Source organism: Melanerpes formicivorus, unplaced genomic scaffold, assembly GCF_026170545.1.
Source record: "Melanerpes formicivorus ecotype bairdi unplaced genomic scaffold, bMelFor1.0.p_v2 SCAF_2, whole genome shotgun sequence".
Taxonomy (NCBI): Eukaryota; Metazoa; Chordata; class Aves; order Piciformes; family Picidae; genus Melanerpes; species Melanerpes formicivorus.
In genome coordinates, this window is record NW_027142354.1 from 40,218,491 (window position 1) to 40,288,462 (window position 69,972).

Consider the following 69,972-nt stretch of genomic DNA (forward strand, 5'->3'; position numbering starts at 1 on the left):
CGTTGCCCCCTTAAGAAAGGGAATATGGTGGATGGAAGTTGGTAAACGGAAGGAATAGTCTAAACTATTTCATTGGTAAAGTGGGAGGAAGCACCCTCTGAACTGGGAGTGTAGGAAAGATATCTTGGGCAGTCCGGCATTTTATTTTCAGTCTTGCTTCCGCCTTTCTACGGTGCGGCTGCTCTCTGTCCCTGTGCTGGGCTTTCTGCCAAGGCTCCGGCCTTGAGAAAAAAACTGATAAGGCCTGTATTAACTCCTTTCCAATTAACACAAACTGCTTCTAACATTTTTTTTTTCTTTCCTCTCTTTTCTCTCTCTTCCTATCCCACTCTGGGGAAAGGGGGGAGAGAGGGGAGAGCGGAGGTGGGGAACCCCCTCTGTCCAGAGGGGGGTCACTCTCATTTCTGTGTTACTCTGTTGTATATCTTTGTATATATTGTAGATATTGTAAATTTGTAAATATCTCCCTGCAAACCCTACATTGCTTTGTAAATATAGCTCCACTGCTTTGCTAATTCAGCTTGCGAGTCTTTTTTCCTTTCCCTTCAATTTTTTTTTTCCCCTTTACTTTACAAGGGGGAAGGGAGGAGGCTTCTCAGCCTTACCCCTTCCATCCCACCACATTTTTTTTTATTGGCGTACCCAACGTGGGGCAGATAATTAGTTCAATTTATTATTTGATTGATTTAGTGTTTTCTAGCTGAATTAGCAAACATGAAGGTATTGTGGTTTGTGGAGCGATTATTCTTTTCAATTTTTGGGGCTCTGATTTACAGATATTGTTTGGGTTTGATTCTGGATTACCTGGGTAAATATTTGGTGCGGACAATTTATATGTGGGTTATGTATAGAGTTAAATTATGGTATGGAAAATGTATTAATTTATTATGGCCAGTGAGATACAGGAATGTTACCTCCACCACTCTCCCAATTGAGATAAAGGGTTTTAAGATTCCGCCTGAGGAGACAGTAACTTTAGGTGATGCCTGGGATCCAATGGTGATTTATTTCATGTCTATAATTCTGCTGTCATGTGTAACACTGGAGAGGTCCTCCATCTCTCTCTCTTTTCTGTCCCAACATGGTCATATGCTTGACTTAAAGCATGTTTTTCAGTTTTCTGACAAGGCAGCTTGAGAACTGCTGTAGCTACTCTCAGCCTTACTAAAAAGAGCAGTAGCAAGAAATTCAGAAGAATGTCTCAACATGCTGCTACTTTGCAAAATCAGTATCAGGAACATGAGAAATTTTCTGCACCAGAGTGAAAGCAATCCAAGCTCCTTGCTATCTCTCACAGTTATAGGCTGATGCCTAGGAAAATTCTGGAGAAAATAGTAGACATGCAAATAAATTCCCATTGGATGTAAAAGGAAAGTAATTATAAGGTCTAAATAATTCCATTGCCTTGCTAATAGGGATAAAAGTGGTAGCATAAACTATTCTATTTTTTTTTTTTTCTGCTTCTACAATTGAGCTGCTACTAGCTGCTAGCAGCTAGTTTTAGTCTTCTGACAAGGCAGGTTGAGAACTGATAGCTGGTAGCAGCTATTTGCCTTTGCTGACCTTGGCTGCATACCTTGTTGTGGCTAAGTACTAGCAAACTATACCAGCTGCTTTCTCCTCATCTCCTTGGAGGGGGGAGGGGGGAGGAGGTGGGAGCAGCCGACGATGGGGACAGAGAGCGTGGAGGCTGTTTGGCAGCCCCCTGGCTTTGTCCAGAGGGATCTCTGGGTTGTTTATAAACAGTAAATATATATATATATATACACACACATGTATATGTATATGTATACATGAATATGTATATATGTATATACATATTCATCACATTTCATACTTCTAGATTTTAGTTTGCTTGTAAATATAGCTATGGCCAGCAGGAGCAGGGAAGTCATTGTGCCCCTATACTCAGCACTGGATAGGCCACACTTTGAGTCCTGTGTCCAGTTCTGGGCCCCTCAGTTTAGGAAAGATGTTGAGTTGCTGGAATGTGTCCAGAGAAGGGCAACAAAGCTGGGGAGGGGTTTGGAGCACAAGCCCTATGAGGAGAAGCTGAGGGAGCTGTGGTTGCTTAGCCTGGAGAAGAGAAGGCTCAGGGGAGACCTTATTGCTCTCTACAACTACCTGAAGGGAGGTTGTAGCCTGGTGAGGATTGGTCTCTTCTCCCAGGCAACCAGCACCAGAACAAGAGATCACTGTCTCAAGCTGCACCAGGGGAGGTTTAGGCTGGATGTTAGGAAGAAGTTCTTCATAGAAAGAATGATTGGCCATTGGAATGTGCTGCCCAGGGAGGTGGTGGAGTCACCATCACTGGAGGTGTTTAGGAAGAAGCTGGACGGGGCACTTGGTGCCATGGTTTAGTTGATTAGATGGTGTTGGATGATAGGTTGGACTTGATGATCTCAAAGGTCTCTTCCAACCTGGTTAATTCTAATTCTAATTCTAATTCTAATTCTAATTCTAATTCTAATTCTAATTCTAATTCTAATTCTAATTCTAATTCTAATTCATTCTAATGTTAATTCTAATGCTAATTCATTTGCTTCCAAAACCTGCTGAGCTAGTCTCTGTGATTTATTTTGGGGGCAATTCCTAAAACCCATCACACCATCAGGTGTCAGGTAAGTAAGAATGATTTTAAGAAATGCTTTGCCAGCAAGTGGTGCATGCGTGCTTTCTATCCCTGATAAACGTCATTATCATTTTCATGGCATGCATCATGGTGTAAATCACTGTATAGAATCACTTTTAGACTGGTGTGTGTTTTGTGGTTGGCTGTGGATACAGAAAGTAAGAAAGGCATGGAATAAAATTAAGGTAGAGGTGACAGGTTAGATGTAAAAGCCAGGAAACTTTTGGTTTGTCTTTCCCACAAACAGTCCTTGCAGTATTGACACAAGGCAGGCAGAGAGTACGGTGATGGCGTTGATGTTAGCAAGTCTATATGTAAACATTATGTCTGAAGAATAGAGAATGTTGAAAGAGTAATTTCCCATGAGATTTCCAAAGATACAAAAAGCTAGCCAGGAGAGAGATGGCTGTCAGTGAAAGGCTACAAAGAACGTTGATGTATGAACTTATTGGAAGAGCTGAGGGCATAGAGGAAGATCAGTGCAAAAACCATGGAAATAAAATCTGTGTGGTAGGTACTAGTAAGACATGAGGAAAATCTTAGATGGGGTTAGGCATTTTAAAACTCAGTTTTGTAATGAGTTATATAAATCATAGTTGGCATTCTTACATGCCAGCATTCCAGATTGGAGCAGCTACACTATGTCAGCAACTAGCAAAGAAAACAAGCACCAGGTCAGCTGTAAGAGCAAGTCTCTGCTATGACTTTTTCAGAAGTAAATATTTAGCACAGAATATGCAGGAAGAGATCTGTGACCTACATGCATCTCTACATGCTTTATGGACACTTCACCCAAATGAAGTACCAAAGCAGCTTATGAAAGGCTGGCACTTGATATAAGAGTAGCCTGTCAGCCATAAATTAGCTTGGGTCTAGTCTACATGTCCAGACACATTTCACTCACACTTTACATTAAAAGGACTATAAAAGGATTAATTGATGGTTAGTGTGAGTGATAAACATACTGGATAAATAGCAGTATGTGCATAATTATAAGCATACCCATAGAACAAGCTAGTGATGGTTATAAACAAGCTAGTGTGGTACTCAATGATTGGATAATGGCTTTATCAAGTTTCTACAGTTTAATACAGAGTATGAATGACTACAGTTTTTTATCTTAGTGACAAGTCTGTTTCAAGGTGATTTTATGTCCCTCTGGCTTTTCTGTGTTTTTGGAGATGGCTGCTGCTACTTTTGATTTGCAGTAACTGCAATACAATCAAACTCCCAGCTTCCTACGGGCAATTCTATAAGCATGACTGAGGATCAGATTTAATACATCAGCCTTCTTTAGAAATAATCAGACAGCATCAGCTCTGCATGGTAGTTCCTCAGTCAACTGCCCCAAAGCAAATGCCAAACACTAATAATATTTCTGATCTGTCTGGAAATAAGGAAGTCTGCTTCCCTTTAGGTTTAGTTTAAAGTACCATTTTCAAGTGGCTGCAAAATGCAAAGTGCTAAGGATAAGGACCTGCTTTGGGCTGTCAGTCCATTTTGAAATTAATTGTGACAGTCCAGGCAGGGCATGATAGACACACAACTTCTGAACAATTTAAGAGAGAAGCATTTTAGCCCAGGAACTAAAGAAATGTTAACATTTTATATGAGAGCTGTGCCCAGGTGACCAAGAAAGCCAATGGCATCCTGGCCTGCATCAAGAATAGTGTGGCCAGCAGGAACAGGGAAGTCATTGTGCCCCTGTACTCAGCACTGGTTAGGCCACACCTTAAGTCCTGTGTCCAGTTCTGGGCCCCTCAGATTAGAAAGGACATTGAGGCACTTGAATGTGTCCAGAGAAGGGCAATGAGGCTGGGGAGAGGCCTTGAGCACAAGCCCTGTGAGGAGAAGCTGAGGGACCTGGGATTATTTAGCCAGAGAGGAGGAGGCTCAGGGGAGACCTTCTTGCTATCTACAACTACCTGAAGGGTGGTTGTAGCCAGATAGGTGTTGGTCTCTTCTCCCAGGCAACCAGCACCAGAACAAGAGGACACAGTCTCAAGCTGCACCAGGGGAAGTTTAGGCATGAGGTGAGGAGAAAGTTCTTCACTGAGAGAGTCATTCATCATTGGAATGTGCTGCCCAGGAGGTGGTGGAGTCACTGTCCCTGGAGGTGTTCAAGAGGGGATTGGATGTGGCACTTGGTGCCATGGTTTAGTAGTCACGAGGTGTTGGGTGACAGGTTGGACTTGATGATCTTTGAGGTCTTTTCCGACCTTGTTGATTCTATGATTCTATGAATTTCAGAGAATATCACATTAATCTTAATTAAAGGGATGTCATTAAGCAAGTGTTCATTACTGTCAAAATTCCTCTGTGTTTTTGTTTGTTTTCTAATTGGAAATGAAATGTTTCTGTACTTGATTTCTTCCACTTGAGATTAGTGATGACAGAACTTCTCATTGCAGCTGGGAGGCAGTCACTCTGGATTGTTAAAACATGAATGATTATAAGAACTGAATTCCACTAAAGAAAAAGCATAACAATTAATTACGTCAGGGCAAGATGCCTTTGTTGAGTGAGAATTGTAAAAGAGAACTGTAAAATGAATCCTGGGACAGTAGTTTTACCATGAGAGCTACTTATTTGGAGGTTTTAATTGGCTGATGCCTATAAAGTGTGTAGAAATTTCAATGCAACTGAAGCATTTCCTGCTTAGAAAACAGTCCACAAGCTGTGGTTTGGTCCTTTATCCACAGGGCTTGCTTACTGTGAGGTGGAGATGAAAGATCTGCTTTCAAGGCTGCTTCCTGTGTACTTTGCTCAGCCAGGGATGTGGATTCTAGGCTGCTCAGGTTCATCTTCCAATTTGATGGTGGATCCTTCTGTCAAGCTTAAGTCAGGCTTGTGCCACTTCAGCTGAAGGAATTTTTCCATCATGTCAGCTCCCACATTGAAGACCAGAGCCAGCCAGGCCAAGCCAAAAACAATCCAAATTGCAGTTAGGCTCCTGTACACTGGGATATAGTGCTTATTTGGGTTTGTGCCTGAAAAATCCAGGAAACTTTTCATATTAATCTTGACAGACAGTCTGGCAGACAACATACATGCTCTTTACCCCTTTGAAAAACGGTATGTTTAATAAGTTTGTGTGATTTCCACCCTCACTATCCACCCCCTTCCCCCCAAACCCCTCCCGAGTTTTTCCTACTTGTGTTCCAACTCTCAGGTTAAGCTTATCTTAGCTCACAGTTGGCATCAAATCTCTGAAGCTGAGGCTGTATGTTAATCAGGGTTGTACAAAACTGAATGTTTCAAGCCATCCATTAGGATGCATCTTGGAAACCCAATGTTGAATCTGTATTAGCCACAATTTAGTTGAGACACACACAGGGGATCTTAAATGATAGGAAAATACAGTCTACTGCCTCAGTGAGACAGTGATTGCTTTTTGTAGTGTGATATACTTCAGTTACCAGGATTCAAAATCACCTGGAGAATATTCTATGAGAAATACAGACATGTTGAAGAACTAGTTATGGCAATCTTACTCCTCAGTTTGATATTTCTGCAGCATGGCACGGAGCAGCACCACAGCCATTAATTTAGTCTCTGTCATTGAGATCATCATGAAACTGTGCCCATATACAGCATGGGATGGGGTTTTAGCCCCTTTTGGGACATAGTTATGGCTTGTAGGAGGGGAGAGCTGCTACTCATGACATAACAGACTGCAGTGTTTTAATGAATAAACACGCTATACATTATCTGTTAAGAGCATTTGTTCAAATAAGCAGGGGGAAAATAGCTCTTCATGTGTCTGTACTGCTGTGTCTCAGTTTAGATCTCTACAGATTATGTAATCTCTGTGGGTTTGTTTTCTTTCACAGGCATCCTGGAGATGTCAGGAATATTCTCCTTGTATGTACTGATCATTTCATATTGGACAGGACTTCTTACTGGGAGTGGTAGGCACTTGCTGAAACAAATTGCTCTTAGGAGAAGGTGGTTCAAAGGCTTCATACTGACAAAGAGATTTCATTTATATTCCACTCATGGATGACATTTCATATCAGCTTGGACATGGTCACTGTTGAATGGGTGTTCAGTGCCATATGTGAAATGAGTTTGGTAACTCTCAGCTGCCAAGAGAAAATTGCCCATGTCATATAACACATGAGCTCATTAATGCCAGTCGGGCTCAGCTGGCTCTTGTACCAAATTAACAGTGGAATGGATATCTATGCTCTCCCTATTTAGCTTTATATTACAGTAACAAATTTCAACAAAGCTCAATCTAGTTCACCTTCTTTATTACCTACTACATAGTCCCCAAATCCAATGGTGCTCAGGGTGATGAAGGTGAAGTAAAAGCCTTCTCCATAGCTCCAGCCTTCTACATAACTGAATACTAAAGGTGGGAACACTAGAAAAAGCAAGGTCCCGGTGATCAGGAAGGTGGCTACTGCCAGTGTTTGAACCACCTGAAAGACAAAAAGATGGCATCAAAACAGCACCGAGCAGGTGTCTAGTAGAAAATTCTGGGTCTGCTTCTATCTTGAATCACAAACCCTTTCCAATTTGGAACACTGTAAAAAAAAAAAAAAGGAAAGATAAAATGATGCTTTGTCTGATCACAGAAATTCTGCCAGAAATGTCAATTAAGGAGTGATAAGGGGAAAAAAAAACAAATCACATTCCTGAAGTGCTACTAGAAATAGAATAGAATTAACCAGGTTGGAAAAGACCTTTGAGACCATCAAGTCCAACCTATTATCCAAAACCATCTAATCAACCACAGCACCAAGCACCCCATCCAGTCTCTTCCTAAACACCTCCAGTGATGGTGACTCTACCACCTCCCTGGGCAGCACATTCCAATGGCAAATCACTCTTTCTGTGAAGAACTTCTTCCTAACATCCAGCCTAAACTTCCCCTGGCACAGCTTGAGACTGTGTCCTCTTGTTCTGGTGCTGGTTGCCTGGGAGAAGAGACCAACCCCCACCTGGCTACAACCTCCCTTCAGGTAGTTGTAGACAGCAATAAGGTCTCCCCTGAGCTTCCTCTTCTGTACAGGGTCAGAATGACTTTCCTGCTCCTGCTGGTCACACTATTCCTGATGCAGGCCAGGATGCCATTGGCCTTCTTGGCCACCTGGGCACACTGCTGGCTCATGTTCAGCCTAGTATCGATCAGTGTGTTGGTACCCCCCAGGTCCCTTTCTGCCTGGCCACTCTCCAGCCATTCTGACCCCAGCCTGTAGCACTGCATGGGGTTATTGTCTCAGTAATGATGAGGCTATACCAGCATGAAAATCATTCTGGTGGTATAACTGTATGTATTTGAGGTACAGATATAGGTCATGCAGCTCAAGAACTGCTTGCTCTTATAAAAAAAAACCTCTGCATTTGAGAGTGGTTTTATAGCTTCCCTGGTGTAGGTAAAGAACACAATGATTCAGAGATCTTGCAAATGAAAGAGAAAAAGCCACTTGTGCAAGAACTCTGAAATCTTTCAACATATCTAACATATCTGATCTGCCTTTCCCCTTACTAAAGTGGTCAATTAATGGAATCTTTACTCAGAAACATGCACTGACTTTGTTAGAAATGACTTTCACTTATTTTCTGTTATCAGTCCTTCCCTTATTCCAAAACATCTGGAACAGTTCAATGACTCATCACTAAACTATAAGGAGGAGTAGTATTTATTTCCATTAAAAAGAAAAACAATGAAAAGGAAGGAAGTGCTAAATTGCTGGCACAGACAGGGAAGGTAATTCAAGACACATTAGCAGGCCAGTAAAAATAAGTTATCTTTGCACAGTGTAGAGCTAGGTCATGGATAGATGCTGGCATAGGCCAGATAAGAGGAGTTTGATTCAGCAATGTGTGTATGTGCAAGTATTCTGCTAAGGTCATCAGAACTTAAAGACCCTGCTCAAAACTCAGGCTGTGCTTGCTTAATAGTTTTGCTGAGTCAGGTTTTAAAAAGGCAAATCTAGAGTCCTTCCAGGAAAAGCAAATTGCTTTGAAGCTATTGCAGGTAAATAGAGTATATAAATTTTCTGATGTAGAGGGCAATGTAGTTGGCTCGGGTTCAGAAAATTGTAGGTACACAAAAGGAAACCCAATCTGGCACTGGCAGTCCTTATCTGAGAAGAGTACAATAAATAGTTTGAAAACAGTGGAAATAAATGATAGATTGACACTGTACCTGAGCACGGCCTGGCTTTTGCACCCATCTTTCCAGGGTAAGCAGATGACAGTTGAGGCCTTTCCCTAACTGATTAAGGAAGGCCAGGTTGAGGGGCACTCCAAATAAGGCATAAAAGACACAGAAGGTCTGCCCTGCCACCGTGCTGGGTGACAGGTTACCATAACCTGCAAAAACAAAAGAAGAAAGCAGCAGCATGAAAGGCTTTACAGTCAGCCTGCAGGCCATCAGGGGAAGTTCTTAGTCTTGGAAAGGTAACTATGTTAAGTCTCATGAGCCCATGGACCTATGATTTCTGCAATTCCAGAGAAGGGCAACAAAGCTGCTGAGGGGTTTGAAGTGCAAGCCCTCTGTGGAGAGGCTGAGGGAGCTGGGGTTGCTTAGACTGGAGAAGAGGAGGCTCAGAGGAGACCTTCTTGCTGTCTACAACTACCTGTAGGGAGGTTGTAGCCAGGTGGGGGTTGGTCTCTTCTCCCAGGCAACCAGCACCAGAACAAGAGGACATAGTCTCAAGCTGCACCAGGGGAAGTTTAGGCTGGGTGTTAGGAAGAAGTTCTTCATATAAAGAGTAATTTGCCATTGGAATGTGCTGCCCAGGAATGTGGTGGAGTCACCATCACTGGAGGTGTTTAGGAAGAGACTGGCTGTGGCACTTGGTGCCATGATTTAATTGATTAGATAGAGTTGGGTGATGGGTTGGACTCAATGATCTCAAAAGTCTTTTCCAACCTGGTCTGGTCTGGTCTGGTCTGGTCTATCCTATCCTATCCTATCCTATCCTATCCTATCCTATCCTATCCTATCCTATCCTATCCTATCCTATCCTAATTAAAGCTGTCTACAAGTTGCCTGTGATGGAGGTCTGTGCAATCACTACTGCCAACAGAGAATGTAATAGGAAAAATATCATTAAGAGTATTGTAGTTTTCCATGGATCTCTGATTTGAGTGCAACTGAGTGCTTCAAAGCAACCTCAAGATTCATAGATTCATAGAATACCAGGTTGGAAGGTAACTTTAGGTTCACCTAGTCCAACCTTTCAGGTTAAGAATATAGTTTAAATGAAACAGCCCAGCACCCTGTCTAACTGGGCCTTGAAATTGTCTAATGTAGGGGAATCCACCACCTCCCTTGGGAGTTTATTCCAATGTCTAATAGTTTGAGTTGTGAATAAAAGTTTTCTGCAACCCAGTCTGAATCCAGTCTGAAACTCCCCAGTAGCAACTTGTACCCATTACCCTTTGTCTCTACCATGTGACTCTGTAAAAAGGGAGTCTCCCTCCCCATGAGAGCTGTGCTTTGTGCTTGTACATAGTTATGAGGTCTCCCCTAAGACTTCTCTTCTCAAGGCTGAACAAACCCTGTTCTCTCAGCTTTAGAAGCATAGAATCATAGAATCAACAAGGTTGGAAAAGACCTCAAAGACCATCAAGTCCAACCTGTCACCCAACACCTCATGACTACTAAACCATGGCACCAAGTGCCACATCCAATCCCTTCTTGAACAACTCCAGGGACAGTGACTCCACCACCTCCTGGGCAGCACATTTTAATGGCTAACAACTCTCTCAGTGAAGAACTTTCTGCTCACCTCGAGCCTAAACTTCCCCTGGTGCAGCTTGAGACTATGTCTTCTTGCTCTGGTGCTGGTTACCTGGGAGAAGAGACCAACCCCCACCTGGCTACAACCTCCCTTCAGGTAGTTGTAGACAGCAATAAGGTCTCCCTTGAGCCTCCTCTTCTCCAGGCTATATAATCCCAGCTCCCTCAGCCTCTCCTCATATGGCTTGTGCTCCAGGCCTCTGCCCAGCCTCATTGCCCTTCTCTGGACATGTTCAAGAGTCTCAATATCCTTCTTAAATTGAGGGGCCCAGAAGTGGACACAGGATTCAAGGTGTGGCCTAACCAGTGCTGAGTCCAGGGGCAGAATTACTTCCCTGCTCCTGCTGGCCACACTATTCTTCACGTGACAGGTCTTCCAGTCCTCTGATCATTCTTGTGGCTCTTGTATGGACCCTTTCAACCTGTCTGTATTCTTCTCCTATAGCAGGGACCAAAACTGTATGCAGTACTCAGAGTGGTCTGACCAGCGCTGAGCAGAGTGGGAGAATGACATCTTTATCTCTTCTTGTGATACCCTTATTAATGCAACTTAGTATCCTGTTGGCTTTCTTTGCCACTGCAGCACACTGTTCACTCATGTTGAGGCTCCTGTCCACCAAGACCCTCAGGTCCCTCTCCACAGTGCTGGTCACAAGCCAGGTGGCACCCAACCTGAGCGGCATTTGTGGGTTATAAGATGTGCAGTGCATGTACAAAACAATATTGCATGTACCAAGTAGACACTCAGTTGTTTTATGCAGGTGTAATAGGCTGGATACACAATAATAACAAGTAAAATTGAAAAGCAGTAGAAAACCATAGCCCACAGTAGTTAAGATTGTACTGCAGGTGTATTCTGTCCAAGAATTGCATATTTCTGAGGGCTTTACTGGAGGAATGCCCTCTTTATAAGGAAAAGTAAGGAAAATGAGTACCTCACCTATAGTGGTGACAACAGTTCCTGCAAAAAAGAAGGAGTTGCTGAAATCCCAGTTACTGGGATTTGTAGAGTTTCCTTCTGGGTTGACCCCTTTTTCCCATGCTTCCAAGAGGACCTAAGACAAAAAGAGGTCAAAGGAGCAAAGATGAATAACCCATCAGAACAAATCAGGAAGCATGTCAGAAAAAAAAAACAGAGAGAGATAGAAGTAAATACTGCTTTTCATCTTGAACAAGCAGAGCAATTAGCAGATAACAGGGTAAACTCTGATTAAAATGGCTTCATGCTGACATGGTAAAACTTAGAAATAGAGTTGGCCAGGAACTTGAACCCTTGTAGAACCATTTGAAGTAGGAGAGGTTCCATAACTAGTTGAAGACTAAGTAGGAGTGGAGGGAGACCTCCTCCACTGGGAAAAGAATGTAAAGTTATGCCATAAAAAACAAAGGCAGATTCTCTTCTCTCCTTCCCTAGTCTATTCATCTTGTTTCATTACCTGAGCTACAGTTCAGGGCCACCTGTCAGCTAGGCATGTCCAATCCCCTCTTGAACACCTCCAGGGATGGCGACTCCACCACCTCCCTGGGCAGCACGTTCCAATGGCTAACAATTCTCTCTGTGAAGAACTTTCTCCTCACCTCCAGCCTAAACTTCCCCTGGTGCAGCTTGAGACTATGTCCTCTAGTTCTGGTGCTGGTTGCCTGGGAGAAGAGGCCAACCCCCACTTGGCTACAACTTCCCTACAGGTAGTTGTAGACAGCAATAAGGTCTCCCCTGAGCCTCCTCTTCTCCAGGTTAAGCAACCCCAGCTCCCTCAGCCTCTCCTCATAGGGCTTGTGCTCAAGGCCTCTCCCCAGCCTCATTGACCTTCTCTGGACATGTTCAAGTGTCTCAATATCCTTCTTAAATTGAGGGGCCCAAAAGTGAACACAGGACTCAAGGTGTGGTCTAACCAGTGCTGAGTACAAGAGCACAATGACTTCCCTGCTCCTGCTGGCCACACTATTCTTGATGCAGGCCAGGATGCCATTGACCATCTTGGCCACCTGTGCACACTGCTGGCTCATGTTCAGCCAGCTGTCAATCAGTACTCCCAGGTCCCTTTTCTGTTTGGCTGCTCTCCAGCCACTCTGACCCCAGCCTGTAGCACTGCATGGGGTCATTGTGGCCAAAGTGCAGCACTCGGCACTTGGACTTGTTGAATGCCATCATGTTGGACTCTGCCCATCTGTCCAGCCAGTCAAGATCCATCTGCAGAGCCCTTCAACCCTCTAACAGATCAACACCTGCTCCGAACTTGTAGTCATCTGCAAATTTACTGATGACTGACTCAATCCCCTCATCTGGATCGTCAATGAAGATATTAAACAGAATGGGGTAAGAAACATGGGTTGATTCTCATATTCCAGGATTTAGATTTAAAGAACTGGCAATAAAAGGACCTACCTTATACTTTTCAGCTGAGCAGGCTGAATCTAGTGGCTATCTCTCACCACAGCCCGAATACTGTGACTTTTCAGACTGGAATTTCTGATATGATGAACATGCAGCCTTAACCCTATTGTTAAGATGTACAGAGACAAGATTGCTTCCCTGCTTTAGAGTTAAGAGATCTAATATGGAAAGAGTTCTATTCCCTACTATTAACTATCTTAAGAGGTCTTATAGATGACAAGATGAGTCAGAGGGCACCTGCACTTACATTTACATTAAGGACTATAAAGTCTAAGTACTTTGAAGCTTGGTGCATAGTAGGTGATAACTTGGTGCCCTCAGCTGGTTTTGTCTGGAACAGTTTACCAGAGAAATAATTGTATGCAATGCAGCAGACATGCAGCAAAATGTGATTCTCTGAGTAGCAAAGCAGTGCTAAGGGAGCTTCACTCAAGCCAGAGAAAGATTCTACACATGTGAACCCTTCCTAAGTTTTCTAGGGTACCAGAGGTTTAACTAAACCTTTCAATCCTATGATATATTTGGTTTAGAATGAGAATCAGGGTTTTCCTCTTTATAACCATTATCACAGAGATAAAGGAAAGGCAGGTAATATCATCAACTGGTGAAGCTGGAAAAAAAAAAGGGCATGTTTTTAGGCACCTAATTTTTTGAAAACTGCCATAATTTTCTGGCTAATAGCAAATATCCCACAGGGAATATATCACAGTATTAGTAAACAGAACATTGTCATTTTAGACAGAGGTTCATGCACCTGCATTTCCCTTTCTTAGCTGAAATTCACTGTTTGCTTAAATCCACCTACAGAATCTGGGCTTTTTGTCGATCGAAAGCTTATGCTTTTGATCAGGGCAATGTGAAAGTCCTCTGACTTGGACAGTACAAACTTGCAGCATCATTAGAGTTTCTAGACACCTTCTTGCTGTCTACAAATACCTGATGGGATGTTGTAGCCAGGAGGGGGTTTGTCTCTTCTCCCAGGCAACCAGCAACAGAACACGAGGACACAGTCTCAAGCTGCACCAGGGGAAGCTTAGGCTTGAGGTAAGGGGAAAGTTCTTCACTGAGAGACTTGTTGGCCATTGGAATGTGCTGCCCAGGGAGCTGGTGGAGTCACCATCCCTGGAGGTGTTCAAGAGGGGATTGGATGTGGCACTTGGTGCCATGGTTTAGTAGTCATGAGGCGTTGGGTGACAGGTTGGACTTGATGATCTTTGAGGTCTCTTCCAACCTTATTGATTCTATGATTCTTTAACTATGATTCTTAACTATCAGATTTAATGATGCAGTAGAAAGAGTTCAAACTATTTAGATACCCAGTTCTGCAATTTGAAAGAATTTGAACATGAAGAAAGTGGCATTTAAAGGATTTCTGTCCAATCCTTGCAGTACTAGAATGAGAATATGCCTGTTATATCAAGGAAGGTCTAGTAATACATTTTTAGCCAGTTTTGAGGAATAGAATAAAAGTAATTGAAGATGTTGTTAATGGACAGCCCATACTGAGCAAGAGCCCTTTATCTCTTATAAGTGATAACACAGTTCATGATGGTTGACTTAGTTTTTCTTTAGGTGTTTGAAAGTGAAGGACCACCTTCAAAGCTATCAGATGATTTCTAGTACAACATAAAGGCAGAATTTTCACAGGTTTGGACTGCAGAAGCCTGGAAGGGCAACCTACTTCTTATAGGTTCGACTCTTGGTTTTTGTCCCCACACATTACTCCCTTGTGATGATTAATGAGGGAACTGAAGACCATGAAGCTGAAATTTTTGCTAGGTAGTACAAAGGTGCCTCAGCAGATTTGGTGAGTTCATGACTGGGAAAAGAAAGAAGTGCAAGATCAAGATAAAGAGGTATGTGAATGGGCTCGAGAAACCTCTGCCTTTTCTTTGTACAGTTAGTTCTTGATGGCAGATCAATTTACAACATGCTTGGCCACAACAGTGTAATTTCTTCTAACCAAAATAATGCTTGAGTCAAAATAATGGGAACCTGTTCCTCTTACCTGTACAAACTGCTCCAGGGCTTGTCTGTCCAAGCATGTGTAGTTCTGCAGGAACTTGAGCTTCTCCAGCTGGAACTGGTCCCGAAAGTGACTTTCTGCCTGCTTCTCTAGCAGCTGGAACACCATAGCACCCAGGAGGAGGTAAAAGAGATACCCCACAACCAGGAGAGGAGTCCAGCTGATCCGCTGGTTGTGTAGAGTGAAGAGGGGCATGCTGCTGCTCTGTGACTGCCAGTCCCTTCTCAGTAGTTAACAGGATGCTGTTCCAAACCTTGTGCTACCCAGGACACTCAGGAATCACACACCTGTGTTGCCAGCTACTGCATATAGGCCTATATAAAATTGGACTAACAGGCAAATTTTATCCCTCCACATTTTTTCTCTAACCAAATGAAGGGAAGAACATTTATGGATTAATAAGAATGTGAATACTATTTTTCTCCTATTGAAAAACTGTTATCCAAAGATCCCAATCAAATGAATGAAGCCTGACACAAGCCCACTGGGATTGGTATTGTTTTCCAGGCTGGGAAGCCAAAGCAAAACTGTGGTTGAATGACTTACCCAGGGTCACACCAATATAGGATCACAGGCTTTTAAAGTCTTGTCAAGTAAAGCCCTACTCTAAATATTAGACTTCTGTACAAGAAAACACTACAAAGTCTCTAATTACAGCAGACTTCCCAGAGCAAAAAAGACTACAGACCTGAATAAATGGAAAAGTCAATAGCTGCTGTCTGTACCACATAAACTTTGCTGGTACCAGTGAAAACAGCATGATGAAATTCATGAACATCCTGAATTCAGCTTGGTCACAAGTCAGACCTTCTCTTTCTCTTCTAACCCTAATGAGATCAGTCTCCTCACTGCCTGTCCTGCTGCTCCTGAATTCTTTGCCAGATGACTCCGCTCCTTAGTCCATAGAGTTAGAGAATGAACCAATCGTTCCTACTGCTTGCAGTCTCTGTATGGCCTTTTAATCCCAATGCGTAAAGGGGGAAGGATGGCTTAAGGTTAATTGTTAGCTAAAAAAGCATTAGAGGTTCACTCATGAGAGCCTAAATGATTATCATGCACTGGAAATGAGCTGGGCTTGCATATATTTCTGTAGGAAGAGCTTTATGACTGGCGTCATGTATGCCACACTGCTTCTGGAAGAAAACATACACGGGGCAAGAGGGCTGTGTGTCTAGGGCTGCAGCTTTGTCATTAAACTCCCTTCCCATTACAATGTTCTGGATAGAGACATCCATCCTGTTCTTAGTATTCAGATTGTTTTTCACATACCTTCAAACAGCAGTAGTGCTCAAAGACTTAAAATACTGTTTCATTCATATGGGTATCTGGGAAAATCCCTGCACTTGACAGCTGAACTGTGCTCCGAGCCTAGGACCAGTCATCTCTGCCCAAAAGATGATGACTGACCAGCAGCAGAAGGCCACTTGTCACTGTGAAAAGTATTGTTGATAACTGCCAGAAAAATTTCTTGGACTTTGGGATCACTCTCTTGATCAGGGGACAAAAAGATTTTAGTAAAGTTCAACAGCAGGAGCTTGGAGTTTTGGTGCTCTACCATTTCTTTTTAGCTGATACGAAATATTTGGAAGACAGAAGCTATAGTGGCATTGATATCACCAAAAATGCAATAACATTGTAAAAGCAAACTGATCTGAAGCAACTCAGATGTCCAACATCTTATGACTGATGGAATACCTCTTGGTGTGTGCTAAGGAAGATAATTACTTTGAGTATTAACAAGAACTTTTCTCTTACATCTGATTTCCATAATTAAAAGGCACAGCATGTTATTCCATACCTTGTGAAATGTTACAGGTAGAGAAGCCTGGAATATTGCACAACTGTCTGCTATGCTAGCAGGGCTGTCTCTGGTGAGAGATACAGATGTTTGTCATGTAGTTTCTAAGACCTATGTCTACCAGTCCAAGAGAATGCTAGCCTACTGGTTTTCTGGAATGGATGCAGACACATATGCATAGCTGGGCTGAGGCACAGGCTGAGACGAATTCCCACAGCTGAAAGAGGTTTCACAATTAATAGTATGAAACTATCAATTAAGTCATAAATGAACAAATACAGCACTGAATGTCTTTTATGCCCTGTTCTGTTCAATTCGATTCAAACAAAGCATTCCAACTGCCAAACTTGGCAGCCTAAGTTATGCCTTAGAAAAAAAAAGTGCTGGCTGAGGCTTACTTTTAGGAACTTAATTTTCTGAAGGGTTTTCTGAATTGAGTCAGTAAAATTGTCAAGGTGTGTTTACCTCAATATTTTAGACATTCCTACTTAAAGTACTTCAACAGTAAAGGTATATCCTGTTTGGTTGGCCATGTGAAATGATTTGTAATCAACTTTCAGATGAGCTGTTATCATCTTTACCACTATTATTATTTGAAAAGAATGTTAAGAGAAAATAAATTTGGTTAATAGGTAATATAACAAAGAACTGGAAAGAACGTTAAGAGAGACACAGGATATGTGATGTGTCCTGGGGCTGACGTACAAAGCAGTGTTTTTGCAGAAAGATGAAAAAAACCCTAAAAATAATTGTGTGCTCAAGAAACTACAGAGTAAACAACACAGTTGAATGTGGTGCTTGGGTATATGGTTTAGGGGGGAACCTTGTAGAGTAGGGGAATAGAATAGAATAGAAATGTTTTTTTTTCCCAGCAGGATGGTGGCCCTGCTCTCCTCAATGAATCTGTATAAACATTAATTCAGTGTATATTTAGACTAGACTAGACTAGACCAGGTTGGAAGAGACCTTCGAGATCATCACATCCAACCCATCATCCAACACCACCTAATAAACTAAACCATGGCACCAAGCACCCTATCAAGTCTCCTTCCAAACACCTCCAATGATGGTGACTCCACCACCTCCCTGGGCAGCACACTCCAGTGGCCAATCACTCTCTGTAGAATTTCTTCCTAATCTCCAGCCTAAACCTCCCCTGGTGCAGTTTGAGACTGTGTCCTCTTGTTCTCGTGCTGGTTGTCTGGGAGAAGAGACCAACCCCCACCTGGCTACAACCTCCCTTCAGGTAGGTTTATTCTATTCTAAAGTTGTAGAGAGCAATAAGGTCTCCCCTGAGCCTCCTCTTCTCCAGGCTAAGCAGCTCCAGCTCCCTCGGTCTCTAGTCATAGGGCTTGTGCTCCAAATCCATCACCAACTTTGTTGCCCTTCTCTGGACATGTTCCAGCAACTCAACATCTTTCCTAAACTGAGGGGCCCAGAACTGGACAGTACTTGTATATAACGGAGTACAAAAGAAGAAGAAAAGACAGACAGATAAAGATTCTGGCAGAAAGACACTTTAATATAATCTCCAACAAAGCAGACATACAAAAGGGGGAAGACTGTAAATTTTCCTGCCTCAAATCAAATCTTTGAACTCTCTCTTCCCAAAGCAACAGCAGAGTTGAATTTTATCTCACCTTGTGTATTCTAAATACTGCATAAAGCTTACAATTCATGTGTTGGCTGTGCTGACTGTTACACAAAATTAAAATTAAAAAGCTATCACAGCAATATTTCTTAACCAATTGTGTCTTACTTGTTAATTTGAACATATACCTTCTGTAGACTTAAACATACCAATTCACCATGTACTCCTGAACAATTATGGATTTGTCACAGAGTTAATTATCAAGAACTTAAGGAAATGTGCATCAAGAGTGATATGTGACTTCTGTCAATATATTGCTCTATCTTTAAGTGAACAACGCAAACTCTTCCAAATGCACAACTGTAAGTTTTTCACTACTGTGAAAAATGATGACTTCAGTCTGGAATTCTGGGTATCTCAGAGAAATAGACCGTATTTTACACTGCATTTTAATTTTTTTTCTATTCTGAAGTGTGAAAGAAGTTATTGCATAACCAGATATTATGCAATAAAGTAGTATGGAGTCAACAATGACCTTACATTCTATATAAGATCTAACTGCAGTTACATTTTCACATCTCATTTGTGTTTTACAAGTCTTTGCCCTGTGCTGCTTTACCCTTATTGAGTGTCATTCCTTGGGAGGAAAAGACAAGTTAAATCAGCAAAAGGTCTGAGATCAAATTGTATAGAATTTTGTAACCCAGGAAAATGCACGTTTGCACAGACATCTCTGGATGCCAGCTGGGTGTCATTACTACAGCTTTATGCATATTGATACAAACAAAACTACCATCAGTGACAATAGGTGTTCCCCAGATCAAAATGCAGAAGACTACTAGTTCATTAGGTAATTTTAACATTTGGAATACATACAATGAATCTCAATAAACAAACATATTTGCCAGACTCTTGATTGGTTATTTTAGTTTTGCTTAATCTTAATGCAAGCTGAAGATACTGAGTATAATTCTTTGGGGCAATGGATTTAGCTGCCAAAGACAAATAATTTCTATACCTTTACCAATTAAGCCTGGACATCTGAAGTCTATTCATACCTGTTTTTAAAAAGAAGAGGAAGGGAAATAATAAAGGCTATTAACTGTTTTTAAATGGAAATAGTGGACTGCAACAAGAATTTCATTTGTTTCCCAAGCCTGAAAGGAGAAAAAGAATACATTATAATATATTTCAGGTTGTGTTGCCAGTTTTAAAACAAACTTCAGAGACACACAAACACACACACACACACACACACACACACATCTTGTTAATTTAAAACTTTTAAGACAAAAAGACATTAATCTACTCTTCTGTATTTTAATTTCTCTACTTCAAAACTAAATAAGGCCAAAAAAGTGTGTTTGCAGAATAGCCCTTTGAAAGAAGCTTTCCAATGTAACTACAATGCTCTAATAATCCTACCAAGCTCCTTTTTATGTACCTGTTTTAATTCTGCTCTGTTTAGAAACCAAATGGTAGTAACCTATAAACCCTGAGGTAATAATCTCCACTGGGACCTATCATTCCCTCCCTTGAATTATTGTTACTAAGGATACTGAACATTCCCATGCTTTCTGTTTGTGAGACTTATTTTCCACTTAGTTGGCTTCTGCACACATTTTCCCCCACTCTTAGACAGTATAAAATGGGGCCCTGAGTTTGCCTCTAAGATACTGATTTAACAGTGTGAAAGGGTGAGGATCAACAAAGGAAAGTGCAGTAAGTATGTTGACATATTTTAGGCCTAGCAGACTTTGGTTTGGCTGAAACTGCGCTTTCTCATGTTGTTACCTGCAGTACACTTTCTGTGTAAGAATAGAATAGAATAGAATAGAATAGAATAGAATAGAATAGAATAGAATAGAATAGACCAGACCAGACCAGACCAGGTTAGAAAAGACCTTTGAGATCATCGTGTCCAACCTATCAACCAACACTACCTAATCAACTAAACCATGGCACCAAACACCCTATCAAGTCTCTTCCTACACACCTCCAGTGATGGTGACTCCACTACCTCCATGGGCAGCCCATTCCAATGGCTAGTCACTCTTTCTGTAAAGAACTTCTTCCTAACATCCAGTCTAAACCTCCCCTGGTGCAGCTTGAGACTGTGTCCTCTTGTTCTGGTGCTGGTTGCCTGGGAGAAGAGAACAACCCCCTCCTGGCTACAACCTCCCTTCAGGTAGTTGTAGACAGCAATAAGGTCTCCCCTGAGCCTCCTCTTCTCCAGGCTAAACAACCCCAGCTCCCTCAGCCTCTTCTCATAGGGCTTGTGCTCCAAATCCCTCCCCAGCTTTGTTGCCCTTCTCTGGACACGTTCCAGCAACTCAACATCTTTCCTAAACTGAGGGGCCCAGAACTGGACACAGGACTCAAGGTATGGCCTAACCAGTGCTGAGTACAGGGGCACAATGACTTCCCTGCTCCTGCTGGCCACACTATTCCTAATACAGGCCAGGACACCATTGGCCTTCTTGACCACCTGGGCACACTGCTGCCTCATGTTCAGCCTACTATTGACCAGTACCCCTAGGTCCCTTTCTGCCTGGCCGCTATCCAGCCACTCTGTAGCACTGCATGGGGCTGTTGTGACCAATGTGTAGAATCTGGCACTTAGATGTGTTAAATCTCATGCCCTTGGATTCTGCCCATCTGCCAGGCCTGTCAAGGACCCTCTGCAGAGCTCTCCTACCCTCTAACTGACCCCTCTAACTCCCAGCTTGGTGTCACCTGCAAATTTACTGATGATGGACTCAATCCCCTCATCCAGATCATCAATAAACATATTGAACAGAATGGGTCCTGAAATTGAAGAAATCCTTCTCCATCTCAGATGGAGAATTTGAGAAGGAGACAAGAGAGTACTGGAATCAGTACCCTTAGCTTCTATATGAAGCTGTTTGATGCAACTTAGTGACTCTGGGCAATTAGTTTATTTTGTATATGTTTGAAATTTATTGAGGAAAAGTTCTGTGTGAGACTGGTAGCACCTAACTTTTCCCCAAAAAAAAATTCAGTCAGAATACATTCTTTCTTCTTCTACTCTTCCTTTCTGCTTAACTCTCCACTTCCTCTGATAGCTTTCCTTTATGCATAAAACTAAATCCCCATCCTCACTTCCAAAAAGAAATTTCTCCATCTGTTTGCATTGGATGCAACTGTTGTTAGAAACCCCATATAGCCAACAATGCACAAACACTAGAGCAGCTACTGTACCTCTTGTTTCCTTTCAGTCTAGGAATAAATCAGGTATGAGTGATGTGCTCACAGGAAGAGGGGATGCATAAGACTATCACAGATAGGGGAATAGCAGAGTCTTGCCGCCCATTTTCTTCTCCCAGTTAGAAAGGCTACCACTGCACCACATGAATGTCTTTAACTTTCACTGCAGTGCTGAAGCATGAAATATTTCCTTAGTAGTACTAATCTATAGATTTTACCTTCCTTCATCTTGATAAATTAGAATTTACAATTTTTTTTTTCCTAATCAATGGTTCCTGCTATCACTGGCTCCATCCTTCACATCTGTGAGGTTTTCCCCTTCCTCACAAGCAGTCAAGGAAGAAAAACCATCTTTTATCTGCCAGGTTAACTCCAAATCTTCCTCAGAACTTCCTGCTGAGCTGTCTCTTACCTATGACACATCAGGTACCTACATGTTTGTAATATGCAAGTTGTACTTATGAAGCCTCTTTACTTCTCACTCCCCTGCCCATGCTTAGTGATAAGCACTGCTTCTTTTTGGCTACTTAGGGCAGCATGTAGCACATCTTTAAGTGAACTTCAGAACAATTTCATGTGTTGAATGTCCTTTATTCTGCTAGAATTCCCTTTATAACTTGGGGTCTAATAGTTGTCAAAGTTGATAATACCTAGTTCCTTCTGAATCTGGTGACAATAACAGCCCATGGCTGAAAGGGACAGAAAAGGCATTTGAGAGAGACATACTTGATATGGTATGATTTAGGAGATGATCACAGGACAAGATGAGTTACTGTCAGTTAAGATTACTGTGCTTCACATGAATGAAGCATATTTGGTCCTTCTAAAGGCCAGAAAAGTTTCTTGTATATGCTTGTCTTTTACTGTGCTCTGGTGAGCCGCCTATAAATTCAACTTGTGGAAGAAACCTGACAACAGCTTTTCTAAATAAAGAAAAAAGGGATCCCAAAGCCCATGTATGTTAAGTGTTTGTTTTAGGTGAGTGTAAGGGAGGCTGTTTCTTTCTGCCACTGTGTATTTATCTGACAGTCTTCTGATAAGCAGTATGACACTGAAACCTCACTTTGTGACAATGCTAACACCATCTGCCAGGAGCTGACAGCTTGTTGAATAATGCTGTCATCAGCACTCAAGCACTAATGGAAAGTTATTGCTCCACTGACTGCTAACACTTTCATCTCTAATTGGTTGCTGTCACTGGAAACTAAGATAGATAGATAGATAAAGAAAGAAAATAATAAAAATCATGTGTCATTTTTCTTTATCATGATGAATTACTTCTAGCACTTTTAGGCTACCTGGCAGTGCCACTGTTGTGTATTTATTGCTTTCTGCTTCCTGTGTACTTATCTACACCAAAGAATGAACTTTATTGCCTACCTATGATTGGTCTCAGTGACTGACTTGGTGACAAATACCCATAGAAAGTTTCACTAGACCTTGATATAGGGAAATACCTGTTAAGGGCATACTCTTCTAGATGCAGTGGACCAGTCTACCTCGTGAGGTAGGGTACAGTGTAATCATTTGTTTAATCTTTGGTGTCCATTGTTGCAGCTAAATTTGCAGCAGCTGAAAACCAGGCCAGATGGTTTCAAGAAAAAGTATACAGAAAAAAGTGGAGGTATTTTTTTTAGACATCAAGAAAACACATTCAAATTAATTTACTTAAGTGTAAACAAATACATTATGCAAGATGCACAGACATACATGCACCAGAAGTTCACTGGTGATGGCTGAGAAGGACAGCCTTTATAGTTTTACACTGCAGCATTGAGCTAGCACAATAAATGTTAAGAACCTCAAGTACTTAGAACAGCTGATAAGATAACGTAGTGAAACTTAAGCCACTCGCTTCATTGTAAATGTGAACTAAAGCTATTTTGGCTTAAAACACTGTACTGGAGATTCTGGCTTGGCTTCCTATTTTTTGGCAGGATTTACCTTTCTTTTGTAGGATGCTCTGTCTTGCTTTAATGAAAGCTAAGATGTCAGCGTCAGCCTCGCTGTCTCCAGTTAGAGGAACAGAAGTACTTGAATTTGGTGGGGTCCTGAGAAAAGAAAGCATACTTGTGTACCAAACAAAGTAAGTAGGTTACTTTTCTACTCCATTATCTCCTCTCTCTTTTCAGTATGGAGGAATGTGTTCTTCAGATAAAACAGATAAATAGATAAACAGATAAAACAGATAGCATAGCATAGCATAGCATAGGAGAGAATTAACCAGATTGTAAGACCTTAGAGATCATCGACTCCAACCTATCATCCAACACTATCTAATCAACTAAACCATGGCACCAAGCATCCCTTCCAGTCTCTTCTTAAACACCTCCAGTGATGGTGACTCCACTACATCCATGGGCAGCACATTCCAATGGCCAATCACTCTTTCTGGGAAGATCTTCTTCCTAACATCCAGCCTAAATCTCCCCTGGTGCAGCTTGAGACTGTGTCCTCGTGTTCTGGTGCTGGTTGCCTGGGAGAAGAGACCAAGTCCCATCTGGCTACAACCTCCCTTCAGATAGTTGTAGACAGCAATAAGGTCTCCTCTGAGCCTCCTCTTCTCCAGGCTAAGCAACCCTGTTGTTGGAGATGGCACAGTTCAGAGGACAATCAAGCCCAGGACTTCTTAATTCTGTTATTAAGGTTCTTAAGATGAGACAATATATTTTTAGTCTGATAGGGCTACATGCTTAGCAGCTATAAAACCTCTCATAAAGAGTTAAAGGTACGTTACAGCTGAATCAAAGACTTACTGCCAAGCAGAAAAGCCTAGTATAGTGGAATTACCAAAGAAATGATGGATGAGACTATGCCATGAGTTTGCTTTAGGAAAAATCACTGGAAACTACAGGCCTATCAGCCTGACCTCAGTGCCAGGCAAGATTATGGAACAGGTCATCTTGGGGGCAATCACTGCACAACTGAAGGATGGCCAAGGGATCAGGTCCAGCCAGCATGGATTCAGGAAGGGCAGGTCTTGTCTCAACAACCTGATCTCCTTCTATGATCAGGTGACTGCCTGGTGGATGTGAGGAAGGCTGTGGATGTAGTCTACCTGGAATTCAGCAAGGCCTTTGACACCATTCCCCATAGCAAACTCCTGGCCAAGCTGTCAGCCCCTGGCTTGGACCACAACACTCTGTACTGGGTTAGGAACTGGCTGGAGGGCTGAGCCCAGAGAGGGGTGGTGAATGGTGCCACATCCAGCTGGCAGCCAGTCACTAGTGGTGTTCCCCAGGGATCAGTGCTGGGCCCAGTCCTGTTCAATATCTTCACTGACGATCTGGATGAGGGTATTGAGTCAGTCATCAGTAAATTTGCAGATGACACCAAGTTGGGAGCAGGTGTTGATCTGTAAGAGGGTGCAAGAGCTCTGCAGAGTGACAATGACAGGCTGGGCAGATGGGTAGAGTCCAACATGATGGCATTCAAAACATCCAAGTGCCGAGTGCTGCACTTTGGCCTCAACAACCCCATGCAGTGGTACAGGCTGGGGTCAGAGTGGCTGGAGAGAGGCCAAACAAAAAGGGACCTAGGGGTACTGATTGATAGTAGGCTGAACATGAGCCAGCAGTGCACGAAAGTGGCCAAGAAAGCCAATGGCATCCTGGCCTGCATCAGGAATAGTGTGGCCAGCAGGAGCAGGGAAGTCATTGTGCCCCTGGACTCAGCACTGGTTAGGCCACACCTTGAGTCCTGTGTCCAGTTCTGGGCCCCTCAGTTTAAGAAGGACATTGAGACTCTTGAACATGTCCAGAGAAGGGCAGTGAAGCTGGGGAGGGGTTTGGAGCACAAGCTCTGTGAGGAGAGGCTGAGGGAGCTGGGGTTGTTTAGCCTGGAGAAGAGGAGGTTCAGAGGAGACCTTCTTGCTGTCTACAACTACCTGTAGGGAGGTTGTAGCCAGGAGGGGGTTGTTCTCTTCTCCCAGGCAACCAGCACCAGAACAAATGGACACAGTCTCAAGCTGCACCAGGGGAAGTTTAGGCTGGAGGTGAGGTGAAAGTTCTTCACAGAGAGAGTTGTTAGCCATTGGAATGTGCTGCCCAGGGAGGTGGTGGAGTCACGGTCCCTAGAGGTGTTCAAGAGGGGATTGGACGTGGCACTTGGTGCCATGGTTTAGTAGTCATGAGATATTGGGTGACAGGTTGGACTTCATGATCTTTGAAGTCTCTCTCTTCCAGCCTCATTGATTCTATGAATAGTATTTTTGCCTACTGTAAGTTTTCATACATACGTAGAAATAAACAATCATATACCATTTACTGACAGATGCAACTCCTTTGTGCTTCTAAGTCTCCATTTCCAGCTATTTTGTTTATGAAGTTAAATCAGTGATTCTGCTTTTGATAGATCCCCTCCAGTGGTATAAGGTGGTACAGTACAATGAAGCTATCTCAATCAGCTAAGAATTTGGCCTTGTGTCTTTAGCCTTGTTTGAAGATAAAGCATTAATAGTGAAATAACAAATAGAGTAGCAAAAGTTACAACATGGAAGGACAAGCAGAACTGAAGGAAGAACATGGTTTTTTCCCCCACATATCCTACCTAGTTGATCTGCTGGAGGGTAGAGAGGCTCTGCAGAGAGACCTTGACAGGCTGGACAGATGGGCAGAATCCAACGGCATGAGATTTAACACATCCAAATGCCGGGTTCTGCACATTGGCCACAACAACCCCATGCAGTGCTACAGGCTGGGGTCAGAGTGGCTAGAGAGCAGCCAGGCAGAGAGGGACCTGGGGGTGCTGGTTGATGGTAGGCTGAACATGAGCCTGCAGTGTGCCCAGGCAGCCAAGAGGGCCAATGGCATCCTGGCCTGCATGAAGAACAGTGTGGCCAGCAGGAGCAGGGAGGTCATTCTGCCCCTGTACACTGCACTGGTTAGGCCACACCTCAAGTACTGTGTCCAGTTCTGGGCCCCTCAGTTTAGGAAGGATGTTGACTTGCTGGAACGAGTCCAGAGAAGAGCAACAAAGTTGGTGAGGGGTTTGGAACACAAGCCCTATGAGGAGAGGCTGAGGGAGCTGGGGCTGCTTAGCCTGGAGAAGAGGAGACTCAGGGGTGACCTTATCACTCTCTACAACTACCTGAAGGGAGGTTGTAGACAGGCTGATGATGGTCTCTTCTCCCAGGCACCCAGTACCAGAACAAGAGGACACAGTCTCAGGCTGCGCCAGGGGAGGTTCAGGTTGGATGTTAGGAAGAAGTTCTATACAGAAAGAGTGATTGCGCTATGGAATGGGTTACCCGGGGAGGTGGTGGAGTCGCCGTCATTGAAGGTGTTCAGAAGGAGACTTGATGGGGTGCTTGGTGCCATGGGTTAGCTGTTTGGGTGGGTTGGATTGGTTGATGGGTTGGACACGATGATCTTGAAGGTCTCTTCCAACCTGGTTTGGTTTATTCTAATAAAGGTTTATTCTAATACCTTAGTAATTATAGTTCTTTCCACTGTTTCTTACTGACTATTGCAGGAGAATGTCATTGTGCCTACACAAACAGATGTCTGATATCCTTGCCTTTGTGCTACTATTTAAGTCTTCATTTGCTGAATTAGTGAACCATAATGGAAAACATTTACAAGGTGATCTCAGAACACCAGTAAAGGACTATTCTCTTACTGCTTTTAATTCAGTTAGCAACAACATAAAAAATACACAATATATTTGAGAAGGTATTGTCTAATTTCTGTTTTAACTTCTCTTTTCCTTAAACCCAAATTCAGTTTAAAACATTAGGGTTTAGATGATTAAATTTTCCATGATTTGTTGCTATTGTACAGACTGTTTGGAAAATGAAACTCTGTAAGTGTTGAGCACAGTAAGAATGTAGCTTCTGGAAGCATACTTAGAATACAAAATAATTAACCAGGCTGGAAAAGACCTCAGAGATCATCGAGTCCAACCTATCACCCAACACTATCTAATCAACTAAACCATGGCACTAAGTGCCTCATCTAGTCTCCACTGAAACACTTCCAGTGATGGTGACTCCACCACCTCCCTGGGCAGCACATTCCAACGGCCAATTTCTCTTTCTATGAAGAGCGTCTTCCTAGCATCCAGCCTAAAACTCCCCTGGTGCAGCTTGAGACTGTGTCCTCGTGTTCTGGTGCTGGTTGCCTGGGAGAAGAGACCAAGCCCCACCTGGCTACAACCTCCCTTCAGGTATTTGGAGAGAGGTAGAAGGTCTGCCCTGAGCCTCCTCTTCTCCAGGCTAAGCAATCCCAGCTCCCTCAGACTATCCTCATAGGCCTTGTGCTCCAAATCCCTCCTGTGACCGGTTGACGTTGTCCCCTTAAGAAAGGGAATATGGTGGATGGAAGTTGGTAAACGGAAAGAATAATCTAAGCTAATTTCATTGGTGAAGTGGGAGGAAGCACCTTCTGAACTGGGAGTGAACTGGGAGTGAACTGGGCACTCCGGCACTTCTATCTTCAGTCTTGCTTCCGCCTCTTCTTTGGGCAGCAGCTTTCTGTGCTGGGCTTTCTGCCAAGACTTCGGCCTTGAAACTGATAAGATAGAAGGCCTGTATTAACTGCTTTCCAATTAACACAGAACTGCTTTTAACTTCTTTCTTTCTCTTTCTCTTCCTCTTTTCTGACCTACTCTGGGGAAAGGGGGGGAGAGAGGGGAGAGCGGAGGTGGGGAACCCCCTCTGCCGAGGGGGGTTACTCTCATTTCTGTGTTACTCTGCTGTATATCTTTGTATATATTGTAAATTTGTATATATTCCCCTGCATATCCTACATTGCTTTGTAAATATAAAGCTCCACTGCTTTGCTAATTCAGCTTGTGAGTTTTTTTTCCCTTTCCCTTCAATTTTTCTTTCCCCTTACTTACAGGGGGGAGGGAAGAGGCTTCTTGGCCTTACCCTTCCAACCCCACGACATTTTTTTTTCTTGGCGTACCCAGCGTGCGGCAGATAATTAGTTTAATTTATTACTTGATTGATTTAGTGTTTTCTAGCTGAATTAGCAAACACGAAGGTGTTGTGGTTTGTGGAGCAATTATTCTTTTCAATTTTTGGGGCTCTGATTTACAGATATTGTTTGGGTTTGATTTTGGATTACCTGGGTAAATATTTGGTGTGGACAATTTATATGTGGGTTATGTATAGAGTTAGACAATGGTATGGAAAATGTATTAATTTCTTATGGCCAGTGAGATACAGGAATGTTACCTCCACCACTCTCCCAATTGAGATAAAGGGTTTTAGGATTCCGCCTGAGGAGAGAAAAACTTTAGGTGATGCCTGGGATCCAAAGGTGATTTATTTGGTGTGTATAATCCTGCTCTCGGTGGTAATTAACGTGTATCTCCTAATTTCTTTACAGCGAGAGAGAAAGGTGTCCAGAGCTTGTTTTGTTATTAAAACTAGATCAAAAAGAAAATGCCATGGCTCTGGATCAGTCCCAGAGTCATCTAGTGATGAGGAATGTGCAGAATCTGTGTCAGTTAAAAAGAAGGCTAAAAAGTTAATTGGTAAAGCAGCTCTAAATGACTTTGCTGATTCTAGCAAGCTGCCAAGGACGGCGGCTGGTATCAACATGGCGCCTGCTCCTTCTCCTCCTTCTTCTTCTCCGTTGGCCATTAACGGAGCAACGTCACTTCCGCCCACTCCCTCGGTGGGACCGGAAGTCAATGCCCCAGCAGCTGATTTATCTCAGGACCTGTCAGCGTCCATTAAGGTGGCTGTAAATTCAAACACAGCTCCAGTTAAGGTGGCTCCTTTAAAGACTAGAGGTGGAAAGGCCAAAGATGGAGAAGAAGAGGTGGAGACTGATCCTGGTGAGGGGCCCTCTGCTCTAAAAGATCCTGCTCAGGAGGAAGAGAAGATTTGTTTTAAAGATCTAGCTAACCTAGTGAGATCAAAGCAGGATACAGATGAAGTTAGGAATGCAGCTGGCAAAGGTGGTTCTCAGCTTAAAGAGATCCTTAGGAGAATGACAGCAGGATTATATGGACAAAGAATTCAGGGAGACGAAGACGAAGATGATATTTCAGAGTGCTCTTCTCCCCGCGAGGAATTGCGAAATGTCCGTAAAGATTTCACCAGGGCAGATAAGGAGCCAGTTCTAGCTTGGCTTAGTAGGTGTTATGATACAGGTGCTCTGGCTCTAACAGTTGGAGACAAGTCAGCAGCTCAGTTAGGAACTCTCTCAAGGGATAATGGAATAGATAGACATCTAGGAAGGGCTCTCAGTAAGGTTAATCTGTGGATACGCCTTTTAATAGCGGTTGCCCTGAGATACCCTTCCCGAGATGATCTTCCATGGAATCCTAAACCCTGGACTACCATAGATGAGGGAATTAAGCGCTTGAGAGAATTTGCTGTTAGAGAGCTACTCTATGGTGAACATGAAACTCTGAATCCTGATGACATTCCTGTGGGTATTGGTCTTGCTAAAAAGATCATCAAACTTGCTCCTTCTAATTATGCAAACATTCTGGCAAGCAGAATTGTGTCAAGAAGTTATGGTGGAGCTTCTCCTACGGTTGGCCAATTCAGTGATCAAATGAGACAATTGGAGGATAGCATGACACGTGGTTCTTTGGTTTCAGCCATTGAAACTCTGTCTGGAAAGATTGAGAATTGCATGAAGGATCTGAAAGATTCCATATACCAATTGGCACAGAAGGATAATTTCAATTCTTCCTCCAGGTGGATACAAGTTTCATCTGTGAGGAATACACGTCCTCCAAGGAGGTCATTCCAAAACAGGACATTCCAAAACAGGTCATTCCAAAACAGACCACCAAGGCAATCACGTAGAACTATTTGGATAACTCTGTGTGATCAGTTTGGTGAGAACATGAACCGCTGGGATGGCCAACCAACTTCTAATCTTTTCAGGAGACTGAGGGAATTGCAAAGTGGCAGAACCCAAGGTAGCAATACCAGAAGGGTAGCTGTTACTTCCACAGTTCCCCAGAACGACTCTTGTGGCTCCAACAGTGGCTCCAGTTATAACATGCAAAGTTATAACCCTGCAAACTATGTGCAATGCACATGTACACATGTTCCCCATAACTAGGGGTGCCCTGCCTCCCGCCAGGGGGAGGAAAGGGATAACAGAGATAATAGAATCTATTGGGATGTGTACATCCAGTGGCCTGGCACTTCACAATTTCGGAAGTACAGGGCCTTGGTTGACACAGGAGCTCAGTGCACCATAATACCATCAAATTATCAGGGATCAGAGTCTATAACTATTCTGGGAGTCACTGGTGGATCTCAAGAGTTAAGTAAGGTAGAGGTTAATATAAGTTTAACTGGTAAACAATGGAGGAAGCATGCCGTTGTGACCGGACCTGATGCACCTTGTATTTTGGGAATTGATTTTCTGAGAGAAGGGCGTTTCAAAGACCCTAGAGGTTACAAATGGGCTTTTGGAGTAGCTTCTATAGAAATTGATGGACAAAAATTGAAGCTGTCTGCCAGACCTGAACTTTCTGATGAATCTGCAGTTGTGGGACAACACAAGATACAGGACATTAAATTGCCGGTTGCTTCTCAGACTGTGCATCACAGACAATACAGAACCAACCGTGACTCTTTGTTGCCCATTCAGAATCTGATTCGTCAGTTGGAGAGTCAGAAAGTCGTCAGCAAAACTCATTCACCTTTCAACAGTCCAGTGTGGCCTGTGCGGAAGCAGAATGGAGACTGGCGTCTGACGGTAGACTACCGAGCCCTAAATGAAGTGACACCACCTATGAGTGCAGCAGTACCAGACATGATGGAACTACAGTATGAGCTGGAATCAAAGAGGCCAAATGGTATGCTACCATAGACATTGCTAATGCATTTTTCTCTATTCCCATAGCAGAGGAATGCAGGCCTCAGTTTGCTTTCACTTGGAGAGGAATCCAGTACACTTTCAACAGATTGCCAGTGGGCTGGATCCACAGCTCAAGCATCTGTCATGCAGTGATCCACGACGCTCTGGAGAAAGGCGGTGCTCCAGAACACATCCAGTTCATCGATGATATCATCGTCTGGGGTAAAACTGCTGAGGAAGTTTTCGAGAAAGGTAACAAAATCATTGACATTCTTCTGAATGCAGGTTTTGCCATCAAACGAGACAAGGTGAAAGGACCTACCACAGAGATTCAGTTTCTGGGAGTGCAGTGGCAGGATGGACGCCGACACATTCCAGTGGATGTGGTAAATAGAGTCTCTACCATGGCAAATCCCACAAACAAGCAGGAGACCCTACGTTTCTTGGGGATAGTGGGATTTTGGAGACTGCACATTCCTGGATACAGTCAGATCGTGAAACCTCTGTATGATGTGACTAGAAAGAGAAACCATTTCCACTGGGGACCTGAACAACAAGCAGCCTTTGACCAGATAAAGCAAGAGGTAGTTCAAGCAATGGGTCTGGGACCTGTCCGAGATGGTCCAGACATTAAGAACATTTTGTACACGGCTGCAAGTGACAATGGTCCAACCTGGTGCTTGTGGCAAAAAGCTCCAGGTGAGACACGTGGACGACCTCTTGGTTTCTGGAGTCGAGGTTACAGAGGTTCAGAGGCTAACTATACTCCAACAGAGAAAGAAATTTTAGCTGCCTATGAAGGAGTAAAAGCATCTTCTGAAGTGATCGGAACTGAATCACAACTTCTCTTAGCTCCCAGATTACCAGTTTTGAATTGGATGTTCAAAGGCAAAGGCTCCACACCACATCATGCCACAGACTCAACATGGTCTAAGTGGATGGCTCTGATAACACAGAGAGCTCGAATGGGAAATCTTGAAAGACCTGGTCTAGTGGAGGTGATCTCAAGTTGGCCTGAAGGCATCAATTGTGCTAAACCTCCAGAGGAGAAAGTAACTCGTGCTGAGGAAGCTCCTCCTCACAATGACCTTTCTGATGATGAAAAGAAATATGCTTTGTTCACAGACGGTTCCTGTCGTCTTTTTGGAAACAAGCGAAGGTGGAAGTCTGCAGTGTGGAGTCCAACACAACGAGTTGCAGAAGCGAAAGATGGAGAAGGAGAATCCAGTCAGTTTGCAGAGGTAAAAGCTGTCCAGCTAGCTCTCGACGTAGCTGAACGTGAGAGATGGCCAAAGCTTTATCTCTACACCGACTCATGGATGGTAGCCAATGCTCTATGGGGTTGGCTAAAGAACTGGAAAAAGAGTGATTGGCAGAGGAAAGGAAAACCCATTTGGGCAGCCAACCTGTGGCAGGACATTGCTGATCTAATCGAGAGAATTCCAGTGAAAGTGAGACACATCGATGCTCACATTCCTAAGAGCAAAGCTACTGAGGAACAACAACACAACCATCAGGCAGATCTAGCTGCAAGAGTTTCTCAAGTAGACAGGGACTCTAATCTTGATCTCGACTGGTAACACCGGGGTGAGATATTCCTAGCTCGGTGGGCTCATGATTCGTCAGGACATCAAGGCAGAGATGCAACATACCAATGGGCTCGTGACAGATCCATAGACATTTCCATGGATGCTATCACGCAAGTCATCCATGACTGTGACATTTGTGCTGCTATTAAGCAGGCAAAACGACTTAAGCCCTTGTGGTATGGTGACAGATGGTCCAAGTACAAGTATGGTGAAGCTTGGCAGATTGACTACATCACTCTACCACGTTCTCGTTCTGGTAAGCAATACGTGCTTACTATGGTAGAGGCAAACACTGGATGGTTGGAAACTTATCCAGTTCCACATGCAACTGCACGCAACACCATTCTCGGTATGGAGAGACAAATCCTGTGGAGACACGGAACTCCGGAGAGGATTGAGTCAGACAACGGAACTCATTTCAAGAACAACCTTGTAAATAACTGGGCAAAAGAGCATGGTATTGAGTGGATATTCCACATTCCCTACTATGCACCAGCTTCAGGGAAGATTGAATGCTACAACGGTTTGTTGAAGACCACTCTTAAAGCCATGGGGGGTGGATCTTAGAAGAACTGGGAAAAGCATTTAGCACAAGCAACCTGGCTGGTAAATAGTAGAGGTTCAGTGAACCGAGCTGGACCTGCACATTCAGATTTGATACGGAAAGTAGAAGGTGATAGAGTTCCTGTTGTTAGAGAAAAGAATCTGTTAGGTAAAACTGTTTGGGTATTTTCACCCTCAGGAGAGGCTAAACCTGTCCGAGGGGTGGTTTCAGCTGAAGGTCCGGGTCACACTTATTGGGTAATGCAAGAGAATGGTGAAATTCAGTGTATTCCACAAAGAAATTTAACTTTAGCTGAAAGAGGTTAATTTCAAACTGTTGTACAGCTACATCGTGCCCAGAGGAAGAATCAACGAGGAATCTACGGTGCACGAACCCTGAGATCCCTGAGAGCCCTGAGTCAACTAAGAGACCCTGAGAATCCCTGTTTCCCTTTTCTTCGCTTCGCCGGCGAAGGAATGAACTGTTTTCCATTTTTCTCATTTACTGATTTTCTTGGACTTTTGAATCATCTACATCTGAGCATAGCCGGAATGGACTATGAACTTTACTCACGAACTGTAAATATCGGTTTGGATTGGATGGACAGTATGAACGGCCAATGAAATTGTTTAGAAGGGGTGGACTGTGACCGGTTGACGTTGTCCCCTTAAGAAAGGGAATATGGTGGACGGAAGTTGGTAAACGGAAAGAATAATCTAAGCTAATTTCATTGGTGAAGTGGGAGGAAGCACCTTCTGAACTGGGAGTGAACTGGGAGTGAACTGGGCACTCCGGCACTTCTATCTTCAGTCTTGCTTCCGCCTCTTCTTTGGGCAGCAGCTTTCTGTGCTGGGCTTTCTGCCAAGATTTCGGCCTTGAAACTGATAAGATAGAAGGCCTGTATTAACTGCTTTCCAATTAACACAGAACTGCTTTTAACTTCTTTCTTTCTCTTTCTCTTCCTCTTTTCTGACCTACTCTGGGGAAAGGGGGGGAGAGAGGGGAGAGCGGAGATGGGGAACCCCCTCTGCCGAGGGGGGTTACTCTTATTTCTGTGTTACTCTGCTGTATATCTTTGTATATATTGTAAATATTGTAAATTTGTATATATTCCCCTGCATATCCTACATTGCTTTGTAAATATAAAGCTCCACTGCTTTGCTAATTCAGCTTGTGAGTTTTTTTTCCCTTTCCCTTCAATTTTTCTTTCCCCTTACTTACAGGGGGGAGGGAAGAGGCTTCTTGGCCTTACCCTTCCAACCCCACGACACCTCCCCAGCTTTGTTGCCCTTCTCTGGACATGTTCCAGCAACTCAACATCTTTTCTAAAATGAGGGGCCCAGAACTGGACACAGGACTCAAGGTGTGGCTTAACCAGTGCTGAGTTTAGGGGCAGAATGACTTCCCTGCTTCTGCTGGCCACACGTCGTTTGGTGGGAGAGAAGAACCTGGAAATGACCATGCTAGAGAAAACAGAGAAGCAGTAGCAGTTTCTGCTCTCACCAAGTAGGATGTTTTTTCAGAAAATATGACATGTAACCTATGCCAAGCCTGACACAGCTGGGCTGCTGGTGCAATTTCATTTTACTAGAATAATTTGTAGGAAGAAGAGACTGAGCAGACTGTTGTTAATGAGACTGATAGTGAGTTATCTAGGTATTATATTACTTGCTGGTGTACTTTTCCCTCTGAATAGCCCAGGTACTTCTTACCTTGTTTTTAAAGTAGGGTTGCTTGAAGTAATTGAATTATCCTTCCCAGCAGAATTTTCATTGGGGCTGACTCTTGTGGTCTCTGAAGAACTGGAATGGGAGCAGGATGAAGGAAAGACTACAGCCACACACTAACATAATACACACTAGATAACTACAAATACGCTGGTTTTCAAGCTGTTTTATCTCTATAAAGCACTTGTTCACTGGAAGAGGCTTTTCAGTTGAAATCATGTGATTATCAGGTTCATACAGAGAATATGGCTACCAAAAAAAAAAAAAAAAAAAAAAAACAAAAAAAACCAAAAAGACAAACTCCAACAGATTATATGCTTAGCATTTTCCTTCTAAGCACAGCTTGTAAAGCACTTAATTGCATCTGATGTACAGTTTGTAATGGTATATTTAGTTCCTAAACTGACTATTAGCCATGTGAGGCCTCAGCTCATTTTCCATTCTATCTTTAGTCAGGCAAATTATTACCAAAATCAGTGGGAGACTGGATAAAACTCAGTGAGAACTTCAGGATGTGGATTGTTGCTTACAGACAAATTGCAAACAGGTGTTGTGTGCTCCTGTTCCTGCAGATGCTGCTATCAAGGACCCTCTCTGCTAGAAAGGCAGGCTTCTGCCATAGGACGTCTAACAACTCCCTCCTTTCCCCAGGGATTGTGTATGCTGATGGATCTGGTGCCTATCTCGGAGGGGACAATCAGTTGTAGGATTCTTCCAGTAGATGGCAGGATTGGCAAGTTCTTGCTTTTCTAAGTCTGCAGCAGTTCACTGTTGGCTGATGAATTGATATTTCTGGCAGAGAACTTGGAAAGAAATTTATTACTAAAATTTTACTCTATTACACTGTGCCAGGTTCAGTTTTGCAGAAGATATTGCACCCAAGAGTATAAGTGACTTTCAAACGAACAGCTCCAAGTTTATGGAATGCTTCTCTTTAACTCCTCAAGTCCCATACCATTTGCACCTGCCTAAATGGATTAAAATAACCTCAAGACTCAAAGTAATTCAACTAATGCAATATTATACTTAAGGTTAATAATATCCCATTCTCTATTCCACCTGCATATCATATGAGATAGAAAGGATGCGATGTTATTACCTACTATAAGCTTAACGTTATCTGGGAACTTCCCATCATAGTTCTGCTTGAGAATACCCTGAACATTTTTTCCACTGATATGGTAGCTCTTAAGAAGTAAGTGATTTGGGGTCTTAAATTCAGCTTTCTAAAAGGACTCTATCTGTGCCCTGAGATACCCAGGCATGCAAGTCATATAACCATGGTTTCATAGATCACTACACATCAGCTGAACATTAGTAACCATTTATGACTCTGTTTGTAGCCTGCAACAAACACGAGGTGATGTGACTTAATGTGATCCTTGTTCATTGCTTTATTTTTTGATGAAATAAGCTTCTTTGCCTTTATTTCTTTTTGTCAAGAATAGAATGGTGTCAGCTGAAGTAGTTTATTGAATTCAAATGAATATTATTCTCCAAAATTGCTAGATCCCCACTTTAAAGATGATTTGGATCCAGATCTATTTAAAAGGAAAAAAAAAAAAAAAATCTAGACACTTCAGGTGTGGTTCAAGTGGATTTCTGGACTCTGGACAATATGCTAAATTTTGCCTTAGAGTGCATGGGGAGAACAGGGCACCTGATGAATGAGATATTAAAAACCCTCTTAGACTGAGTGAGGTGATGCCTAGAATAGAATAGAATAGAATAGAATAGAATAGAATAGAATAGAATAGAATAGAACAGAACTGAACTAACCAGGTTGGAAAAGACCTTAGAGATCATTGAGTCCAACCTATCATCCCACACCATCTAATCAACTAAACCATGGCATCAAGTACCCCATCCAGTCTCTTCCTAAACACCTCCAGGGATGGTGACTCCACTATCTCCCTGGACAGCCCATTCCAATGGCCAACAACTCTTTCTGTGAACAACTTTCTCCTCACCTCAAGCCTAAACTTCCCCTAGTGCAGCTTGAGACTTTGTCCTCTTGTTCTGGTGCTGGTTGCCTGGGAGAAGAGACCAACCCCCACCTGGCTGCAACCTCCCTTCAGGTAGTTGTAGACAGCAATAATTTATGAAGTGTCAAAGCACTGTTTCCTGACAGCTTCACTAACATTCCTGCTTTCCATGGAGATTAAAGATAATGACATGGATGAAGGGATTGAGTACATCCTCTGTAAGTGTAATGGGTTAGCACAAGGGCTAATCTGCCTGCTCCCTTGACAAAAACGTGAGGGGAAAAGTAACACACAAAATTCAGGGTTCAGATAAATATATATGATAAAGTTTAATATAACATAAGCTATCATAATCACCCTAGCTAATAATCTAATTAATCTAATAGTGCAATGTGTGATCACCTTAGCGTAGCTTGTTTGCAGAAGGAGCACAGTGAAAAAAACACAGCATAAAACAGAAAACCAAACCCATTGCTGTCCCACACCCACATGCCTGTGGAAAGCAGCCAACACCCAAGAATATGGAACACAGCACCAGCAACTGGAACAGGGAGCCTCCCATGCTGCAATCTGAACTTCAAGCTCCACAAAATTTTGTTCCAGTTAGTCCTCTCAATTTTTGAAGCTGGCATGACTGCACCATAGTATTAATAACAGCAGCAGATTCAATTCAATCCATGACAGTAAGCTTGCAGTGTGAGTGTTGACCTGCTCAAAGGTGGCAAGGCCCTGCAGAGGGATCTGTACAGGATGGATCAATGGGCCAGATCAATGATCTATTGTATGAGATTCAACAAGGCCGTGTGCCAGGTCTTGCACCTGGGTCACAACACCACCATGCAATGCTACAGGCTTGGGGAACAGTGGCTGGAAAGCTGCCTAGGGGAAAAGGACCTGGAGTTGCTGGTTGATGGCTGGCTGAACATGAGCCAGCAGTGTGCTCAGGTGGCCAAGAAGGCCAACAGCATCTTGGTCTGTATCAGGAATAATGTGGCCAGCAGGACCGAGGAAGTTTTTGTCTCCCTGTACTCAGCAGTGGTGAAGCCACACCTCAAATACTGCGTTCAGTTTTGAGCCCCTCACTAGCACAACAACATTAAGGTTCTGCAGCAGGTCCAAAGAAGGTCCACAAAAGTAGTAAAAGGTCTACAGTACAAGTCCTATAAGGAGTGGCTGAGGGAACTGGAATTACTTAGTCTGGAGAAAAGGAGGCTGAGGAGAGACCTCACTCTCTACAACTAGAAGATGGTAGTGAGGTGGGTCTTGGTCTGTTCCTCCAAGTACTAAGTGACAACATCAGAAGAAATGTCCTCAAATTGTGCCACAGCAGGTTTAGGTCTTCAAAAAAGGAAAGGAGGACCCAGGGACCTGCAGACCAGTCAGCCTCACCTCCATCCCTGGAAGGATGATGGAACAGCTCATTCTGGAGGCCATCTCTAACGACACAGAAGAAAAGAAGTTTACCAGGAGTCACCAGCATTGATTTACCAATGGAAGATCCTGCCTGACTAATTTGATAGCCTTCTACGAAACCGTGACCAAATGGGTAGACAAAGGAAGAGCAGTGAATGTCTTACACCTTGACTTCAGTAAGGCTTTTGATACTGTTTCCCATAACATTCTCATAGAAAAGCTCAGAAAATGTGGCATAGATGATCGGTCTGTAAGGCAGGTTGCAAACTGGCTCAACAACAGAGTTCAGAAGCAGCAGAGTCAGCTAAGATGTCTGTGGCCAGTGGTGTTCCCCAGGGATCAGTACTGGGCCCAGTTTTGTTCAATATCCTTATTAATGACCAGGATGAGGGGACTGAGAGTACCCTCAACAAGTTTGCTGATGATACAAAACTAGGGGGGGGTGGGGTGGCTGACATCCTATGCAGCCATCCAACAAGATCTGGACAGGCTGGAGAGCTGGGTGCAGGCAAACCTCATGAAGTTCAATAAGGACCAGTGAGGGTCATGCACCTGGGGAGGAATAATAGCAGGCACCAGTACAGGTTAGGGGCTGCCATGCTGGAGAGCAGCTCCATGGAGAAAGACCTTGGAGTCATAGTGGACAGCAAGTTCTCCATGGGACAACAACGTCCCCTTGTGGCTAAGAGGGCCAGTGGTATCCTGGGATGCATCAAGAAAAGTGTGTAAAGCAGATCTAGCGAGGTGTGTCCGGTTTTGGGCTTCCCAGTTCAAGAGAGACAGGGATCTGCTGGACAGAATCCAACAGAGAGTCATGAGGATGATTAGGGGACTTGAGCACCGCCCCTATGAAGAGAGACTGAGAGACCTGGGACTGTTTAGTCTTGAGAAGAGTGAGGGGGGGGTCTCATCAATGTCTATAAATATCTGAGGAGTAGGTGTCAAGTGGAGGTGGCCAAGCTCTTTTCAGTGGTGCACAATAATAAGACAAGGAACAATGGATACAAACTTGAACATAGATGGTTTCACCTCAACATGAGGAGAAACTTCTTTACACTGAGGAGCACTGGAACAGGCTACCCAGTGAGGTGATGAAGTCTCCTTCTCTGGAGTCATTCTGGAGGCATTCCTGTGTGGATTACCCTAACTGATCCTGCTTTTGGCAGGAGGGTTGGACTCAATGATCTCTGGAGGCCCCTACCAACCTCTAATATTCTGTGATTAGGAAAAATTTCTTCACTGAAAGGGTTGTCAGGAACTGGAACAGGCTGCACAGGGAAGTGGTTAAAATGTCATTGATGGAGCTATTTAAATATATGTAGACATGGTGCTCAGGCACATGCATAGTGTAGATTAATGGTTGGACTTGATGATCGTAAAGATCTTTTACAGCCTAAATGATTCTATGATTCTATGGCCTGACCATCTAGCACATAGGGTAGAAGATTTGGAGAGGTGATGGGTGTCATGGTATGAATGCTTGATTTGCCAGCTGAAAAAAAGTGGAAAATTAAGTGGATTAAAATGGAGGGTGTAAAATTTGAAGGTGTGCAACTTTTGCAGTGTTAAAACCCCTCAGCTGTAGTTCTCCAGTCTGAGCCTTGGATGTGAAGGGAACAGATGTTCTGCATAAAGGCAAGCAAGATTCAAATTGCTTAAAATCTGAACATATGAGCATTTGGTTACAAAACCAAATTTGGCCTAACTTGCAAATGCATGGATAAATTGTCCAAGTTAAATTGTTACCAACCAAATGTGAAAGCCTCTGAAAAGTCATCAATCAATGACGTTATTCCCAGATCATATTTAACCATCACGTGACATCGTGGAATATTTGCAGGAATGAAAAATTATTACAACAGAAAATGCTGCAAAATACAGAAACATTTCAGTTGTTTTACTTAGCATTAATATAGGGAGTAAATTCTGCAATTCAGGGCAATAAATGTTCTAATGAGCTAATGCTCGCAGTAATCAGAAGGTATCTCCAAGGGAATCTAAAGTGACAGGAAGATTTTGAAGTTGAAGAGCCAAGGAGTCTTGATTGCTTGATTCAAGAAATTCAACAAGTCCAAGTGCCAGGTGCTGCACTTTGGTCACAACAACCCCACACAGTGCTACAGGCTGGGGTCAGAGAGGCTGGAGAGCAGCCAGGCAGAAAGGGACCTAGGGGTGATCATTGACAGGGGGGCTGAACAGGAGCCAGTAGTGTGCCCAGGTGGCCAAGAAAGCCAATGGCATCCTGGTCTGTATCAGGAATAGTGTGGGCAGCAGGAGCAGGGAAGTCATTGTGCCCCTGGACTCAGCACTGGTTAGGCCACACCTTGAGTCCTGTGTCCAGTTCTGGGCCCCTCAATTTAAGAAGAACATTGAGACTCTTAAATGTGTCCAGAGAAGGGCAACGAGGCTGGGGAGAGGCCTTGAGCACAAGCCCTATGATGAGAGGCTGAGGGAGCTGGGATTGTTTAGCCTGGAGAAGAGGAGGCTCAGGGGAGACCTTATTGCTGTCTACAACTACCAGTAGGGTGGCTGTAGGCAGGATGGGGCTGGTCTCTTCTCCCAGGCAACCACCAACAAAACAAGAGGACACAGTCTCAAGCTGCACCAGCGGAAGTTTAGGCTGGAGGTGAGGAGAAAGTTCTTCACTGAGAGAGTTGTTAGCCATTGGAATTTGCTGCCCAGGGAGGTGGTGGAAGTCACTGTCCCTGGAGGTGTTCAAGAGGGGATTGGATGTGGCACTTGAAGCCATGGTTTAGTAGTCATGAGGTGTTGGGTGACAGGTTGGACTTGATGATCTTTGAGGTCTTTTCCAACCTCGTTGATTCTATGATGCTATGAAATGCTCACTCTTCAACTGTTTTATTAATATAGCTTCATTTGGCACTTAACAATTCAGATGGTTTTTTCTTTGTTTGTTTGTGGTTTTTTAAGTTGAACAAAACATGTTTGGCCATGAATCAAGTACCTTTTACATGCATATATCCTTTTTAAGCCTCAAAAGGATGACCAGTTTCCCCTCTTTGTTATTTCACTAATAAATTGATTTACTCTAAAATGCAGTTTGAGGCTATCATGTTCCCAAAAGTTTGTCATACAATATCAGTCCATGTGAGCTGTGCACTGGAAAGTAATCAAAAGATTTTGCTAAAACATATATAAAACTCAAGAAAGATTATACAACATACCTTTATATGCTGAGATAGATAATTTATTACTTTTAACCTAATCCTGGAGATTCTGTTTATATCCATTCACACTCAAGAGTTTGACTGGATTATTCTACTGCTTGCTTACTCTGTCAACAGCAGTCTTAGAGTTCGGCCATACAGCTCACTGTTATATATCTATTGAACATACCTCTGAATAGAATTTAATCTCATTATATCAAACATAATTTGTCTCAGTTTCTGCTGAGTGAATATAGCAGTATCACTTCAGAGAAAGAGATTCCTCATTTCTAGGTGGGTTAGAAATAAACAGCCATTTGGGTCTTGGGACTATATAACTGAGGAACAACTACAGTCTGTACTCAATCCCACACAATCATGGGAACTGGTAAGTAAAGTTTGTGTGTTAGTTGGGGCCATGGAGATCCTTGGGAAATGAATACTCTACTGTTTTATACTTGCAAAGCCCGTGAAATTTGAACTTTTTACTCTAATATATTATTGCCTCTAGTAGGGGGAAAAGTAAAGTTTCACACACAGTGGGATGTTAAGCCTTCAGCTCCTACCTCACAAATGCAGAAACAGTTTTCTGTTTCCATGTACATCACACTGGAAATTTACCTGTATAAAATATGCCTAAATAACCTAGAATAAAATAAAATTAACTTTCTGGCAATGCAAGGAGGAAAGAGTAGTTAACTTCAAAAGATCATTGCAAGCATATTGTTGGAGATGGGAAAACAAAACTATATTCATGTTGACTCCCTCTGCAATTGAAATTCAAGAAGATGAATGGTCTGGTTCTGTAATATGTATCCAAGGATTATCCACTCAGTCTCAGCCAACATGTCCATTACTTACATAGAGACTCTTCATGGAATTGTTTGCAAGAAATCATGTGGGGCAGCACAGTTCTCTAAAGGTAGGCTTGGCAGCTGAAAGCAACCAGGTACCTTCCCTCATTCCATTCAAAGTTCTAGACATACTTTTCTGAGAACCGTCCTCCAGTAATAAACGCAAATGGTAAAGGCACGTGAAATAAAAGTTCAGAAGAAATTTGTAAAGGAACCAGTTATTCAGTTTTGCTTCTAAGCTAGGGTGGGGGGAGGAGAAATCACCACTCCTGGAGGTCAGTCTCCAATTGTGCTGGAAAGTGCCTGGGGATTATCATATTTTTAATTCTAGTTTAGACTGCAAAAGATATGACTCCCCTGAGCAATGCATCAGCACACCAAGTGGAAGTTGTTATTCCCTAGAATGGGACAGGAAGGTTGAGTATGAGATCTTTAGTTCAATCAGAGGACACAGTCTCAAGCTGCACCAGGGGAAGTTTAGGTTCAAGGTGAGGAGAAAGTTGTTCGCTATTGGAATGTGCTGCCCAGGCAGTGGAGTCACTGTCCCTGGAGGTGTTCAAGAGGAGATTGGACATGGCACTTGCTGCTATGGTTTAGTAGTCATGAGGGGTGACAGGTTGGACTTGATGATCTTTGAGGTCTCTTCCAACCTTTTTGATTCTATGATTCAAAGTTAAAGAGAGTGACAGTCATGGATTGCTTGAACTAATCTGGATAACTTTGTGCAAAAGCTGGACCAAAAATTCTCTCACATTCTCTTGCATCAGCTGTTCTGTGGGACAAGTAAACTTCAGGCTAAACCCAGAAATGAGCAGCTCAAATTAGACCTAAAACTTGCCAGCCATTTGCACAGCGAATAGTCCCTGAGTCTTGAGAGAACACTGAATAAGAACTGAAAGAGAGTAGAGACTACAGCAGGTTTTCATCAGTTTGAGCCATCTGAAAATGCTTCCTTACTCAACTTTAAAGGATTATGTGTTTCATTCTCTGTACTGATTATAGAACTTTTACAATAAATACACAAAAGTATTCAATGAAAATTAGAATATATTTTGCAGTTAAAAAAATCCTGATACCAAACAGTATTCATTATTTAATGGTATATAGGGTGTATTGTTTGCTGTAAAGCAAGAAACATCATTTGTATAAAGTATTGACTTGAATTTGTAGGTAAAGCCACTCATCAGTGAAAGATTAAATGTATAACGAGAAGGAAGGAGAGAGGGAGAAAAATAGAGTAGTGTGGAGAGAAAAGGAAGAGGGAATCTTCTCCCAGGCAACCAGCACCAGAACAAGAGGACACAGTCTCAAGCTGTGCCAGCGGTGGTTTAGGCTGGAGGTTAGGAAGAACTTCTTCACAGAAAGAGTGATTGGCCATTGGAATGTGCTGCCCAGGGAGGTGGTGGAATCACCATCACTAGAGGTGTTTAGGAAGAGACTGGATGGGGTGCTTGGTGCCATGGTTTAGTTGATGAGATGGTGTTGGGTGATAGGTTGGTCTCGATGGTCTTTAAGGTCTTTTCCAACCTGGTTTATTCTATTCTATTCTATTCTATTCTATTCTATTCTATTCTATTCTATTCTATTCTATTCTATTCTATTCTATTCTATTCTATTCTATTCCCTCCATTTATGGTCAATGAATATGGAAACCAGCACATTAAAATCTGTGTTTTCTTGCACTTTATTTCACTTGAAAGCAAAGAAAGATTATTATTGTTGCTAATTTAAATTGAAGGTTTTGAAATCAGAAGTGACTGATGATGAAACAACGAAGATGATTACATTTTTCTACTATAGATGATGCACCACTATTTTACAATATAAAATGTGTTATCATTGAGAAATAATATGCTGCATAAATGTAGCAGCAGGACATTTTTCAATAACTGTGATGGGTTAAGCCCATCCTGAAAGCAGGGGCAGAGGGGTTGTGAGTGCCCTGCTCTCCCCAGAGGCCGGTTTTCCCCCCAGGAAACGGAGTTTGTCTGTTCCACTTCCCCTCCCTTTCCAGCAAGCCTATAAATAAGAAAACACTGCAGTGATTGGCTCTCTTTTGCTTCTGCCTTGCTGGGATGAAAGGACTAAGAGAGTCGCCTCTGATGGCTTCCTAGCTCTCTGCCACGTGGTTCGGCCTGGTCCTCCTCCCTGTTGCATCCACGCTTTTTCAAAGGACCGTTGGTTTTGTATATTTTCCCTATCCATCCTTGTTCCTTATCCTTGTGAACCCTTCCTGTTATTGTTTTTATATATATATTGTTTAAAGAAAAATTTTGCCTCTCTACTTCCAAACTGACTCCAAATTATTTCTTGGTAGATTTACCTCCTCCCTTTTTCCCTTATCCCCCTTTCCTTCTTCCCCCCCCACCCCTTCCCTTAATTCTCTCTATTTTTTCCCCTTCCCTTTTCTTTCAATCAGGAAAGAGGAAGGGGAAGCGGGGGAGGGACTCTCAGCCTTGCCTCCCATCTGAGCTCTTAAATCCCAGTTAAGGCCCAAACCACCCCAATAACAAATCTACATAGGCTATCTATTAAATCAGTTTATAATTTGTTTGCTTGTTTGTTTGCAGCCTACTGAATACACTCCGAAGGAAATACAGTCTCCCTATGGCAAAACTGACTGGCAAGTCATTCTGTGAAGTCAAAAGGACTGAGCTGCAATAAGTTACTTTCACTATGATTGCAAAATAACTGAATGATAAAAATCAATTGTTTACACAGTAATGTTGCTTATAATTGGAAATGCACTGTTTGAGTGTGGTATTTGCAAAAGCATTCTGGTGAACTGCACTTCCAAGAAAACTGCATTTTCTTACTATAAAGGAAGAGGAAAAATGACCAGTTTACCTGCCACTTGAGAGATGTTGTGCGGATTTGATACATTGGGGATAAACAGTTGCAGTATTTGGTAAGCTAATCGCCTCTGGCTTTTCCTGCTGGGTCTAGATTGAAATACAAAATTAATGTAGGAAAGGATATTTTTAGAATGCTTAATATTGGCCTCCATGTCTTAGCAACAAGGTAGGCAATGATTCATTCAGCAAACACAGAGTCTGAACATACAGTATTTTCTTCAATTAGACAAACACTTCTGAACACAAAGAAAAGCATTGAGGATTGGGTTAACTATTTTAAAGCTCAAATTACAGGTTTTTAATATATAACAGCATGTGTCTGCAGATTTGATTTTTTTTTATTTTTTTTTTTAGAGAGCTCAGATGTACAGATAATTCAAAATCCAAGAAATCAGTCCAAATGACTTTTTTTTCCAGTTTTCTAATTTCTGCTGATGAGTCATGAAAGGCTGAATCCTGGAACTCCCCTGTTAAAGGACAGAGGAAACTACACTCCAGTGGATTCAAGAATGCTACTTGCAGTGCTTTGGAAAGCCTAACTATGTAGACATGAGAGTGACTAAAGCATTACTCTCTTTGCCACTCATGCAGCTTGGGATTTTAACTTTAATAGTGTTTTGCAACTATAGCTTGAATTTAAGTAATTAGGTGGCACTTAATGGATAACTCAGATCCTCATGTTAAAGGCCATATTTCCTTTTGGCTCTTTTCTTAAAAATACATTTTAAGTTTAAACAAAATGCTAGCTAAATACTGTTTTGTTCATAACTTTTTCACAAAGAGTATATGGGGTCAGAATGGCTGGAGAGCAGCCAGGCAGAAAGGGACCTGGGGGTACTGGTTGATAGCTGGCTGAACATGAGCCAGTAGTGTGCCCAGGTAGCCAAGAAGGTCAATGGCATCCTGGCCTGTGTGGCCAGCAGGAACAGGGAAGTCATTGTGCCCCTGTACTCAGCACTGGTTAGGCCACACCTTGTGTACTGTGTCCAGCTCTGGGCCACTCAATTTAAGAAGGACATTGAGACTCTTGAATGTGTCCAGAGAAGGGCAATGAGGCTGTGGAGAGGCTGAGGGAGCTGGAATTGTTTAGCCTGGAGAAGAGGAGGCTCAGTGGATACCTTCTTGCTGTCTACAACTACATGAAGGGAGGTTGTAGCCCGGAGGGGTTTGGTCTCTTCTCCCAGGCAACCAGCACCAGAACAAGAGGACATGGTCTCAAGCTGTGCCAGGGGAAGTTTAGGCTGGAGGTGAGGAGAAAGTTCTTCACTGAGAGAGTCATTCGTCATTGGAATGTGCTGCCCAGGGAGGTGGTGGAGTCACCATCCCTGGAGGTGTTCAAAAAGGGATTGGACGTGGCACTTGGTGCCATAGTTTAGTAGTCATGAGGTGTCAGGTGACAGGTTGGACTTGATGATTTGTGAGGCCTTTCCCAACCTTATTGATTCTATGATTCAAGGAGTTTGCATGGGTTTAATTCATACAAGTATAATTCACATTATCTTTGTCTAATTTATGTTGCCATAAGCACAGGTCAATCACACACCAAATTTAATCTGTCAATTAACTACTTCTATAAGAAGTGTTGTATTAACATGGTAATGGAATAAATATGAGGATATTTCCTACCTGTAGATTGATTGACTCTTGAGACCACCAGACTTCAAAGTCTTTTTGCAGCTTCATCTTGAGTTTCTCCATAAGAAGCTGCAGATGCTCAATCTCTATCTTCAGTCCTTTCAAGTGGCCAAACATTTCTTTATAACTAATATGAGAAGAAGAAAGCATATTAGAGATCCTACATAGAATAGTTACAAATTGAAACTACAAAAGAACATATAATAACCAGAGATGCAAGGGACAGACTAAGTGGTGCTAGGAAAAGACATCTTGTATCTTACAAGTGCTTCATGTGTGCTAAGTACAAGAACATTCCACAAAGTTTTTATTTCACTAATGTGACAGTTTAGGCTGTGCCTTTAATGAAAGGACAGCTGCAGAATTCTCTAGCTGAATGTTTGGGTGTAAGAAGGAAAACAAAGATTAATTCTAAATTAATTTCATTGGTCAGATGTGAGATGTACCATAGCTAATATCTCTCACATTATTTTCTCTCACTCATTGCAGCTTCAGTCTGTTTGGACTTTTCATTTCTTGGCCAGAGAGCATGCAGCTGACCCTGGACTGAAAGTGATAAGGTAAGAGAAACTAACATTCTTAACAACTGCTTTGAGCTAACAAATTTCCCTTAATATCCTTTTCTCTCTCTTTCTCCTTTTTTGGCTAATTAACTACTAGGGGAAAGGGAAGGATGGGGAGAGAGGTTTGGGGGAACCCGAAGTGGGATCCTCCTGAGTGGGGGATTTCAGTGTTTGTGTTCTTTCCTGTAAATTCTTCCATAACATTGTAAATATTGTATATTTTGTATATGTTCATTGCATTTCATTATTGCTTGTAAAATACAGCCTTCATTCGCTTGTCCAACTGGGTTAGCTGTGCTTTATTGTTGGTGTGGGTGGATCAAACCATCTAAACCACTACAACTAGAGAAATTACTGCATTTCAAATGGGCACAATGTTGATTAACAGTTAAAATACAAGTTCAAACAAATATGTCAGCCATTTATTTTGATTTCTCAGCATATTACCATTAAGTAAACCACTTGTCACCAGAGCCTGGATTCAGATAGGAGCTTCTCTTTCAGATGGAAGCTTCATTAACAAGGCTTCTTGGTTAACATACAGTTGGAGATCTAGCAGTAGTATGAAATAGCTGGAAGTGTCCCCACAGACTGCACATAACAGGAATGTTAACAAATTACTTAGAAATGATATCCCTGTGTCTGTTTTCTTTTATCCTCCTAGCTACATTAGAGCAATGAATGGTTAACCAATGTGTGTTCTGCATATTATTTACACTTAGTCAATCCTGCATAGCCTGAAGATTTTTCTTAGGTCAAGGAAGGCAGGACATTTCTGAATCAACCAAAAGTGTTCACGCTACATTTAGATTCAAACAATAAGTTTCTAACACTAACCCTCAAGGAGAACATTAAACTACTTTCATTTATTTTTAGCTGTTAGCTCAAGCGTAGATTTTTTCCCCCCACTCAGGTACTGTGGCATCTTAGAGAGAAGCCAACAGCATACACACAAATTTAAAACTATTTACTGAACCACAAATCTGACATTTTTAAAATGTCAGAGGAAACCCTGAGGGTAGCTGTGTGTGCAGAATTGTGATTCAAATACAGTGTCAGTACAACTTATCTTCTGAAGGTCAGCAGAAGTTCAAGGCAGAGCTAATACCTTTTCTTTTCTTCCTCCATTTGTATTCGAAGCTTCTCTTCTACCAGATCAAGGGTATTTAGCTCTTCAGAAGGACTGGAAACAGCTATAGGAGAAATGATAAGATGTAAGCTGGACTCGATGATCTCAAAGGTCTTTTCCAACCTGGTTAATTCTATTCTATTCTATTCTAAGCAATAACCATAAGATGCCAAAAGAAGCAACTTTTAATTAGAATAAAAGCTGGTTTTTCAAGAGGCAGGTAATGAGATAGGGGTTCATTAACCACTTATATCTTCTGGAAATGTTTCTTCAAATTCCTTATTAATGTCTTAATTAGTACAAGAGGCCTTAAATAAGGAGTTATGTTAATTAAGTTGCTTTTAATATTTACTCCCCCCCCACCCCACAGTAAAGTCTGAATTATTAATTTCAGTGAGTTTCCCAGATCATTGTAAAAGTTCATCTTTGGTATAAAACTCTACCAAATGCACTCAACCTGACAGTTTTGGCTACAAAGAAAGAGTGTTCAAGATGGGACTGTACGTGGCACTTGGCGCCATCGTTTAGTCATGAGGTCTGTGGTGACAGGTTGGACTTGATAATCTTTGGGGGCTCTTCCAACCTTGGTGATTCTGTGATTCTGTGACCAGAACAGCAAATCTGCTGCTAAAAGATACAGTAGTTGTACTAGTGCCTGGCAATACAGTGACAGAAAGATGAATGAGACGTAGCCTAAAGGAGAAAGCAACTCCTTAAGCAGTAAGCAATAAATTCAGAGAATTAGTATGAATAAGGAAAGCATCCTGAAACTATGTGAAAACTTTTTGAAGGAAAAGGAGAAATGAAGAAATACCTCAAGAGGAGCTCGAGTTAACATAAGAAAGCAGCTTAGGATTTCCCTGACATGTAAAAGAGCTAGGTAGCATGCAATACACAGCATGTTCTTTCTGGGAGATAGCGAAACAGTCTTTTCCCTTATGTGTTATATGTTCAGCACTGCAAGGAAATGTTACCTATTAGTATTGCAAGAGTTCATGTTTCCAAGATGAATGAGAACAGTTTAAGGTTCCCAAGAAAACATGTTTAACATTTTTAACTGAAGAAAAAAGTAAGAAATATTTGCTGTACAATACATGCAAGTTTCCATCCTGACTATTATTTCTGCCAAGACAATCAGTTCTGTGTCAACCTGTCTTGAGGCCTGAGCAGTGCAACCTTTCTTCAAGGAGTAGAATTCTGTCAGGAACAAGCAGGCAGTAATGACCCTTTCTCCACCTGTCAGCGTGCCAACTGAAACCACTAATCTTTTGTTGTAGCACCCTGTATCTTAACACAGATTAATTAATTTCAGCCCATGCACAGTTCTCATTTCATACGTTGAAAGGCTTTTCTGGATGTACAGACTACAAAAGGATAGGGTGAACACATTTGTGGTGGAAAGGGTACCATCAAATATTAAAAGTGTAAACTGCTTGGAATGTTAATATGATTCACAAGCCAGGAAGTGCAAACATTTTGCCAGAGGTGATCCTACAACAGTGGGATTGTATGACAAGTTAATTCCAAACACAATGAACAACAAGGCCATCAGGGAGGTCATTCTGTCCCTGTACTCAGCACTGGTTAGGCCACCCCTTGAGTCCTGTGTCCAGTTCTGGGCCTCGCAGTTTAGGAAAGATGTTGAGTTGCTGGAACATGTCCATAGAAGGGCAAGAAAGCTGGGGAGGAGTTTGGAACACAAGTCCTATGAGGAGAGGCTGAGGGAGCTGGGGTTGCTTAGCCTGGAGAAGAGGAGGTTCAGAGGAGACCTTATTGCTGTCTGCAACTACCTGAAGGGAGGTTGTTGCTAGGTGGAGGTTGGTCTCTTCTCCCAGACAACCAGAACCAGAACAAGAGGACACAGTCTCAAGCTGCAACAGGGGAGGTTTAGGCTGGATATTAGGAAGAACTTCTTCCCAGAAAGAGTGATTTGCCATTGGAATGGGCTGCCCGGGGAGGTGGTGGAGTCACCATCACTGGAGGTGTTTAGGAAGAGACTGGATGGGGTGCTTAGTTGCATAGTTTTGTTGATTAGATGGTGTTGGACTCGATGATCTCAAAGGTGTCTTCCAACCTGGTTAATTCTGTTCTGTTCTAGTCTATTCTATGTACATTTTTAAATTATAATAAAGGCTTTTATATAAGATAAAAACCTCTATCACACAAAGGCCCCAGCTTCCTCAACCTTGGATGCAGCTACACCCATTGTCTCTAGCAATGTGCTGCTGCTGACATTAAGAAACTTAACTGTGGGCTAGGTGAGCAGCACAAAGTTTTGTGTATGTACAAAATGATGAGTGTGGGGCTCTTTCCTAATGCTCAAGGCACGAGAGATCTATGGTCTGGTAGCATGTATTTCAACATCTTTTTTTGCTGGTGTCTTCTCATTCCCTACTACTTATTTTCTTCCATCTCCCCTTGATCTTTTCTGAAGCCCTAAAGCGGCCTTTTTTCTGCCCTTGGGTTCCTGCTGCTTCTGCCTCTCCTCCCACCAGCCCAGTGAATTTCTGCTACAGCTAAAGCTAGGAAGCTAAGGCAGAGGTTACTGGCTCATTCTGTTTCACATCTAATATTGAAAGCTGGTGAGGGAAAGCTGGTGAGGGACTTTTTTAGGGTGTCAGGTAATGATAGGACCAGGGGGAATGGAACAAAAATAGAAGTGGGTAGATTCAGATTGGATGTTAGGAAGAAATTCTTCCCCATGAGGGTGGTGAGACACTGGAACAGGTTGCCCAGGGAGGTGGTAGAAGCCTCATCCCTGGAGGTTTTTAAGGCCAGGCTGGATGTGGCTCTGAGCAGCTCTGATTTAGTGTGAGTTGTCCCTGCCCATGGCACGGGGCTTGGAACTAGATCATCCTTGAGGTCCCTTCCAATCCTAACAATTCTATGCTTAGCATTCTTCAAGTCAGGCTCAGTTATTTTAAAATAACATACATGGACAACTGAGTGAACAGATAGTAAAACATAGAGAGCATATTTTGGCACAAATTTAAGATAGATTCCTAAGAAGCAATACTGTCTTTTTACTAGTTTTTAGTATCTCTACAGAGTTTCTGATTATTGAATATGTCTGCCTGCCCATATAGAAATGGAAAATACTTATTAAAACATCAAACAATTTTATCTATGCATTAAACCACACATAGGAAGTTCATGTAAATTAAGGAAACCTGGAAACTCATCACGAGACCAAATTTTGTCCATTTACACAAAAATATTGCAACACATTGAAAACTGCAAAGATGCTGCTGCTGAAATATTAACTACAGGAAATAATTTCTGCAACTGAAAGAAGAACACAAAGTGGTTTCTGCTTTGTTCACTCAAGGTTAACTTTTAGATTCACTGACTGACTGTCACATGAAACTTGGTTGTACAGTCTAGCTCTGTGCTTCTAGTACAACAGCTGAGATGAACCATTCAGCTGATTTGACTTCTGGGAAGCAATGGCTCGGTCTGACCCTGGATAATGTAGACCCAGGTTTCAGGGGTGCAGAGGAGGCATGAAATTCATGCTAAGGAAAACATTCCCTCTGTGTATGCTAGGGGTTTCTGTTGGCATACCTCCATTCAATTCTATACAACAGTCATTTTAGTAGAAGTCAGCAATAAGGTGTATTAGGTTTTTTCACATTGCTATAACTGAACATCAGCTGAGTGTCAAAAATTAAGAACCCTATATTGTGAAGTCTTTTGGCGAGGGTACTAAGACACATGATGTAAAGAACAGATTTTGACAGTGCAACATTGTGAAGAAAAATAGCTAATAACTTTGATATTTATCTTCAGGACAGTTGTTTTTTTTTTTTTCATCTTCAGATACAACCCATTTGGTGAAGTGAGACATATGATACAACTGATACCAGCTGCCTGCTTAGAGGAAGGTGAGCTCGCATGAGTTGGCACTCAGTCCACATCACAAGGGTTTGGGGTTTTTGGCTATTTTTGTTTTTCCCATAAGGCAGATTGCAAGAGGCATTTGTAGTTTGGAGCACAGAAAGCAGTAAATTCTACAACACATTCCACATCACCAAATCACCCAATACAAGAAAAAGATAGAGCACCTGATAGCTGGATCACTATTTCAAAGCAGTATGGAAAGCATGGATGAAAACCACTATTTCTAGTATGAGATAGCAAGTGTTATCATAGTTTACGGCAAGCTGGCAACAACTTGAAATACTCTGGCAGATTCTTGTCTATAGTCAGAAAAATTTTGCAAGAAACTCTCTGTGACCCTGAACTTTATACTCTCGGGGGCACTCACATATATCTTGCCACCTGAGTGTATCCTGGAGTTCAAATTCCTACGGATTTGCTGTCTTGTGCCTTAAATAGTATCATGCCTTGCCCTCCAGCTGTATTTTAGCAGTCAAAATTTTTTATTTTACCACTGGATAGTCTTGTGTTTATCTGCATAAATGTAGAGTCACTTTATCTGCATAAAATGTAGAGCAACCAAATATAGAATTGTATCCAGTTAATATTTTCACTGCTTATCTCCCAGCTTTGCAGCTTCTGGCACACTGGAGCTTTAGTGCTTTCAAACTGGAATGCATGCTGCCTTTTGGATCTTTTAAAAAGAAATACCTGTCCACCTTTATTCAGGATCAGCTTACAAGTAATTCATCCCTTGCAAGATTAAGGACATGTGTATTTTGGTGATTTTTATTTTAATCACTGAATTTAGTAAAAGGGTGTTGACAGAGGCGTTGCCTTCATGCCAGATGCACTCAAGCCATAAGAGTTTCTGAAACCATCAAGGCTAAAACTACCTGAAGGGAAGTTGTAGCCAGGTGGTGGTTGGTCTCTTCTCCCAGGCAACCAGCACCAGAACAAGAGGACACAGTCTCAAGCTGCAACAGGGGAGGTTTAGGCTGGATGTTAGGAAGAAGTTCTTAACAGAAAGAGTGATTGGCCATTGGAATGTGCTGCCCAGGGAGGTGGTGGAGTCACCATCACTGGAGGCATTTAGGAAGAGACTGGATGGGGCGCATGGTGCCATGGTTTAGCTGATTAGATGGTGTTGGGTGATAGGTTGGACTCGATGATCTCAAAGGTCTTTTCAATCTGGTCCATTCCATTCCATTCCATTCCATTCCATTCCATTCCATTCCATTCCATTCCATTCCATTCCATTCCATTCCATTCCATTCCTATTCTATCTGTACTTCTAGCTAGGGACTCTCAGGTGAGCAGTTCTGGGAAATGGCAGCAATATGTGCACCAACAATATACATAGGTATGCAGAGTAAATCCCATGCTTGCAGGTCATGTTCAGGAATGTGATGCCTGCAGCAACTGTGGGATCAATTCAATAGCTCTAATGTTTTCTAAAAATAATGGGTGTTAGAATATGCACTCTGCTTGGAAGTCTGGCTGTGGTTGTCAGCACGAACACTCATGAAAATGCACAAAAGCATTTATTTTGGCTTGTACACTGAATTTATAGAATGCCTTTTAAAAGAATATTAAGGAAGAATATGCATACTTAGATGGTTCTGTTTCAGCTACATATAGGTATCACAGAATCATGGAATCAATAAGGTTGGAAGAGACCTCAAAGATCATCAAGTCCAAACTGTCATCCAAGATCTCATGACTACTAAACCATGCACCAAGTGCCACATACAAATCCCCTCTTGAACACCACCAGGGGCAGCAGATTCCAATGGCCAACAACTCTCTCTGTGAAGAACTTTCTCCGCACCTCAAGCCTAAACTTGCCCTGGTACAGGTTGTGACTGTGTCCTCTTGTTCTGGTGCTGGTTGCCTGAGAGAAGAGACCAACCCCCACCTGGCTACAACCTCCCTACAGGTAGTTGTAGACAGCAATAAGGTCTCTAAGCCTCCTCTTCTCCAGGCCAAACAGACCCAGCTCCCTCAGCCTCTCATCATAGGGCTTTTACTCCCAGACCTCTCCGCAGCCTCACTGCCATTCTCTGGACACACTCAAGAGTCTCAATGTCCTTCTTACATTGAAGGCCCCAGAACTGGACACAGGACTCAAGGTGTGGCCTAACCAGTGCTGAGTCCAGGGGCAGAATGACTTCCCCTATAGAGGGGTCACACAACTGATGCCTCACTTCAGGTCAGGCAATAAAAGGAAATTTGACCTTGATTTAAGAGGTTACTATTAACCAAACAAATGTTTATGGTGGTATCAGCCAAAACAATTTTGTTCTTGCTGCTATATCAGTAAAAGACCTTTCATCTGCAAGAAAGAAGTAGAGGTGATGGAAAACAGAAAGGAAAAATACACTATTGTTGATTAAATCAATATATTATGAGCATGAGGTTGTAATGTAAACTGTTTAGTTTAACCCTTGCCTCAAATAAGACAAAATACATTAGGCCTGAAAAACCTCTGATAAATCTAATATTCTTCTGTGCAAATAGCAGAGATAGGTGATAAGATGCCGCTTAGGTAAGTGCACCATAAAGACCAAAGTACCATAGAAGTTTTGTTTCCACTCTCCCAGATAGCTACTCCACCAACCCTCAAAAAGAACTTCCTGCATGTTTTTCTAAATGTTGGTAGGATGCATGAGCTCTCCAGAAAATTTCTGAAGCCACAACCATAGCATTTCATATCAGCAGGAATCATAGAATCATAAAAAGATATGGAGGGCCTGTGAACCAAATGTCACACTGACTGAAAAGACCTCAAAGATCATCAAGTCCAACCTGTCACCCAACACTTCATGACTGCTTGACAATGGCACCAAGTGCCATGTCCAATCCCCTCTTGAACATCTCCAGGGATGGTGACTCCACCACCTCCCTGGGCAGCCCATTCCAATGGCCAAGAACTCTCTCTGTGAAGAACTTTCTTCTCACCTCAAGCCTAAACTTCCCCTGGTGCAGCTTGAGACTGTGTCCTCTTGTTCTGGTGCTGGTTGCCTGGAAGAGACCAACCCCCTCCTGCCTATAACCATGTTACCCTTTAGGAAGATTGATTTTGATGCTATTCAGTGTTCTGGCACATGTGCTAGATCTGGGCCATATACAACTGGGGCAGTTGTAGGCAGATGATGTTTCCAGAACCCTCTGTCCCTGCTGGTCACACTCATACCCCACACTGAGTACCAACCTTTGCTAGTCCTCTCATGCACATACCCATTGGCTGCAGCTGCAGAACAGCCAGGCTGTCTGTGCTGGGCTACCAGCTCAAGAAGGTGCAAGAAGTATATATGTGTTTAGGCATTTCTCATAACTTGGACAATTCTTTCTTATGACCTGAGATGGAAAGGATATTGAACTTGATGGTCTGGTAGCTGTCAACTGGATTATGCTTGTACAGTACTCTAAGAAGAGACCATTCCAAAGCATCCACAAACAACTACAACTTATCCACAAGATTCTTATCTGGAGAAACATATTCAACCTCTGCATATTTGTGGGATATTACTAGCAACTACTTTTTTGCAAGTCATTATTTTCTTTAATTTTAGACATGCAATTTTTTTTGAGCAAAGAAGTAGTGAATGGATTTATTTTAGCCCTTTCAGGGAAAAAAAAAAAAAAAAAAAAAAGTAAAAATGGAAGAAGTTCTTCCATCAGATTTGAGCTTGTTCTTAAATACTGGTTATCATATTAATCATGCTGTTTCTCATTCACTCCTTGTCCTGTGCTTTATGTGACCAGATGGGAATTGCTGTTCTGGATCTGACCTTTACCGTGAAAACAGTCGAGGAAACAGAGATGTGAAAGAGCTCTGTTTGTTGTGTTACATTCTTTACATTATGTAATTTTTGTTTATTACAAAGAGCTCTCACAGAAGAAACCTTGACTGACAAAGGGCTACTCTTGCTGCCCAACACCCCCCAGACGTGGTCAGAAGAAAAATGTTAGCTGCATTTTGAACTGCACATTATTCTTAGTTATTCTACCAGGTTTTCAATATCTTTATGAATGATCTGGATGAGGGTATTGAGTCCATCATCATTAAGTTTGCAGATGACACCAAGCTAGGGGCAGGTGTTGAACTGTTAGAGGGTAGGAGAGCTCTGCAGAGGGACCTTGACAGGTTGGACAGATGGGCAGAGTCCAAGGGCATGAGATTTAACACATCTAAGTGCCAGGTTCTACACATTGAGGAGAGGCTGAGGGAGCTGGGGTTGTTTAACCTGGAGAAGAGAAGGCTCAGGGGAGACCTTACTGCTCTCTACAAGTACCTGAAGGGGGATTGTAGCCAGGTGGGGGTTGGTCTCTTCTCCCAGGCAACTAGCAGCAGAACAAGAGGACACAGTCTCAAGCTGCACCAGGGAAGGTTTAGGCTGGAGGTTAGGAAGAAGTTCTTCATAGAGAGAGTGATTTGCCATTGGAATGTGCTGCCCAGGGAGGTGGTGGAGTCACCATCACTGGAGGTGTTTAGGAAGAGACTGGATGGGGCACTTAGTGCCATGGTTTAGTTGATTAGATGGTGTTAGGTGTTAGGTTGGACTTGATCTCAAAGGTCTTTTCAACCTGGTTAATTCTATTCTATTCTATTCTTTTTGGAGCCAATAGTCTACTCTGAGGTACACAGAAACCAAAGTAAACAAGCTTCAGCCGAGGAACAGTAGAAAGTGTGCATAAACCAAAATTTACTTTTTGCTCACTCCACCTCTAGTCCTGTTTTTGAATTACAGAATCATTCTGGTTGGAAGGGACCTTGGAAGGCTGAGTGGTCTAACCTACTGCTCAAAGCTGGGTGAAAACTGAATCAGACTAGGTCATTCAGGCATGTTATGCAAGTCTCCAAGGACAGAGATTCTGCAAACTTCTCTGACGATCTCTTTCAATATGTAATTATCCTCATAGCACCTTTTCCCTGATGTCTTCATTTCAGTAGACCAAATTGGAGAAACGACAGTTGCTAGTCACTGTGAGTCTTTAACTAGCAATGTAACTCACACTGAACTTTTCAGCATTTCAGAAAAAAAACTTATTGCAGGAAAGCTCACAGAGACTGCAAGCTGTTCCAACAACAGTGAAATGCTGAAGTCAGTGTCAACAAAACTGAGAACTGACTAGCTGTGCTGCAAGTTCATGACTCCTAATAAAAATATCACTTGATCCAAAGATGTCTTTCCTCTCTTTTGAGATCTAATAAGATGAATTTGAGTGAGTCACATGAGAAGCTTAATAGAAACACATTGAGTAACCTCAGAATTTTCTCTGACAGTTCAAGAGAACATACTCGCAAATGTCTCCAGTAATAATGCAGTATTGACTTTCCTGACGACACCATAAAAGAGAAAACACGTGTCTGCCTCTAGACTTTTTGGCAAGACACATCTTTGTGGGCATGAGGCCTGAAAGGTTAGGTGTATGAAGTATCTTCTTATTTTACTGTGTCATGGGGTCTGAGTTGATGGGTTGGACTCGATGATCCTCGAGGTCCTTTCCAACCTAAGTTATACTGTGATACTGTGAACATCCTCCTGATTCCTAAATAATACTGGGAAAAACAGAGAATCACAGAATCACCAAGGTTGGAAGAGACCTCAAAGATCATCAAGTCCAACCTGTCACCACAGACCTCATGACTAAACCATGGCACCAAGTGCCACATCCAATCCCCTCTTGAACACCTCCAGGGATGGTGACTCCACCACCTCCCTGGGCAGCTCATTCCAATGGCTAACGACTCTCTCAGTGAGGAACCTTCTCACCTTGAGCCTAAACTTCTCCTGGTGCAGCTTGAGACTATGTCCTCTTGTTCTGGCGCTGATTGCCTGGGAGAAGAGACCAACCCCCACCTGGCTACAGCCACCCTTCAGGTAGTTGTAGAATAGCAATAAGGCCTCCCCTGAGCCTCCTTTTCTCCAGGCTAAACAATCCCAGCAAAAAACATATTATCTTAAAAGAAACCTCAAGTAGTGCTCCAAGGGATTAATTGCTGCTTGTCTAGCTGCTGCATTGAATTAGTGGTTCTTTTTCCTGATTGTGATCATCTTTACAGAAGAACTTGGTATATACAATAATACAAAAGCTCTTCAAGAACTCAGAGTTTTAGCCACATATCCTGCTGACTTGAAACACAAAACAGCATGCAAGAAAGAACCAAGAAAGTTTGTTAATGGTGTTTAGCTTCACAGCTGCCACAGGCGAGAGCTTATGTATTTTTCCTCCAGGACAAGTCTGGAATAACTACAATCATTTAAATACTACCTGTAGTAGCAAGAAGCTCTGAAGTTCCTCTAATCTACTTATAATATCCTATTTACTACTTACATGTGTTTTCAAAGTTAATTGTCCATCAGTATTTCAATCATATGCTTGAAAACTGATTTGGCAAATATTTCTAAAAGCACTTCCTATGTTACAGTAATTGCTCAAAGCAAATTAAGAATATCTTTATCTTTGTCAGAGTAAAAGTCAGTGTCAAAAAAAAAAAAGGGAAAGGGGCACTGGATTTTGAACTTTCAGCCAGTTTTGCTACTAACAGGCTGGACAGATGGGCAGAGTCCAAGGGCATGAAATTTAACACATCCAAGTGCCAGGTTCTGCACATCAGCCACAACAACCCCATGCAATGCTACAGGCTGGGGTCAGAGTGGCTGGAGAGAAGCCAGGCAGAGAGGGACCTAGGGGTACTGGTTGATAGTAGGCTGAACATGAGCCAGCAGTGTGCCCAGGTGGCCAAGAAGGCCAATCGCATCCTGGCCTGCATCAGAAATAGTATGGCCAGCAGGAGCAGGGAATTCATTGTGCCCCTGTACTCAGCACTGGTTAGGCCACACCTTGAATCCTGTGTCCAGTTCTGGGCCACTCAGTTTGGGAAAGATGTTGACTTGCTGAAATGTGTCCAGAGAAGGGCAAGAAAGCTGGGGAGGGGTTTGGAGCACAAGTCCTATGAGGAGAGACTGAGGGAGCTGGGGTTGTTTAACCTGGAGAAGAGGAGGCTCAGGGGAGACCTTACTGCTCTCTACAAGTACCTGAAGGGAGGTTGTAGCCAGGTGGGGCTTGGTCTCTTCTCCCAGGCAACCAGCACCAGAACAAGAGGACACAGTCTCAAGCTGCACCAGGGAAGGTTTAGACTGGAAGTTAGGAAGACATTCTTCATAGAGAGAGTGATTGCCCATTGGAATGTACTGCTCAGGGAGGTGGTGGAGTCACCATCACTGGAGGTGTTTAGAAGACTTGATGGGGTGCTTAGTGCCATGGTTTAGTTGATTAGATGGTGTTGGATGATGGGGTGGACACAATGATCTTGAAGGTCTCTTCCCACCTGATTAATTCTATATTTTATTCTATATTCTACATTCTACATTAGGATATTAGCATTGGAATAGGCTGCCGACAGAGGTGGACATGGCATTTTAGGATATGTTTTAATGGCCATAGTGGTGTTAGATTGATGGTTGGACTTAATGATCTTAGAGGTCTTTTCCAACTAAAATATTTCTATGATTCTATTCTATGATTCTGATGTCTTTGTCTTTGCAACAGTGGAAAATCATCATCCTTTTTAACAAGAATATTACCAGATTTCTGTCAGTCTTAGAATTTAAATAATAATAATTTAAAAAGCCTAAAGCAAAGCATTTCTGATTTTTTCCCCCCTTTGAAACAAGAAGACTGAATAAATGAAACCCATAGCTAAATAGATTGGCCTTGATACCACTAGAGGTCACCCTAGGAATATAATAAGTGCCTGCATGAGCAAGACAAACCCTGTTGCTTGATATTTCAGGCATAGATGTGTAAAACATAACGGCAGAAACATTGGGCATAACAAAATTCTTAGCTTCTAAGAGTAATCTTTCCCTTATTCTGAGGCCATTGCAAACTAACTAAACTAGTCTTCCACCCCCCTACCCCTAAAAGTAGCATACTTTACACACTGGAAATACATGAACCCACCTACGTGGTTTATGAGAAAGCATCTTTGAGCGCCTAGCAGCACTGGATACATGTTGCTTTATCTCTTGTAAAATAATAATAATAATAATCTTCAAATTTTGGACTTGAAACAGATTATTTAAGTGCTTTATTCAGCCCATACATAAGAGATCATTTTTCAGCACCAGGAATGATGGTATTAAACTAGGCCATCTACTATTCTCTATGGACTGTGCTGGATTTGTGTGGGGAAAAACAGACTGCTACTTTCCTCAGCTTCTGTCATTATGTGATTGAAAACACTTGTGTCTCTTCATTTCATGGTGTTAGTACAGTTCAAGACTCTATTGCTTCATATGAACAAAGTTAAATGTCATCTGAATTATAAGATCACATAATCAAAGAAACATTCAGGTTGGAAAAGACCCTCAGGATCACCAATAACCCCAATCTACAAGGTTCACCCCTAAACTATATCCACGAGCACCACATACAAATGGCCTTTAAAAACATCCAGGGTTGGTGACTCAACCACTTCCCTGGGCAACACATTCCAATGCCTGGCCACTCTTTCTGTGAAATTTTTTTTCCTAATGTCCAGTCCAAACCTATCCAGTCACAGCTTGAGGTCATTCCCTCTTATTCATAACTTTCACCACTGAGAAGAGACAAGCACCAGCCTCTCTACAACATCCTTTCAGGTGGTTTTAGAGAGCAATGAGGTCTCCTCTAAGCCTCCTCATTTCCAAACTGAACAGCCCCAGCTCCTTCAGTTGCTCTTCATTAGAATAGAATAGAATAGAATAGAACAGGTTGGAAGAGACCTTCAAGATCATCACGTCCAACCTATCTCCCAACACCACCCAATCAACTAACCCATGTAACCAAGCACCCTGTCAAGTCTCCTCCTGAACACCTCCAGTGATGGCAACTCCACCACCTCCCCAGGCAGTCCATTCCAATGGGCAATCACTCTCTCCGTGTAAAACTTCCTCCTGACCTCCAGCCTGAACTTCCCCTGGCGCAGCCTGAGACTGTGTCCTCTTGTTCTGGTGCTGGCTGCCTGGGAGAAGAGACCAACCTCTGCCTGTTTACAATCCCCCTTCAGGTAGTTGTAGAGAGCAATAAGGTCACCCCTGAGTCTCCTCCTCTCCAGGCTAAGCAGCCCCAGCTCCCTCAGTCTCTCCTCATAGGGCTTGTGTTCCAAGCCCCTCGCTAACTTCGTTGCCCTTCTCTGGACTCGTTCCAGCAAGTCAACATCCTTCCTAAACTGAGGGGCCCAGAACTGGACACAGTACTCGAGGTGTGGCCTAACCAGTGCTGAGTACAGGGGCAGAATGACCTCCCTGCTCCTGCTGGCCACACTGTTCTTAATGCAGGCCAGGATGCCATTGGCCCTCTTGGCTGCCTGGGCACACTGCAGGCTCATGTTCAGCCTACCATCAACCAGCACCCCCAGGTCCCTCTCTGCCTGGCTGCTCTCCAGCCACTCTGACCCCAGCCTGTAGCACTGCATGGGGTTGTTGTGGCCAATGTGCAGAACCCGGCACTTGGATGCGTTAAATCTCATGCCGAATAAGATTTATTCTCCAGGCCCTTCACAGCTTTGTTGCCCTCCCCTGCACTTGCTCCAGCACTTCCACATCTCTCTTGTATTGAGGTGCCCAAAACTGAACTGTGGCCTCACCAGAGCTGAGTAAAAGGGGACAACCACCTCCCTACTCCTGTTAGACACAGCATTTATAGTACAAGCCAGGATGTCATTGGCATTCATAGGCACCTGGCCACACTGCTTGCTCATATTCAGCTGCTTGTCACTTAGAACCTCCAGGTCCCTTTCTGCTGGACAGCTTTCCAGTCACACTTCCCCAAGCCTGTAGTGTTGCTTGGGGTTGTTGTAACCCAAATGCAGGACCTGGCATTTGGCCTTGTTGAAGCTCATCCTGTTAATGTTGACCCATTGATCCAATCTATCCAAGTCCCTCTGTTGAGCCTCCCTACCCTGGTGCAGATGAACACCTGCAAACTCACTGATGACACTCTCTATGTCTTCATCAGGATCATCAATAAAGATGTTAAACAGAAGTGGTCCCAGCACTGAGCCCTGAGGAGCACTACTTGTGACCGGCTGTCAGCTGGATTTAACTCCACTGACCACCACTCTTTGTGCCTGTTTGCCCAGCCAGTGCTTTATCCGGCAGCATGTGCACTCATCCAAGCCATGAGCAGCCAGTTTGTCCATGAAAATTCTGTGGGAAACAGTGTCAAAGGCTTTTTGAAAGCCTGGGTAGACAATATCCACAGCCTTTCCCTCATCCAACAGTCAGGTCATCTTGTCATAAAAGGAGATCAGGTTGGTCAGGCAGGACCTGCCCTTCATTAAACCCATGCTGACTGGTCCTGATCCCCTGGTTGTCCTCTATGTGTTGTGTAATAGCACTTGAGCTGACCTGCTCCATGACCTTCCCTGGTCCCGAGGTCAGACTGACAGGTCTATAGTTTCCTGCATCCTCCTTCCATCCTTTCTTCTAGATATAAAGCAATGAAAGAAACTGAATACAGTTTATTTAAATATGAATTTATTTAATTAAGAGACTAACTCTGATGCAATCCAGCAGTTTGGAAGTGCATTTGCATTCACAAGATCACAGCAGATGAGTTCAAGACACTTTCTAATTATTAGCCTGATTAACGTTATGTATGTCTGTAAGATGCTGCTATGGTTGTAGAGAAAACTAGCATACACTCTCTAAGCATAGCTTATATCCACACTAGATATAAACCATGTTGGCCTGGCTTTTCTAGTGGCATAGGCTATATTGGAAGGGTTCAAGGTCAGGCTGGACAGGGCAGTGCACAACCTGAGTAGTGAAAGATGTCCCTACCCATGGCAGAAAGGCTAGACTTTAAACCCAAATTTCAACCCAAATTGTTCTGTGATTCTATGACATCTCACTCTGGACAAGCAGGAATAGCAGTTTCCAATTCTATTGCTTCAGATATGCATCAGACAACACATTTGCACCCAACCAGGTATAGGATATATAGTAGTGGCAGTTTCTTGGAGCATAACAAACTAGTGCATTGGAGAAACAGTCTCTTTGAAATTCCAAGCACTAGCTGCATTATACAGGACTGTCTGCCCTTGCTTTATTTTGGTACTGATCACATTCTTTCACTTCTAATCAAGGGAATCAAGAGTGAAGCACATTATAAACACATAGCAGGGCAGCAAGAGCCTGAACTATTTGTAATGTGGTGTGTTGAAGTTTCCCCCCAACATTAACTTTGCCAGACCAACTCAGTTAGAAGCAAATGAAGCTGTATTGACAAGCAAACTCTACACTCTACAATGGAGTGCAATGAATACGTACAAAACATAGAGGAGTTACAATATTATACAGATATTTACAATTAATAAACAGCACAAGGACTCCCCTGGCCAAGGACCAGGGGAAGCTACGCCCCTCACTCCCCTGTACAAAAGGGACAAGAGAAAGGAGCAGGGAAGTTAGACTTAACCAAGGCCAGCTGATAAGTAGGATATCTCTCCCAAGTGAAGCAAAATCAGCCGAGATCAGAAGAGAGGAGAAAAAGGGAAGAATTGTTATGGTACAGTTATCCTCTTATTCCAGATATTTACCCAATGAATTTCATAGAATCATGGAATCGTAGAATCAACAAGGTTGGAAAAGACCTCAAGGATCATCAAGTCCAACCTGTCACCCAAGACCTCATGACTATTAGACCATGGTGATTTGTTTAGAGTAATCTTTTGTTTTCCTTTTTACACTCAACAGTGATTTATTTATATTTTTCTAATTTTCTGCTCGAAATCTGTAACTAAATTTTACAGGCATAGCCCCAAAACCCACCACACTATTACTAACATCTTTAGAACAGGTATGCAACTTTGAAAATGTCAGAAAAGCTATAGAGGGAACAAAGATAAGGAGAAAGCTCTCTACTTGTGTTTCAAGCTAACACACATTACAAATCCAAATGTAAAAATAACAGATGCCCAATCCTTGCTGTCAGGCATTTGCCACACTAAATTAAATGCTAGTGTACATTTTCAGGGATTCAAACATAGCTGTTATTTCTGACTCACCTAGTCATTTTAATTTTTTAAGAAGGAATTAGCTGTTTCAAAGGAAGTTTGCTCAAAAAACCCTCCAAGCTCCTTGAATAACAGTAAAATCCAAAAAATCTTATTTCTAAAACCCAAGTAACAAAATCTGGGGGGATAAAAGTTTTTCTTAAATGTCAACAAAATGTTGATAAAACTGGGCCTTAATGATGAAATCCATGGAAAGGCTTCTGATTCCTTATAGAATATTTGCCATCTTTACCCATGTTAGATTGTGCTTTTCCCTTTTCCTTTTCCTATAGCCCTACAGAGACAATGGAGTTGGACAGAAAAAAGATTAAATTGGTCTCAACAAACCTCCCCAGGAGCAGAAAGATTTTGCCTTTTCTTGAGTATTTTCAGAAGAATCCCCAAAAAAGGATGGGATGGGATAGAATGGAATGGAATGGAACCAGACCAGACCAGGTTGGAAAAGAACTCTGAGATTGAGTCCAACCACTATCTAATCAACTAAACCATGGCACCAAGTGCCCCATCCAGTCTCTTCCTAAACACCTCCAGTGATGGTGACTCCACCACCTCCCTGGGCAGCACATTCCAATGGCCAATCACGCTTTCTGTGAAGAACTTCTTCCTAACATCCAGCCTAAACTTCCCCTGGTGCAGCTTGAGACTTTGTCCTCTTGTTCTGGTGCTGGCTGCCTGGGAGAAGAGACCAACCCCCACCTGACTGCAACCTCCCTCCAAGTAGATGTAGACAGCAAGAAGGGCTGCCCTGAACCTCCTCTTCTCCAGGCTAAGCAACCTCAGCTCCCTCAGCCTCTCCTCATAGGGCTTGTGCTCCAAACCCCTCCCCAGCTTTGTTGCCCTTCTCTGGACATGTTCCAGCAACTCAACATCGTAGGTCACTACTAGGCTGGATTTCAAAACTTACATAAAAAGAGAAGAGAGGAACATGATGAATAAGGGAAGTATTTGAGACGGGAAGCTGCAAATCTGCATTTTAACTAAACTGATGAAGTAATTGCAATTATCAATGACAAGGGACATGCTGTGCTAATGAGAGGCATGCTGCACTGCTGGCCACAGATTCTACCATTTGTGTTAATTTAGAATGCATCCTTCAGACTGTGCTTTGTCAGGATCTTAAGCTGTCTGAACAACATGAGGGACTTTGGAATTTACTAAACATTTCTGCTGATATGGATACATCAGTCTGGAGTATATTCAAGGGCCTTCCCTAACTTCCAGAGTTGACCCAACAGAGGCCTCCACTCAAGGTATAGCTGAAAGGTGCAACTGTGCAAGTCCCAAGACATAACTGTGCAAGTCTTAGTGTAGTTGCTTCAGTAATAGAAAATTATTGCAGAAAATATGTCTTTGCTAGCATGACTGCATCCCCATAGAAGCATTACACTGTGTCATAGAACTTCCTATGTCATCGGGCCAGGTCCAACTTAGTATTCAGTCTTCCCCCAGCGCTGGTGAGTAATAATACAGTAGTCTGACTGCCTGGGTGCAATCATGTGTCCAGAGAAGGGCAACAAGGCTGATGAGAGACCTCTAGCACAAGCCCTGCGAGGAGAAGCTGAGTGAGCAGGGGTTGTTTAGCCTGGAGAAGAGGAGGCTCAAGGGAGACCTTCTTGCTGTCTACAACTACCTGAAGGGAGGTTGTAGCCAGGAGGGGGTTGGTATCTCCTCCCAGGCAACCAGCACCAGAACAAGAGGACACAGTCTCAAGCTGTGCCAGGGGAAGTTTAGGCGTGAGGTGAGGAGAAAGTTCTTCACAGAGAGAGCTGTTAGTCATTGGAATGGGCTACTCAGGGAGGTGGTGGAGTCACCATCCCTGGAGGTGTTCAAGAGGGTATTGGATGCGGCAATTGGTGCCACGGTTTAGTAGTCATGAGGTGTTGGGTGACAGGTTGGACTTGATGATCTGTCTCAAGATCATCAGATCTTGTCCTTGTTGGTGACTTCAACCTCCCAGATATCTGCTGGGAACTTAATTCAGCAGGGAGGAGGCAGTCCAGAAGATTCCTGGAGCTAATGGAGGACTGCTTCCTGACACAGCTGTTAAGCGAGCCTACCAGGGGACAGGCTCTGCTTGACCTGCTGCTCTCCAATAGGGAAGGGCTGGTGGGAGACGTGATCGTGGGAGGCTGCCTAGGGTGCAGTGACCACGAGATAGTGAAGTTTTCAATATGCAGGGAGATAGGGAGGAGCACCAACAGAACCTTCACCTTGGACTTCCGAAGGGCGAACTTCAGCCTATTTAAAAAACTTGTCTGCAAAGTCCCCTGGGTACCAGCCCTCATGAACCAAGGGGTTCAGGAGGGTTGGACCTACTTCAAACAGGAGCTCTTGAAGGCACAGGAATTGGCAGTTCCCACGTGCCAGAAGGCAAGCCGGCAGGGAAGGCGACCAGCCTGGATGAGCAAGCAGCTCCTGGAGGATTTAAGGGGGAAGAGGAGGCTGTATCACCTTTGGAAGGAGGGGAAGGCTTCTCGAGGTATGTTCAAGGAAGCTGTTAGATTATGTAGGAATAAAATTAGGGAGGCTAAGGCCCAGCTGGAACTGAAGCTGGCCACCTCAGTCAAAGACAATAAAAAGCATTTTTATAAATATATTAACAATAAGAAGAAGGGCAGGAAGAACCTGCACTCCCTAGTGGACCTGGAGGGGAACGCGGTGACTGAGGATGAGGAGAAAGCTGAGGTCCTGAACACCTTCTTTGCCTCAATGTTTAACAGCAAGGCAGGAGGAGTTCAAGACGAGTGGCCTCCGGAGCTGGGCGATGGGGTCAGGGAGCAGTGTAATACCCTGAAAATCCATGAGGAGCTAGTTTGGGACCTGCTGAGCCACTTGGATATCCACAAGTCCATGGGACCGGATGGGATCCATCCTAGGGTGCTGAGAGAGCTGGCAGATGTGCTAGCTAGGCCACTCTCCATCATTTTCCTCCAGTCCTGGCTCACCGGTGAGGTCCCAGATGACTGGAAACTGGCCAACGTGGTCCCCATCCACAAGAAGGGTCGGATGGAGGAACCTGGAAACTACAGGCTGGTCAGCCTGACCTCAGTGCCAGGGAAAGTGATGGAGCAGATTATCCTGGCGGCAATAACTGCGCACCTGAAGGATGGCCAAGGGCTCAGGTCCAGCCAACATGGATTCAGGAAGGGCAGATCCTGCCTCTCCAACCTGATCTCTTTCTATGATCAGGTGACCCGCCTGGTGGATGTGGGGAGGCCTGTGGATGTGGTCTACCTGGACTTCAGCAAGGCCTTTGACACCGTCCCCCACAGCAAACTGCTGACTAAGCTGTCAGCCCGTGGATTGGACCATTACACTCTGTGCTGGGTTAGGAACTGGCTGGAGGGCTGAGCCCAGAGAGTGGTAGTGAATGGTGCCACATCCAGCTGGAGGCCACTCACCAGTGGTGTCCCCCAGGGATCAGTGCTGGGCCCTGTCCTCTTCAACATATTCGTTGATGATCTGGATGAAGGGGTAGAGTCAGTCATCAGCAAGTTTGCAGATGACACAAAGTTAGGGGCAGATGTTAGTCAGTTAGAGGGTAGAAAGGCTCTGCAGAGGGACCTCGACCGACTGGACAGATGGGCAGAGTCCAATGGGATGGCTTTCAACAAGTCCAAGTGCCGAGTGCTGCACTTTGGCTACGGCAACCCCATGCAGAGCTATAGGCTGGGGTCGGAGTGGCTGGAGAGCTCCCAAACAGAGAGGGACCTGGGGGTGCTGATCGACAGCCACCTGAATATGAGCCAGCAGTGTGCCCAGGTGGCCAGGAGGGCCAATAGCATCCTGGCCTGCATTAGGAATAGTGTGGCCAGCAGGAGCAGGGAAGTCATAGTGCCCCTGTACTCTGCTCTGGTTAGGCCGCACCTTGAGTCCTGTGTCCAGTTCTGGGCCCCTCAGTTTAAGAAGGACATCGAAACACTTGAGCATGTCCAGAGAAGGGCAACAAGGCTGGTGAGAGGCCTTGAACACAAGCCCTATGAGGAGAGGCTGAGGGAGCAGGGATTGTTTAGCCTGGAGAAGAGGAGGCTCAGGGGTGACCTCATTGCCCTCTACAACTACCTGAAGGGTGGTTGTAGCCAGGAGGGGGTTGGCCTCTTCTCCCAGGCAACCAGCACCAGAACAAGGGGACACAGTCTCAAGCTGCGCCAGGGGAGATTCAGACTCGAGGTGAGGAGGAAGTTCTTCACCGAGCGAGTCATTCGGCATTGGAACCGGTTGCCCAGGGAGGTGGTTGAGTCATCGACCCTGGAGGCGTTCAAGAGGAGATTGGACGTGGCACTTGGTGCCATGGTCTAGTCATGGGGTCTGTGTTGATAGGTTGGACTCGATGATCCCCGAGGTCCTTTCCAACCTAAGTGATACTGTGAGGTTTTTTCCAACCTTATCAATTCTATGATTCTATGTTGTTTCAATGCAGAAGTTGAGAAAGACAATAAAGAATCAAATTCTGTATTTTACAGAAATGCTAATTTAAAATATATCTTAATATAACATTTCACTAGAATAACATAAAATATGTATTTTCTTCTACAACATTGCAAACCTCAGGGAAAGCTTTTCTTTTGCCTGATTTCTTCCACTTTTTCCATGCAGAAGTATGCTGATGACCCAGTGGCTTTGCTCTGTCAGTATTTCAACAACATATATGCTATTTCATTTTAATAACTGCCTAAAAATGCAGTTAGGCATGCCAAAGGAATTTAAAATCCTGTCTAAAAATGCAGATAAACATGTTACTGTGAAAGATTTTACTGAGTAAAACAAGTTATTTGAGTAATAAGGTATTTTTATAGTTAATAAAGATGAAAATCACACTGAGAGTGAATCCCTGAAATTTTACACAAAGTATTCAATGTTTTCTCATTGAGTATTGAAAAAACGTGGAGCACCTCACTGCTCTCAATGAAAACTCTCATCAAATTGTGTCCTTTGTTAATTCCCAGCATATGTTATATTAAAAAAGATAGCTAGGAATAATGGGGTAAGTAATGGAGTTTCTCACAGACGGATCTAAACTGTTTAAAATCCAACTAGAATAGTTTCTTGAAGACTCTTAACTGTAAAATGCTTTAAGTTCAGAAAAAAAAAAAAAAAAAGACAGATGGAAGATGTTAAATTGGTTTCTTATTGAAACAATAGCGTGTTTTTATTTATGTTGAGTTTTCAACAGACTCTTAATTAGACTCCTTACCATGCAGTTTTCATTTAAAAATATCTTTGTGACATTCTGGTTGTCAAGATGATGCTGAGAGACTTAACACCTGATACTCCTTGAAAGAACATTCATCCAACAAGGCAAACAGGCAAGTAATATTCCCCAATTCACAGAATATACACAGAGA

General features: G+C 43.0%; 2 protein-coding genes across 2 annotated transcripts; both read right to left on the bottom strand.

The window, feature by feature from the left end:
- Positions 1–5,398: 5,398 nt before the first annotated feature.
- On the bottom strand, positions 5,399–15,010 carry LOC137446087 (potassium channel subfamily K member 16-like). The gene is made up of 5 exons (XM_068148431.1): positions 14,798–15,010; positions 11,335–11,449; positions 8,793–8,959; positions 6,894–7,059; positions 5,399–5,622 (listed from the first exon to the last, which is right to left on the bottom strand). The coding sequence occupies exons 1-5, from the start codon at positions 15,008–15,010 to the stop codon at positions 5,399–5,401; spliced, it is 885 nt and encodes a 294-aa protein (XP_068004532.1).
- Positions 15,011–22,934: 7,924 nt separating this feature from the next.
- LOC137445785 (kinesin-like protein KIF6) lies at positions 22,935–48,739 on the bottom strand. The gene is made up of 6 exons (XM_068147774.1): positions 48,655–48,739; positions 46,975–47,110; positions 45,341–45,435; positions 35,060–35,149; positions 23,377–23,483; positions 22,935–23,004 (listed from the first exon to the last, which is right to left on the bottom strand). Exons 1-6 carry the CDS (start codon positions 48,672–48,674, stop codon positions 22,964–22,966), a joined length of 489 nt encoding a protein of 162 aa, XP_068003875.1. The 5' UTR covers positions 48,675–48,739; the 3' UTR covers positions 22,935–22,963.
- Between the last annotated feature and the right edge of the window lie 21,233 nt (positions 48,740–69,972).

Bases quoted from the DNA above. Each gene is read 5' to 3' on its own strand.
- LOC137446087 (XM_068148431.1), bottom strand. From the start codon at position 15,010: ATGCCCCTCTTCACTCTACACAACCAGCGGATCAGCTGGACTCCTCTC. The intron at 8,960-11,334 runs GTGAGGTACTCA...TTGTTTTTGCAG, and splicing joins AACTGTTGTCACCACTATAG to GTTATGGTAACCTGTCACCC. The intron at 7,060-8,792 runs GTACAGTGTCAA...TTTGTCTTTCAG, and splicing joins AAAAGCCAGGCCGTGCTCAG to GTGGTTCAAACACTGGCAGT.
- LOC137445785 (XM_068147774.1), bottom strand. From the start codon at position 48,674: ATGGAGGAAGAAAAGAAAAG. The intron at 45,436-46,974 runs GTAGGAAATATC...ATTTCAATCTAG, and splicing joins AAGAGTCAATCAATCTACAG to ACCCAGCAGGAAAAGCCAGA. The intron at 35,150-45,340 runs GTAAACTGGTCA...CTCCCATTCCAG, and splicing joins CAACATCTCTCAAGTGGCAG to TTCTTCAGAGACCACAAGAG.